Raw genomic sequence first — 72,089 nt, 5'->3', positions numbered from 1 at the left:
AATCACAATCCACAATCTGAATTGCAATCTCTCTTTTCAATGTGGCATACACCTAAGCGAATATTTGGACTCAAACTCAGCAAGACCTAAGTAACATCCATCCCTCCATTATCCAACCCACTATATCCTAACTACAGGGTCATGGGGATCTGCTGGAGCCAATCCCAGCCAACACAGGGCACAAGGCAGGAAACGAACCCTGGGCAGGGCGCCAGCCCACCGCAGGACCTAAGTAACACTTTATTTTAAATATCAAACAAAGTTGAACTTAATTGTTCTCTCATTCGCTAGCTAAGCGGAGTTAAGGCACAAGAATGTCTATGCATGTCTATGAATAATGTTGCATCCATGCCACAATGTTTTCCGAAATGTACTATACAGGTCATAAAATGAATAATTCCAAATATCATATATACCTATGTCTCTTTTTTTTGACATCATAGGCCATAAGCTGCATACTAATTCAGCATGAGCAGGAACACTCAATAAAACTGAATAAAAAAAAAATCAAGTGACGGTGAGATACAAATAAGGCAGATTCGCCAGCGTTTGTGTGTCAGCTTTTATCCCTCCAGATCAGAGAATGTCCAGTTCCATTGCCTAAAAAAAACACCACTCACGTCTACAGTTATTTCCAGTTTCAAATAAAAACTAACAGCATCAGATCCCTAGGGCAGTAGTATGTACAGTATCGTGATTGTGACTGAGAGAATAAAAGTGAAAAAAAAAAATGCCAACTTTTACAAGTCCTATAAATGTACACCATCTGTTACAGACCCAAACCAAATGTGTGTGTGTACTGTATAATGTTAACAACAAGAGCAGCTCACTGCTGAAAACGGCAAATATATAAGGCTGTCGGGATCAAACCGGCGACTCTTGATTATAAGTCAGCAAATCTTACCGCGACGCCATGAAAGCTACTGTATCATCCTTGAACCTTTTGTGAAAGTGTTTATTTGATCTTTGGACTTCAAGCTTCACACATTATATAGTTTATGCCAACATTTTGTCATTCACTACTAAAATATTAAAAATGTTTCTGTTTTAACGATGTGTTTACACAGATTATTGTAGAAATGGAACACACATGACAATCTATTATTTCCAATCTAAAACTCCAGCACTTCACTCCCAGATAATCAATCAAGGCATGAGCGGGGAGAACTTTGCGCACGTTCTGCGGTGGTCAGGAGATGGGATACCAGACTTGCTTGCTGCTTGTCTTTATCGGCACATTTACAGGACAAAAGACGCTGAGGGAGAGGTGCGAACGGATTTAAGGTGGGCTGGATCTACGAGTTTTTTCGTAGGCTCTGGTAATTCTAGTGCTAGACACCCGGTGACGTCACTTCCACCCTGAAAGTGCTGGTGTAGACCTGTGGTGACATATGGTGCTGTGGCTCTGCCAGTCGAAACATCTCAGAAAATTGGAGGCTTCACAGCACTACAATAAGAGAGAGAGAGAAAGAGGTTGGCAGCTTGAGCTTATTACAGTGCTATGTCGCCACATCCACTACATGGCACCAAACCACCCAGATTGAGATCGGAGTGCAGCGAGTGGCATCTCAGCACCACACTGAACAGGGTGAGGGTTTTTTTTACAGTGTTTAGAGTGCCAACTTCCGAGTTTTCCCTGCAAGTTGGAGGACCTGCTTGCAGATTAATGTCAGAGCCATGACGGAGCAATTAAAGGTTAAAGACCTTGCTCAGGGGCTAAACGGAGTGGAGTCAATTTTGGCATTTATTGGGATTCAAACTGGCAACCTTCCAATTGCTGGCACAGATCACTAGCCTCAGAGCCACCACTCCACCCCACTGCTAGAAGGAACAAAGGAAAACACAGCATTAACTTAAGATGCCACAACAGTTATGCTTTGCATTCTTTTTAGGTACTGTGACGTGTGAGTCCCTGTCTTGCACCCTAATACACGAGGCTGAGTCTCAGTACTTTAGCAAAACCAGCTTTATTCAGCTTGAAACAGGAACAGCACGGTTATTTTCTATAGCAGGATCTACTACTCTGCTATACACAGACACAGCAATCAGGCAGGGTCGGAGCCAGGTTATTAGCCAAGTTATACTGTTCCATAAATTTATAATGTTCCTTGCATCACCCTTCAATGGCAGGCGCTTATAGCTCAACTATGATTGGCTCAGATTTGCTTTCACGGCGAGCTGCTACAGCACTGGGAGCCTGTGGTTGGGGCAACGGATAGGATCATCCACAAATGCGTCAATTGCGCTTCGGGACGCTCTTCGAAATGCCGGTCCATTTTGTTCCCAAAAGAGTTTAGAAACCATGACCATGACATATTGCACAGGGTGTGATGAGGATAAACAGGATTAGAAATGAGGACATTAGAGGGTCAGCTCAGGTTGAATGGTTGGGAGACAAAGTCAGAGAGGCAAGATTGTGTTGGTTTGGACATGTGAGGAGGAGAGATGAGGGGTATAATGAGAGAAGGACACTGAGGATAGTGCTGCTAGGGAAGAGGAGAAGATGAAGGCCTAAGAGAAGGTTTATGGATGTGGTGAGAGGGGACATGCAGGTGATGGGTGTGACAGAAAAAGATGACGAGGACAGGAAGATATGGAAGAAGATGATCCGATGTGGCATCCCCTATTGGGAGCAGCTGAAAGAAGAAGAAGAAGAAGAAGAGAGTACAACAACATATAAAGCCCAAGAAACCCAGTGAGATTGCTCCTTTCTGGCTGTCTGCATGAAAACAACTCGACCCCCACATAGACCAGTTTTGCTTAGATTCTTCAGAGGTTCTTGTCCAGGCACTTCAATTTTCGTTGAGATATCTCGAACAGATTGCACTGTTCACCGTTCTACATTTTCAAAAACTTGTCATTTAAAAGCACTGGCCAATTTGCGAGCTTGTCTTATCATAAAACGGAGAAGCACTCTGGGCGATTTCAGCTGCGAATCTGCTTACTGTATCGATTTTACCTTGACAGTATGGGTCTTGTTCAGAAAGCGGAAGCCATCTTTTTCATGTTGTTTGTTTTAGACTGGCCTACCCCTACTACAAACCCTAAACTTAAGGTTCGTGGGGTTAAGGCTAGGTACACCAGGGTCACTAATCTTAAAAATTTAGAGTAGGTGCCTAATCTTAAAATAGTGTAAGGGTGCCAAATTTTAAAAACAAGTGGCGTCCGCTTTCTAAACAAGAGCCGACAGTACTTAAACCAACCTGTGCATTTTGCTGGTTTTCACCTCCCATGGCTGCTTGAAGTTAATGAAACACAAGTGGACTTCGCGCGCGGGAAGGAAGCACCTGTGGCGGGCCGGTTGGGCGCGCGCGGGACGCTGGCTGATCTCACGTGGCTCCACAGCGAGCGGACGAGAACACGTGCACCATCGCCTCAGTCCTCCCGAAGCGTTAACGCGTGACAGGTAAGTTAAAAGATCTTCCTAAAAGTATAAAATGCAATAAACAAACAAATAAAAATATCTATCTATCTGTTTATGAATGAATAAAGGAAGCCGTTATGCACAGAATAAATAAACATTTAGTCGGTATAAACTACACTAATCTGCGGAAGCCAAGAGAGGACGTGCAATAGGCCTATTGTTATTTTTTAATTGTTTCCTCTCCTTGTCATAACGGACTCATTTTATCGAGCTCTCGATAAAACAAAAGATTTTGTTTTCTAGAAATTTCTGAAATAATTTCATGTTTAGCTTATTGAATCCACGACCTGTTTGAAATGACAGAAGAGCAGAACTATATTGATCACGTTACATTTTTGTCCAATCAAAGGCTGACGCAGGCTGAAATATGTTTTTGCCTTAGTTTAGAAAATAATAACGTTAGTGTCCGTCATTTAAGAAGACGGTTAGCAAGGCTTCAGCTGTATTGGCGTCGCAATCTATGCGAGCCTGATGCCAGGAGCCATGGTTTCGTTTTCTCGAGATCGCGATAAAATTATTCCGTTATCTCAGGAAAACAGATTTTCGTTTTCTCAACATCTCGATAAAATTAGTCAGTTATGTCTAAAAAAATAACGATATTGCACGTCCTCCCTCGGCTTCTGTACTAAACCGACCTCACAACTCCGTTATCTGCAGAGTATGATGATTTAGCTATGTCACTGACAACATGGGTGACGTGACGGGACGTGACTGGGATAGTCCCGCTTCACGCCATGCATCCCGATAAATAACTAAGAAATATCAAAACGTCTCCGTTTTAACAGGCTGACCATCTAATGACGTTTTTTTAGTGCCGCAAATGTCGTCGCAAAACATTTATAACCGCGCGGCGCACGAAACTCCAAGGAGGAAACCGGCTTGATTAGGATCTTGTGTTAAATGTGAACAGCATGGCGTGGACAATCAAGGAGCGCACAAACAACAGGCGAAATGCTGCCGTTTAGTTGTTTCCACCATAGACATACAGTATATAGGTAGACGCCGCATTCACTGTGTTGCCCAGTCGACACGATACGTCAGCGTGTCCGCCATATTGCGAGTGGCAAAAGTGCCATTTAAACTAACACAGGTAGACGTGGAAACCGGGTTTTCTGATGAAAAAACAATAACGTTTTAAACAGTATCGTTTACATACAACAGATTTTGGAGAATTGTTTAAATGTAATAATTTATATCCATTCATACACTAACAAATAATAATTAAATAATTCCTCCCATATCAGTAACATTTCTAGGACTGTCTTCATCCATCTCTGAAACATTTCTAGACTTCGTCCTGTTCTTACGCAAGCAGTAGTGAAGTACTGATTAATGCCAGAGTCATCTCACGTATAGATTACTGTAATGCTATTCTATCTGGCATCCCACAAAAACGTATCCATTGCTTACGACTTCTTCAAAATTCTGCTGCCAGGACGATAACCTGCTGTTCTAAATCCACTGAACACATCACACCTATTCTGTCTCAACTTCACTGGCTCCCTGTTAACTACAGAATACAATACTAAATACCGCTCTGAACATTTAAACCTCTCCACAACCTCACTGATCTCCTCCAGACTGACACTCCTCTCGCTCACTCAGATCCTCATCTGCAGCTCGACTTTCTGTACCGCACGTCAGACTCAGTGCTATAGGAGCTCGAACGTCTCTCATTGTGCACCTCAACTCGGGAACTCTCTTCCCTCTCATATACGTCAGCGCGATTCAATAACAGATTTTAAAACTGCCCTCAAAACTTATCTTTTCAAACTGACATACCAATTGTGAATTTTGCACTGTTACTGCCAGTTATCAATGTTTGTTTGCTAATTATTGCTTTTTGATTTATCATTCTCTTGTTTTAATTTTATTAATGTTGTTTAATTTTATTGTAAGGTGACCTTAAGTGCTAAGATTATAAAACAGGATTTTCTAATGGCCAAATATAACTTAGACAATTGTTCAGCCTTACCTATGAAATGTAATCCCCTGGGATCTGGTTTGGAGCGTACAGCGGTTTGTCCAATCCCAAGCAGCGCATTATTCATTACTTCACTCCACAGCAGTGCCACTCGCAATATGGCGGCAACATTGATGTACGATGCTGCTAGTCATGCGGTGTCTAGTAATTCTATGTCTGTGGTTTCCACTTCAAGAACTGTGTGCAGTAGGATGTGTTCACTTGTGAAAGTGTTGTTTTTTGATGATGATTGTGATGAAACAAATACGGCTTTATGTATGGGAACACATGCTGCACACATGTCTAAATTTGGGACTTTCAAAATCAGATCACCCTATAATTTAGTGTCATAGTGCCACATTCTCCTGGTATTCATAATAGTGCCAGTGGCTGTAGTAAAGCTTGCATTTCACTTCTGTTATTCCTTCATATCTGTCAGAACTGAATAGCTTTGCAAGTACCATTTCTGGAAAATTACAATGGCCAGACATGTTTAAGCAAAGAGGAAATTATTATTTTTTTTAATTTAGTTTATGTTAGTTGGCTCTTGCAAACTGCCACTGTGTGTGAATTTGGTGTGTGTGTGATAGAGTGGTCCCTGTGATGGACTAGAGTTTGCCCTGCTTTCAGTCTTTTGCCCAGTCCTGGTGAGATAGCTTTTGCCCCCTCCCCCCTGTGAAATGAACTGAGAAGGTTCTAGAACCCACTTACTGAACTCAGTCCATTGAGGGCTACAGTGCCAGCTCTGCTTTCAATTGCCCCTAAATTTCACCCCAATGCAAACATTTCCTAACTTGTTGGTTTGCACTCAGCTTGCCCAGTGGTCTGAAAAATAAACCCACAACAAGAAGCCCTTACACTGTAAAAAATGATGTGTTAAAAGTACTTAAAAAAATAAGGCAACAAATTACATGCAATATTTTTGAGTAGATTTAATAAACTGCACTATTGAGTAAACTTAATTTATTTTATTTACTCAAATTTACCTAAAATAAATGAGTTTGATTAAATATAAGAAGTGGCAAAATGGTTTTATTTTACTCCGATTTTCATTTGAATTACTCAAAAAAAAAAAAAGAGTAATAATGCAGTGCTGGACAGTAATGACTGTATAACAAATAAATGCTAAAATTCTATATATCTTTATTTATTTGAACATACACAGATAGTCACAACAATGGAGTTATATTTTCAAAGGAAAATTAAATCAAATGTCTGAGGATACTTTTTACTGAATTACTGACATTGAAATGTCAATACAAATGTTGTTTTTTTTTTAAACTTACACAAAAAGTATATCTCAATCAAATAATGTACCAGGAATGAGAGGTAAACGGTAAGGAAACGTAGAGAGTGAAAGAGTGAAATCCTGAGACAGATGACTCTCTTCAAACACTTCCTGCATTTACTCCAACGTATCCGGTTGGAAAAGTCTATTTGGGGGTTCTGGAGAGGAGGGTCCGTCAGATAGTCGAACCTCGGACTCAGGAGGAACAGTGTGGCTTTCGTCCTGGTCGCGGTACAGTGGACCAGCTCTACACCCTTAGCAGAATCTTGGAGGGTGCATGGGAGTTTGCCCAACCAATCTATATGTGGTTTGTGGACTTGGAAAAGGCATTCGACTGTGTCCCTCGGGGAATCCTGTGGGGGGTGATCCAGGAGTATGGAGTACCGGACCCCCTGATAAGGGCTGTTTGGTCCCTGTACAACCGGTGTCAGAGCTTGGCCCGCATTGCCGGCAGTAAGTCGAGCCCGTTTCCAGTGAGAGTTGGACTCCGCCAGGGCTGCCCTTTGTCACCGATTCTGTTCAGAACTTTTATGGACAGAATTTCTAGGCGCAGCCAGGGTGTTGAAGGGGTCCGGTTTGGTGGACTCAGGATTGGGTCACTGCTTTTTGCAGATGATGTCGTCCTGTTTGCTTCATCAGGCTGTGATCTTCAGCTCTCTCTGGATCGGTTCACTGCTGAGTGTGAAGCGGCTGGGATGAGAATCAGCACCTCTAAATCCGAGAGCATGGTCCTCAGCCGGAAAAGGGTGTTGTGTCCTTTCAGGGTTGGGGGAGAGATCCTGCCCCAAGTGGAGGAGTTCAAGTACCTTGGGGTCTTGTTCACGAGTGAGGGAAGAATGGAGCGTGAGATCGACAGGCGGATCGGTGCGGCACCCGCAGTGATGCGGGCTCTGCATTGGTCTGTCTTGGTGAAAAAGGAGCTGAGCCGTAAGGCAAAGCTCTCAATTTACCAGTCGATCTACGTTCCTACCCTCACCTATGGTCTTGAGCTATGGGTAGTGACCGAAAGAACGAGATCGCAAATATAAGCGGCTGAAATGAGTTTCCTCCGCAGGGTGTCTGGGCTTTCCCTTAAATATAGGGTGAGAAGCTCAGTCATCTGGGAGAAGCTCAGAGTAGAGCCGCCATTGAGAGGAGTCAGATGAGGTGGCTCGGGCATCTGATCAGGATGCCTCCTGGACGCCTCCATGGTGAGGTGTTCCGGGCATGTCCAACCGGGAGAAGGCCCCGGGGAAGACCCAGGACACGCTGGAGGGACTATGTCTCCCGGCTGGCCTGGGAACGCCTTGGGATTCTCCCGGAAGAGCTGGAAGAAATGGCCGGGGAGAGGGAAGTCTGGGCATCTCTGCTTAAGCTGCTGCCCCCGCGACCCAACCCCGGATAACCGGAAGAGGATGGATGGATATCCGGTTAAATGAATGGCCGCCTTTTCCACTACTTTTCAGTATGCGATAGCGAAAATCCTGAAATAAAATAGGACATAGGAAATCACAACAGTTTTTTTTGCATCGCTGAATAAATCACAGTGTTAAAAATTAACCAAAAATATATTACCTGTGCAGAACACTAATTAAATAAGAGGTCAAATAAATACCTTGATGGTTAGGCAAACGTCTTTTTATGTTGTTTACAGGTCATAGTTTAGGACAAACGCCATATCATTCTCAAACTCATCTCAAAGTGTCATTTTCTTCTTCTGTGTAAAATAAAAGTTTTAAATGATAAAAAAAATCTGAACATACGTGATTATCCAAGAAATGTGCCTGCTTTTTAAAGCAAACCAACAAGGGAGGTTGTTAAAAAGACGCTACCCTGCTCGCCATGTTTCCCACATGAAGGGAAAGGTTTCGTGAAAACAACAACTTCTTACGTCTGTAATTAAATGAAATACTAGTTATTCATTACAGAATTAATATGCTTTATCCTTACACATTTGTAGTAAAATAGCTCTTATTGACACTGGGAAAAAGATCTCTCAATTAATATATCAGAAAAGGAGTGGAAAGCAGCAATGCAGAGAATTCACTCGAGCTCCATATGCGCAAAGCGTACAATTATACAACTTATAATTATATATCGAGCACATCTGTCTCGACTAAAACTCTCCAAAATGTTTCCAGGGCATGATCCAACCTGCGAACGCTGCAATCAAGCCCCAGCCTCACTGGGTCACATGTTCTGGGCCTGCACCAAATTAACATTATTCTGGACCTAAATTTTTAATTACCTCTCAGACATCCTTGGACTCACAATCCCTCCTAACTCATTAACAGCTGTGTTTGGTGTTCTTCCAGAGGGGCTTAAAGTGGAGAAAGACAAACAAATTGTGATTGCATTCACTACACTGTTGGCACGCAGACTTATTCTGATAAACTGGAAGAACCCAAACTCTCCTCTTTTAAGTCAGTGGGAAACCGATGTGTTATATTATTTAAAATTGGAAAAAATCAAATACTCAGTTAGAGGATCCGTACAGACGTTTTTCAAAACATGGCAGGATCTAATCAGTAATATTTTAAAATAAGTTCATGAAGCACAGAGAATTTATTAATTTAGGTATGTTTACGAGCTTTAAATTTTACGCTGTTTGGCTTGCTCTCTCTCTCAGGGGTGGGGATCGATCTGTTCTTAACTCAATTTTTGTTTTTATAAAAACTTGATTGCTTTGTATGGATTGCAATAAAATTAATAAAAAAAAAAAAGCTCTTATTATGGATAAACATTACAGATGAATGAATGCATTGTTGTAAAGATTAAGGAATCGATATGAGAGGAAGTGCAGCGTCATTACATTTCGATTTGAGAGGAAGTGCCGTGTCATTAAATTTAACTTAACTTAAATGTGTTCAATTCACAGTATAGTTTTTTTACTTAGAATAAGTTATAAAAAATGTTAAGTAAAATAATAAGTTAACATTATTCTTAATTTTTTTATTGAATTATAATTAAATAATCAATAAAAAGTGTAAAATCCATTTTTATTAATTAAAGTAATGATTATTTTGCGTATAGTTAGCTAGTTTTTGTTATTTTTCACACATGCAAGATTTATTTTTTACAGTGTAGTTTTCCCTCCCCGAAAATGGCATCACTAGCTTGAACACTTGTAATTGTGCTTTTACAGTAAAAATCACACTGAAACCTATAAAACATCGACCCCACATACACTGAAAAAAGTATAACATTGATGTTGTTCATTCAACGTAAATTTTCTCTTTTCAAGCAACTTAAGATTAGTCATTTAGTGTTGCAGCTTGAAATATTTGGTTTCAGATCTCAATCAAAGTAAAAAAAAATTGGACCAACGTAAGTTATGGTGGAGGGAATAAACGTAAAAATCCTATTTCAGTTAATCTAATATATTAGGTTGTTCGTGTGCTGTGTTTGAGGGGCCGTTTGTATATTCTTCCAGTCGAACTTTCCAGCATGATGGCTTTCCAACTGCCAAAAAAGAAGAATAACTTAAAAAATAGATTTACTTCAGTATAAAACAAGTGAATTGCACCCAATCACTCTAAATGATTTGCCTCAACTTAAAAAATTGTGGGATCAATAAGCTAAAAAAATTATATTGGTTCAGATTGTAAATATTAAGTGTGAATCATTACCTTAATTATTTCAAGTTGCGTGGAGTTTGCATGTTCTCCCCGTGTCTGCGTGGGTTTCCTCCGGGCGCTCCGGTTTCCTCCCACTATCCAAAGACATGCAGGTTAGGTGGATTGGCGATTCTGAATTGGCCCTAGTGTGTGCTTGGTGTGTGGGTGTGTTTGTGTGTGTCCTGCGGTGGGTTGGCACCCACCCCAGGATTGGTTCCTGCCTTGTGCCCTGTGTTGGCTGGGATTGGCTCCAGCAGACCCCCGTGACCCTGTATTCGGATTCAGCGGGTTAGGAAATGGATGGATGGATGGATGGATGAATGGAGGTTATGCTTTTTTCAGTGTAGAAGGGGGGAGAAATGAGGATGATGAAGAGTATGGTAATTTGTGTGGGCTCAGAGAATTCTGATGTTTCTGTAATCAGAATGTTCCGTAACTGAAATAGCCGACAGGTATCAATGAGCTCATTAATATTCATGAGGGAGTTTTCCATGACTGTTGAATTTGGGATTAGATCAAATTCTGGGGTGTACTGAGAAGATATAGAAAGCGAGAGTGAAGGGTTGGGAGCACGCGTTGATACAGCGCATTGCTGCACCCACCATACAACAGACCATAGACAGGAATTCAGGGAAAAAAGAGTATATTTAATTATTAAAAGAATGTCATTGTTTATTAGAATGTACATGTTTAAGCTCAGGTAAAGTGAGCAGTGTGTGTATTATAAGAATTCTTGCTGTCTCCTGTGGCGCCAACATGTGCAGTAGTGAAACAGGACAAACATTAAAAATAAATAAAAAAAAAAAGTAATAATTTGTATTGAGAAGAGTTTATATTGATAGCTTTCATATCCGAGGGCCTCTTGATATACGATATTTTTGGTTTTGCTATCAGGGGTGAGAATGTAGCTGGGATCTCTTTGGCAAAAATGTAAAAAGTCAGCTAGGTATCTGTGGCCAAGCGGAAGGTAGGTATGCTTGAACGTCAAATGTTGCCACTGTATCTGATGGTGTTCAGCTCTGACGGGAGAGCATCCACCGCGTGGGCAGAAGAGCACGTAGCCGTGATATCTCTGCCAATGAGCAGCTACCCTCTAAAACACACGTAGTTCTGATGTCTCTTTCAAAAACATCAAATGTTACTCCTTCACAATCACTAGATGATAATGTCTGCTGAACAAACAGGTATGGCTAGCTCAGCGGAGGCAAGAGACGCTCCAACACGTGGCAAGAGGTAGAGCGACTCGAATGGAGGCTGGTGTGTGAGTGAGTGAGTGAGTGAGGAGGGCCCCGCTCGGCTCCCTACTCCTGACGTCCTGCCTCTCCCTCCCCTCGGCCCGCAGCCTCTTTCTCAGATTCATGGAAATAAATTGGCACCGCAAGCAAACTATGATACTTAGCGATGAGAGAAGTCGCAAAATCAACCGGAATGTTCAAGCAAATTCTAGAAAAAAAACAGATCTAAATCCATTAAGTAGTTCTCTCGTTCGCTTGCTAAGTGGATATAAGATACGTCACAAGGCAGCAACGTGAGTGAGGATAGTACTGCCCGGCTCCCCTCAGCCCGCAGCCTCTTTCTCAGATTCATGGAAATAAATTGGCACCGCAAGCAAACTATGATACTTAGCGATGAGAGAAGTCGCAAAATCAACTGGAATGTTCAAGCAAATTCTAGAAAAAAAACAGATCTAAATCCATTAGGTAGTTCTCTCGTGAAAGGTGGGCAGACAGACAGACAGACATTGGATTTTATGTATATAGAGATGTAAAATGGACACTTGGAACTTTAAGATGACCGTGTTTCAAAACTTCATTAACAATCATCCTGACTATGGAAACTTATCAGTCGTCCCAGGTTTTTGACTGATGTGACATTTTACATAAGACCTGCCAGCAATACACTGCAACTTCAAGAGGATTAAAAAAAAAATGCCTTAGTAGAAAGAGAGGAACAACAGCTGGAGAGAAGACAACTCGGTTAAGTTTGCTATCTACAGACCGTCCCTCCGCTCCCAAGCATCTCACCTGGCTGAAGAAAACAAAGACTGCAGCAACCAAAGCTACAGCCACCTGATATGAAGCTTGCTGTGTGACCCTGAGCTGAATCGTTCAGGTTGTGTGTTTTCATATCTGACATTTACAGCTGGTTTCACCTTCAAATAAACATAAGTAATGGTATGGAGTTTGGGTATTGATTTGGCGAAGCTGTCCTGTTGGTTACTGACATTTAGCAATGGCCGATGACTGTTAATAAAACAAATTGAGTTCTTTTAGGTTACGTTTTTTGTAGGGATAGCAATTAGCCTTTGGCTTCTGTCATTTTTTTTTTTTTTGAAGCCCTCTCAAAGTTCTGGTCAGCCGATTCTTTAATTGTACAGACTACCTGCTACGTAAAATGATGGACTACTGAAGGGGCATCTGCTCCGGATACCAAAGAGGTCTCTTACAGGTCAGCGGAGTCTTTAATAGTACAGACTAGCCGCTATTTAAAATGAGGAGCTACTGAAGGGGTGCGTGCTCCAGATATCAAAGGGGTCTCCCACAGGTCAGCAGAATCTTTAATAGTACATTATTAGGGGCTACTAAAGGGGCACGTGCTTTGGATACCGAGGGGGATTCTCACAGGTCAAAGTCTAATAATACCAACTACTCGCCATGGACAATGAGGGGCAATTCCCATCAGTCCCACCTAGGGCTCCAAATGGGCTTCAGCCAGCACTGCCTATGAAGGTATTGTTGCTTGCAGTGGCAGATTTAGATGCCATGAGCAGCCATCCAGTTGGCACGGGGTGCCCACACCAAACAGTTTGGAATGATAATTACAGCCTGAGCCAATCAATCCATTAGAGTTGTTTCATGAATGTTAAGGGGTGTGCGCTGCAGACTCCAAGTGGCATACATTCTGTAGAATCCTCATTATGTACACAGAAGGATGCCAGTTACTTAAGTGAATGGATGCACACATTGTGGACACTGAACTGGGTGGGCATCAATGTCTAATAATACTACCTGCTATGGACACCAAGGGACACCGATCCCATCTCTTACCAACCTAGGGCTCCAAATGGCCTTTGATAAGAACTGTTTGCTTGCTTTGTTTGAAAGCTGTAGTCAGAAACCTTGGCCATATTGCGATATGAGTGACGAGTGGCTGTCATGGGTTGTACATGAAAATAAGACAAACACTAATTAAGAGCTTAGCTCCCACACCCCAAATAATGCTGTTAGTACTACAAGAATATGCGCACCGGCCGGGACGCCTGGAGGGAGCATATCCAAAGAATTACCTCCTCCAGAGCACTAGGTGGCAGCACCCATGGGTTGCAGCTGTGTCTTGGACTCCCGTAGGGCTCCATGGGAGCTGGAGTGTGATACAGCCCTGTTGGTTTCCGTGGGTGCCACCAGGGGGTGTTGCAGCTGCTACTGAGCTCTTTGGCGCAGTTCTTCCACCACACCCGAAAGTGCTGCAGGAAAATGGGTCAACGAGCAAAGGAGCACTTCTGGGTGCCTGTAAAAGGAGCCAGCAGCCACTACTTGGGGAGCCAGAGTCGGGAGGAGATAGATGAAGGTTACCCGGAGGAGTAGAGGAAAGAGAAATTGAAAAGAAAGAAGATTTTTGTGTGAACTGTGCACCTTCCCTTGTTTCCCACAAGGGAAAAATAAAAAATAAAAAGCACGAGTGCTTGACTTGTGTCCTGCATCAGTCTGTCTCGGGTTTGGGTGGCAGGAGTGCCCTTTGTAGGCCACAGATGCTAGATGGAAAAGCGAGCAAGGGTCCCCCTTGGGTTTTTATGCTCTCATACTGTGCCAGGGGGGTTTAGGTCCCCACGAGTGTTTGCGCAGTCCATGCCGTTTCAGAACACAGAATTGAGTGGAAGGGAGAGCTGGACTTTCAAAGATCAGGGGGTAAAGCACCAGAAAAAAAGACGATGCCACATTTCCTGCAGTTCGCGACCCTTACAAAACTCCTATTTCAGGGTTGGTTATTTTATGTTATTTATTTTTTTGGTTTTGTCTTGTAGCTTTATTTAGGTAGATTTCCCTGTGTTTGAACACCTGCCTTTGCTTTTCAAAAATCTTTTGTTTGGTACAGGCAATTCTAAAGGTGACCCATGAGGAACTTTGTTACAAAATAGCGTGTATGTTTGCTCTCTGATAATCGGCTCTTTCCTCCTGATGTTCATCTAATCAGTTCCAGTTAAGGTAACAGGGTAGCCAGCAGTGAGCAAATAAAGCAGTGCAGCCGGCCAGCCCATGGGAGACTCCTGTTAAATTGGTTCAAGAAAACACGCAAGGGGACTCAGGGGTACGCGGCTGCAGCTGGATTAACACTACAAAGAATTCAATCCTCAGAAAGTTGCCATTCACCTCATCAAATATGGTACTCCACATTTGGGAATTTCTCTACTTTACTTTACCTATGTCTGCAACTCCCACATTTTTGCCCTAATTTGCTTTGTGTAATTTTTGAGATAATGTTTATTGTTATTTGAGTTCTTATCGGCGCTTATAATGACGTTTAATGCTTTTGGACAGGATCGACTGTTGTGTGTTTTCATGGGTACAACGATATTGTTATCAATGATGACAGCCATTCCCGGTCACATAAGGTTTTGGCGACCCAACAAGTCACGTCATCACGCTGCTGTTCTACAAGATGGCGGCATGCTGTAATTTGAGCCAGGGACTGCAGGGAGATTATCTGAGTCAGGAACTCCAAGTGCAAACTGAGAGGAAAAAATGAAGGCGAAGTCACAAAGCCTGAGCCTGATCTGATATCCTTTCCCGTGTTTTTTTTACTTGTGAATCCACAGTGCTCACCACCATCTTAAGTAGTCATATACTACCAGTCCAACGTATGGACATGTCTGTGATAGAAACTGTTACCTTTTTTTTTTTTAATCCGCTCACCATATAATTAAATGAAAAAAGGAGATGACAATGCATTTATATAGCGCTTTTGAAGACACTCAAACCACTTTATGTAAAGAAGGTGGAGCCGCTTCGACCGCCACTAATGTGAAGTGGTGCGACGGCAGCCATTTTGCGCTAGTACGCTCACCAGACATTATGTATTAGGTGCTCAAGTTTTGAGAGAGTATAGTTGGCCAGTGAGAAACAGGGGATGATTATTATTATTATGTGATATCATCTACTGTTAAATTCTGCTACGTACTTCTAAAATTTTTATCTGTATACTGTATTGAGGATTTGTTCTGTTCTGTGTATTGTATTGTATTGTATTGACCCCCTTCTTTTTGACACCCACTGCACGCCCAACCTACATGGAAAGGGGTCTCTCTTTGAACTGCCTTTCCCAAAGTTTCTTCCATTTTTTCCCTGTCTTCTTAGAGAGTCAATGCTGGGGGGGCTGTCAAGAGGCAAGGCCTGTTAAAGCCCATTGGGGCACTTCTTGTGCGATTTTGGGCTATACAGAAATAAACTGTATTGTATTGTACTAGGGGGACCGAATGACCAGGTGGTGGTGGTGGGCAATTTAGCCAGGATATAGGGAGACACCCTGCTCAGGGATATCCTGGGAACTTTTATGACCACAGAGACTCAGAACCTAATCCAAATGTCAATTTGTACAGCACAGTGTCCCTGTCACTGCATTGGTTGCAGTCACATGCACTGAGGTTCATGGCTGGTGAGGCACTGACTCCTTCAGAGTCAGATCTATACTAATAAAAGGCAAAGCCCTCACTGACTGACTGACTGACTGACTCACTGACTCACTCACTCACTCACTGACTCATCACTAATTCTCCAACTTCCCGTGTAGGTATTTGGCTGAAATTTGGCAGGCTCATTCCTTACAGCTTACTTACAAAAGTTGGGCAGGTTTCATTTTGAAATTCTACGCATAATGGTCATAACTGGAACCTATTTTTCTCCATATACTGTAATGGACTGCAGCTCGATGGCCGTGGGGGGCGGAGTTGCGTGTCGCATCATCACGCCTCCCACGTACTCACGTGAACTGACTGTGAATGCAGTACGTAGAAAACAAGGAAGAGCTCCAAAGAGCGCTGAAGAAAAAATGCATACAAGCTTATTCATAAGTGCGGCTACTGCGGAAACAAAGCACGGTGTAAACCGTAAGTTTAAATTAAGTTTATAGACAGGCTCCCGCTGCCGTTTGTCATGCCTTCGACAAATACTTTATTCGCGAGATACAATGAGATTTAATTTTTTAATGAGAAGAGTCTGTACAAGAGTGAGCTCGCGCAGCTTCTTCATATTACAACTGGAGTGCTGAACTGACAACGTGGTATACAAAGAAAACTATAACAATCGTAATAAACGAACAATAAAACAGCAGAGAACCCGTGGATTAAATAAAAAGGCAGCTTCCTTGGAGAAGCAAGGAAAAAGGATGGCTTTATATGTCGTTCGTTTATAAAGCAGCTGAGAAGCTGTGTAAAGGCTATTTCACAAAAAAACAGCTGAGCGCCTTATATGAGCAGGCAGTCAGCTAAAGAAGGGAATCAATAAATATCTATAATCATAATAAATGAACAAAAAAATAGCATTCAAGCCGCGGATTAAATAAAGGAAATGGGTACCTGAACAGTAAAGTAAGTCTCAAATAGCTACATAATAACTATAGCAATCGTAATAAACAAACAATAAAACAGTACAGAACCGCAAAGCAAGGAGAAACGACGGCATATATGGCATTCGTTTATAAAGCAGCGGAGAAGTTGTGTGAAGGCAGCTACACAAAAAAACAGCAGAGCGCCACACTCTGAATCTATTCCTGGCATCACCGTTATACCCTCTGATCTCCCATTTTAATTCAAATGCCTCCAATTTCCAGTAAGGCTCTGCTTCACGATGACAATTAAAAGGTCTCAGGGACCCTACAAAAGTTTGCCATTGATTTGATGCAACATTGCTTTCCTCCTGGACAAAACTATACGTTGCATTCTCAAAAGTAATCTCAGTGCACAGCTTGGTCATATTACAACCGGAGTGCTGAACTGTCAACGTGGTATACAAAGAGATCCTTAACAGATAGTTATTGGTATATTTTCCCTCAGTTTAAAAAGGTTTTCTTTTCTTCTTCATAAAAACTTAAAAGCAGTTCTTCATCACTACAAAGCGTGGGGATTTTGCTATATACAGTATATATATATGTATGTATGTATGTATGTATGTGTATATATATATGTGGATATGTGTATATATGTGTATATATATATGTAGATCTGTATATATATATATTGTGAACACGGCCCGGACACAGACAGGCGGACATGTTATTCTTCAACCACCACACGTTTATTTACACTATATACAATATAAATTATGGTCACACAGACCCAGTCACGTGCACAAACCCCAAACCAATCACTCAGTCCTGGCCACAATGCCTTGTCTTCGGGCCGCCTCCACAGCTCCTCTTGCCTCGTCCTCCTTCCACCCGACTCTAGCCTCGAATGAATGGAGGCGGCCCCTTTTATATGGTACCCGGATGAGCACCAGGTGTTCCCGGCATTCCTCCCTTGGCCACGCCCCAGCGTGGCGGAAGTGCCGGCTGTCCTCCCGGCTGCTCTCCGGGCGCCGTCATAAATCTCCCCCCCAGCACTTCCTGGTGTGGCGGAAGTGCTGGGTTAACAGGTCCCCAAGGCATTGGGGCACCTCCTGGCGGTGACCACAGGCCCCTACAGGGTAGGGCTTCCATGCCCTGTACCCGTGGCCCCCAAAGAAACCCGGAAGGCAACCCCCACGTGATCCAGGGTGGGTGCAGACCCACATCCGGTCCTTCCTGTTGTCCCGGCCGGGTCATGGCCCCTGGCATCCCTGACTATATATATATATATATATATGTGTGTGTGTGTGTGTATGTATGTGTATGTGTGTATATATATGTATATTTATCTGTATGTATGTATGTGTATATGTATATATGTATATATGTGTATATGTAGATATGTGTATATGTAGATATGTATACAGTATATATGTATATATGTATATGTGTTTATGTGTGTGTGTGTGTCTGTGTGTGTGTGTGTGTGTATATATATATATATATATATATATATATATGACAGCAACACTCATAACAGTCACAAAACAATTACTTTGACAATCATGTTACGTTATTTTTAAAATGTTTCCTTTTCTTTTTCATAACTTCTTTAACACACTACTTCTCCGCTGCGAAGCGCGGGTATTTTGCTAGTTTGCAAATATAGGAACCCACAAGAGTACCTTATTGACTATTCAATTGGCAGCCTGCACACACATTGACTACTGGTTATGTATCATACCTCATCAGCATTCTTTACACATTCACAGGTAAGGCGCATATTTGGCTAAGAACGAACGTTACGTTTATAGCGGCGAGAAACAGAGGGCGGAGAGAGCGCATTTGCTTCTCACCCTCCATGTGTTCTAAATTTGCCTTTGCAATTTCACAATTCATACTCATTCAATACAAATGAAAGTATAGAGTGGTGTACAAAAAAAAATGGATTTCAATTTTGACCTTAATTGAAATATTTAGTTGTTTTAAGAGGTTTTAATTTTGATGCTTTAATCAATTTTAATAGACTGATCAACAAAAGGATAACAAGAAAAATAAAAGAATATTTTTTTTAGGGTCCAAATTTAGTTTTTAAATATTGGATTGTTTTTTTCTTAGTCTGATCCCATTTTTTATAAAATTGACAAACCGTTTATGATCTTACCTTTATTTGTAAATGAAGTCCATGCGCCTGTCCTTCTCCACGAAAATCTCCGTCACTTTCTTGTAAAATTCCCTCCTTATTTTCCTTTAGTTTTAAAACTCTCTCAGCCTCAATGGAGATTATCGCCAAGAAGAACCGCAGCAACAAGCACCTGTTGGGCTCACGTGCGCCCCCTTCAGGGCGGCACAGTACTGTCTGCCTCACCTTGTGCCTTTTCACTGCGTTTTTATGTACAATCAACAAAAATAAATATGTCACACACATTCATTAATGATATTAGCCAGACTGTGGAAAGTCAGGGTGTATAATAAACGTGTTTGCAAACATTAGATTGGCGACGTACAGAAAAACAGCAAGAGGCATGCAACAACTGTGTGCATCAACCCCGTGTGTGAGGGAGAGCGCAGTCCGAGGTGAGGTGAGGCTCGTCGCAGCCGCTCCTCGCGTTTCTCTCCTGTATATTTGAACAGAAAATGTGTCAGTTCAGCGATTTTGACTATAAAAATGATCAAAACTATTGGAATCATACAGAAAACAAATTTATGGGACAGACCAGAGGACAAATTTATTTATGTTATCATTATTCGTTTTTTTTTTACTTTACGTGATGGCAGGTCTGCCTCACCTGACCACACTGATTGGTTGTATTGGAATCCACATGCAGACCACGGGGTAAGAGCCTCCATGTTGGCCTCTCCAAGACAAATCAGACTTTTTCCAAAATGGTTTCCCATCCAAGTCCTGGCTGAGCCTGAACATACTTCGCTTCAGGGGGGGGTGACCTGTTCAGAAATGCCTGTGGGAAAACTTTAAAAACAGAGCCAAGACATTCATAGTTTTTCTAATGGCCATTGGTGCCAGAAATGACTGATTTCTAATTTCTTTTTCACTTAATAATTTCAAAGCCCTGTTTTCAGCAGCTCTTCTTCCACCATCCTTCAAGTCCCTCGGCTTATCTTTATGTTATTGTCACACATGTGCATCTGGGGATAACCTCTCTGGCTCGGTCAAGATAAGAGATACCACCCCATGAACAGAAGGGCCACCGTCACTAACACCGTCCTCTTCATCACCCACAATTCTGAGAGGCGGCTCCAGGAAGACCCGTAGCACTCATTTTCAGACCTGAGGTGGCCCCACCCTGCCAGGCGGGACACAATCAAACTATAATGGCTCATTCTGGAACCACTGCTGATGCAATCCTTTCTCCTTTTGTGCTGTTATAGATGCCGGACCGGCTAAGATTTGTATTGTGAAATTTGGAGATTGAGCTTTTCTTCATTTCAGTGGTTAGACATAAGAACATAAGAAATTTGACAAACGCGAGGAGACCATTCAGTTCATCAAGCCCATTTGTTTTGCTAATAGCTACACTGGCTCAATATCTCGTCCAATTTCTTCATAAAGGTTGTCAAGGCGTCTGCTTTAATGCCATGTCTCGGTCGCTTGTTCCATATTCCCACAAGTCTGTGCATAAAGCTGTGCTTTTTGGCTTCAGTTCTCCTCTTAATTTCCACTGATGTCCTTGAGAAGATGCCTATAAATTAAACAGGGTAGCCTCTGGCTGGTGCACTAGCTGTTTTTCCTGGCTCATCCCCATCTGTCCAATGGTCACAATGTTTAAATACTAATTGGTCATTAGAGAAACCTTTGTAATTACATTAGTACCTGTTATTCTGTTCACTTGGCTTACAAGGCCCTGGCATTCCTAACGTTCAGTTCCAGGTTCAGAAATGGCCAAAATGAAGCAACATTCATTCAGAGAAGTAGGGTCTTGGTAAGAGAGGTGGCCAAGAATCTGATGGTCACTCATGGCTGAGCTCCAGAGAGCCCATGTAGAGGTGGGAGCAACTTCCAGAAGGATGACCATCACTGCAACAGAGTGGCCTCTCTTTAGTAAAAGATATATAAAAGCCCACTTGAACTTAGTAAAATAGCATCTAAAGGACTGTCGGTGTAAGAAACAAGATTCTCTGGTCTGATGAAACCAAGATTAGTGTCAGAAACCAGGCAGTGCTCATCACCTGTGCAATATGAATCTCATACCAAATGGCATATAACAGAGACATATGCATTGCATTTGCGTTTCAACAGATGGCACAGAATAAAGATTTGTAATGATGCATTTTATTACTACTGTAAGAACGTTTAATAAAGTTATGCCCTCGACTGGCAGTGGTTGCCTGTTCACAACAGACTTTTCTTTCCACCATATTGGTTTATCTACAGCATGTTTGTTTGTTTATTGTTTCAGTTTTTTTTTACGTTAAATAAATATAAAATACGGGAATTCAACAGTCTCATATCGCCAGTCATCTGACTGTGACTCCTGCACTCGGCTTTCTGTTAGCTGAACCCTGTGAAATAGCGCATTTCCAGAGGTCCCTGACACCCCTCTTTTACAACTACAAATGTTTGTAATGTGCCATCTGTTGGAATGACAAAAGCAATTCATTTTATTACTACATGCATTATAAAATGCGGTTATAACTTGGAATGTGTCCCAAAACCAGTTCCGAAATGCCTACTGGGGGAGATTTACTGTCAAACCCTGGCTAGTAATGAGGGCAAACACAGGATCTTAATAAAATAAAACTTTATTTTCACACAAAATGCTCTTGTCATATTATTAGGATCCAAAGAGCACAAAAGGCATAAAGGAGTTGCAAGCAAGGCAATCCAAGGCAAACAAAGTCCTAATACAATATCAATAAAAGAAATCAAGAAATAAATCACAGGTTCAGAAATCCAGTAAACACAAAACCATAAGCTTGGCAAAAACACAATAACTCACCAGCTCTCTAGCACAGGGGTCTCAAACTCCAGGCCTGGAGGGCCGCAGTGGCTGCAGGTTTTCATTCTAACCCTTTTTCTTAATTGGTGACCCATTTTTGCTGCTAATTAACTCCTTTTCCTTTCATTTTAATCGACTTGTTTTTTAATATTTATTCCCCTGAATTTCTTCATCGTTCCTCTGAGTTGCTTCATTTCTTTCCTTAAACAAAAATGAAATGTGCAGTGAGTGACTGAGCCAACTGAAGACCAACTAAGACACGGCCTGAAATTCCAACCATTTTCACCCCAACTAGTTGTTCAATTAGGAGCCGATTCTTGTCGTTAGTTAAACTCATTCTTTAATTCTTTGGCTTGTTGTGACTTTCATTGCGCAATAGCAGACATTTCTGAAATCGTTCATTAAAATGTGTTGTGGATCTGAGCAAATCAACATTCCTGGGACCTTCATCTTTCTTTATGTTCAGATATTGTATGGTAAACGCAGTTTTCTGGTCCTCTTTTGGCTCATTTTGAGTCAAAAGTCAGTTTAAATGAATTCAAAAGATAGATAGATGGATACTTTATTAATCCCAAGGGGAAATTCACATACTCCAGCAGCAGCATACTGATACATAACAATATTAAATTAAAGAGTGATAACAATACTGGTATAACAGACTATAAATTTGTATAATGTTAACGTTTACCCCCCCGGGTGGAATTGAAGAGTCACATAGTGTGGGGTCTCCTCAGTCTGTCAGTGGAGCAGGACGGTGATAGCAGTCTGTCACTGAAGCTGCTCCTCTGTCTGGAGATGATCCTGTTCAGTGGATGCAGTGGATTCTCCATGATTGACAGGAGTCTGCTCAGCGCCCGTCGCTCTGCCATAGATGTTAAACTGTCCAGCTCCGTGCCTACTATAGAGCCTGCCTTCCTCACCAGTCTGTCCAGACGTGAGGCGCCCTTCTTCTTTATGCTGCCTCCCCAGCACACCAGCGTGTAGAAGAGTGCACTCACCACAACCGTCTGAAAGAACATCTGCAGCATCTTATTTCAGATGTTGAAGGACGCCAGCCTTCTAAGGAAATATAGTCAGCTCTGTCCTTTCTTACACAGAGCATCAGTATTGGCAGTCCAGTCCAATTTATTATCCCGCTGCACTCCCAGGTATTTATAGGTCTGTACCCTCTGCACACAGTCACCTCTGATGATCACGGGGTCCATGAGGGGCCTGGGCCTCCTAAAATGCACCACCAGCTCCTTGGTTTTGCTGATGTTCAGGTGTAGGTGGTTTGAGTCACACCATTTAACAAAGTCTTTGATTAGCTTCCTATACTCCTCCTCCTGCCCACTCCTGATTCAGCCCACGATACCAGTGTCGTCAGTGAACTTTTGCACGTGGCAGAACTCTGAGTTGTATTAGAAGTCCAATGTATGTTGGATGAACAGGACTGGAAAAAGTACAGTCCCATTCGGCACTCCTGTGTTGCTGACCACAATGTCAGATCTGCAGTTCCCGAGACGCACATATTGAGGTCTGTCTGTAAGATAGTCCACAATCCATGCCACCAGGTGTGAATCTACTCCCATCTCTGTCAGCTTGTCTCTATGGAGCAGAGGTTGGATGGTGTTGAAGGCGCTAGAGAAGTCCAGAAACATAATTCTTACAGCACCACTACCTCTGTCCAAGTGGGAGAGGGATTAGCGTAGCATATAGATGATGGCATCCTCCACTCCCACCTTCTCCTGGTATGCAAACTGCAGAGGGTCAAGGGCGTGGCAGACCTGTGGCCTCTGGTGGTGAAGCAGCAGCCCCTCCGTGGTCTTCATCACATGTGATGTCAGAGCAACAGGCCTGAAGTCATTCAGCTCACCATGATGTGATACCTTTAGGACTGAAGTGATGCAAGATGTTTTCCAAAGTCTCGGGACTGTCCACTATTCCAGGTTCAGGTTGAAGATACGCTGTAGAGGACTCCCCAGCTCCAACTCACAGGCCTTCAACAGTTGTGGCGATACTCCATCTGGACCCACTGCTTTACTGGCACGAAGTCTCCTCAGCTCTCTGCTTACCTGAGCTGCTGTAATTGTGGGTGGGGATGTCTCTCCTGTGTTGGTATCAGCAGAAGGATTGGTGAAGGGTGCAGTACTCTGAGATGACAGTAGGTTAGGGTGGTCAAACCTGTTGAAGAAGTTGTTCATTTGGTTTGCTTTCTCCACATCTCTTTCAATGGTGGCAACCCACTTCGACCTGTAGCCAGTGATGATCTTCATCCCATCCCACACTTCCTTTATGCTCTTATTCTGCAACAACTGCTCCAGCTTTCTCCTGTACTGCTCCTTCGCTGCCCTGAGCTGGACTCTGAGTTCCTTCTGCACGCACTTGAGCTCATGCTGATCACCTCCTTTAAAAGCCCTTTTCTTCTGGTTCAAAAGGCCCTTGATGTCACTTGTAATCCATGGCTTGTTGTTAGCATAGCAGCGTACTGTTCTTACTGGAACTTCAATGTCCATACAGAAGATGATGTAGTCAGTAGTGCAGTCAACAACCTCCTCAATGTTCTCACTATGTGACCCCTGCAGGATATCCCAGTCGGTAGTTCCAGTCTCTCAGAGCCTGCTCTGCCTCAGGGGACCACTTCCTGAATGAGCGTGTGGTTGTAGGTAGCGCCCTCACTCTTGGAAGGTAGTGAGACTGAAGCAGAACCAGGCTATGATCTGCTTTCCCAAGCGCAGGCAGCGGGGTGGCGCTGTTTGCGTCTTTAACGTTTGCATACAGTAGGTCGATAGTCCTATTTCTCTGGGTGTTACAATCCACATACTGGGAGAAGGCAGGTAATGTTTTGTCCAGCGTCACATGGTTAAAAGTCTCCAGAGATTAGCACAAGCGCCTCGGGGTGCGATGTTTGTAGCTTAGCAACAGCGGAATGGATGACGTCACTCGCTATCTCGTCCGCCCGAGGAGGGATGTAAACAATAACAACAATGATGTGTCCAAAATCTCTGGGCAAGTAATAGGGACGCAGACTTACGCCCAACAGTTCGATGTCCCTGCAGAAAGTGGAGATTTTAATGTTTACATGTGCAAAAGATAAAAGAAGTTAATTAGCAGCAAAAAAACAGGACAGTAATTAAGACAAGGGTTAGAATGAAAACCTACAGCCACTGTGGCCCTCCAGGACTGGAGTTTGAGAACACTGGTCCAGAACAATTGAAATAAGCCACCAGGAACTGTGGGAGATTCTCTGGATTCTTGGAGTGGAGGGCTGTTCTTAGCGGTGACTGGCAGGTGGCCCCACCTCTTGAGGGACCACCCACCAAACACATGGAACTTAACAGAAGCTTAAAGAGAAATACATAAAACATTATACTGTAAATCATAAACAAAACGAACAGTAATACATACAAATATATCAAAAATGTGCAACGAATACACAAAGCAAGCATTTGAACCCCAGCCGGGAAAAGAACCCTTTCTGATATGTAACAAATACATTACAATAGTTGGTACAAATATTAATGTTGTGGTCCACCTTGATTACTTATGGCGCTTTTCCACTGCATAGTACGGCACAGCACGGTTCAGTACAGCTCACCTTGGTTCGGCTCAGTTCGGCTCGGTTTGCGTTTCGACTGCAGTTTAGAGTGGGCGGGATTATTCACGTGTTGTTATAGTTGCGCCGACCTCCTGAAAAACTTTTTCATTCCGCGTTGCCCCATCCACCTCTTGCTGGATCCGCTCCTCGGCTACCAACGAGAGTAACGTCTGCACTTCCTCAATAGACCACGAAACAGCCATTTTTGGTTAAAACAAAATGGTGCGTCCGATCCTTCGCTGGCTGTGCTAAAAATCTAGCGGGTCTGTTGTGTCTCGTGTCGCAAGTTCAGTGACGCAGTAATGACGATTTTCTCCGGCCAATCAGTGACCAGCAGAGTTTACACGTCATGTTTTGGTAACGGTTCGGCGCGCTTGGAACCTCGGCTGAGGTGGTACTAAAAAAAGGACCAGGTACTGTTCCCAGTGGAAAACCCCCCAAAAGTGAGCTGAACTGAACCGTGTCGTGCCGTACTATGCAGTGGAAAAGCGCCATTAGGCACAGCTAGTAAAAAGGATAAATGTCTGTGAATCTCTGGGTCCATCCAGTTGCTATTGTTTTGCCATTCCAACAGATGGTGCATTGCATTTGTCATCACAGTATATGGTGCATCACAAACATTAACAGACATAATGCATTGAGTTTGTCATTCCAACAAGTGGCACATCACAAACATTTACAGTAATGCATATTATTACTATAAATATTTGTGATGTGCTATCTTACTCACAGCACGGTATCTAGTAGAAGACCAGTTACTGCTCGTCATGTGCCTGATAACCACCCCAACGGTGAAGCATGGTGGTGGCAGCATCATGCTATGGGGGTATTTCTCAACAGCAGGGTCATGGAGAGTGGCTAAATCTGAGGGAAGGATAAATACAGGCAAATAAGGACAGATTTTTGAAGAACGCCTTCTGTGAAGTGCACACCATCTCAGACTGGGGTGACGGTTCACCTTTCAGCATGACAATGACTCGAAGCATGCAGCTAAGACAATGCTGAAGTGGCTTCAGGACAAGTGACTGAGTGTCTTTGAGTGGCCAAGCCAAAGCCCATAGGACACGTGTGGAGAGACCCAAAGATAGTTTACAGACGCTTCCCATCCAGTCTAATGGAATATGAGAGGATCTGCCAGGAAGAATGGGAGAAACTACCCAAATCCAGGCGTTCAAAGCTTGTAGAGTCTTACCCAAGAAGACTCCAAACTGGAATTGCTGCCCAAGGGGCTTCTACAGAGTACTAAATTAAGAGTCTGGATACTTTTATGAAGGAGTTATTTCAGTGTTTTGTTTTTTTAATAAATTTGCAAACCTTTTTTGAAAGCATGTTTTGACTTTATCATTATGGGTTATTGAGTGTAGATTGATGGGCAACAATGGCAAATGTATCCATCTAAAAATTAATCTACAACACACAGATAGTGATGGGGCCTGAGAACTTTCAGAATCTACTGTAAGATATCCAAGTGAAAGTTGATTTATATGTGAGAGGTGTAAGATGAATCAGGTAGGTCAGTCCACAAAGAGTTGAGGTGCCTGCTGGAAACGTTAATAAAATAATTAAAAAAAACAAGACACACAGGTGAAAAAAATACGGCAATTGAGTGTTGCTTGATGAGGATAAAAAATACATTTTAATGATTCGGCAAAAAGCTGTAACATAACAAAATGTATAAAAAGTGAAGGCGTTTGAATACTTTCTGAAGGCTCTGTGGAGCTTTGCAGTAAGGAGACTGTAGTAGATTGTGGGTTCACGTCCCGGTTTCTCCCTGTGTGGATAGCGCTTTGAGTACTGAGAAAAGCGCTATATAAATGTAATGAATTATTATTATTATTATTATAGAGAGTCAGACGTGATAAACTCCATATAGGCAGTGACTGGCTGGGATTTGAACCTGTGTGGCTGGAGCCGTGAGCCCTATAGTGCTAACCACTTTGCTGCCATGGTGTTCTCTCCTATGACACAATTTGTAAAATGCAAACACGCTCATTTTTGTGTGCTGCAGCCTAAGCTCCAGCTGTTTTCAGATTGTATTTTTCTGCTAACTCTCCTCCCACGCCGTGTAGGCCGCGGAGCGAGGCGGTCACCTGAGAACGCTCACTCCCAGTTTAATATTTAAACCTCCGCTTCTGCTTTCTGACGACTTTGAGAGAAGAGCTGACTCACTTGCAGGCACAGAGCAGGCCTTGTTCTTTGCTGACCCGCTTTTCACCGAATCACAGGAGACCCTCTCCATTTCCGTCCAAAGGAATGTACTGGACTGGCTGAGGAGCTCAGGATGTCTCCCGGGAGACGAGGTAAAGACCTTCTACCTATTGTCTAAAAGAACGTGGAAAAATCAATAAACAGCAAACAAAGTTTTTGGAAATTGTGCAGCTTACTAATAATTCTTTATTAGAAAAAGAGGAAAATTATGAAATTGTTTTTTACAAAAATAAACATGTGTTTCTTATTTGACTTGGGGAACTATATTTGAAAATATATAAGGAAAAGGTGGTCAGTCGTAGGGTGTGAACCAAGCTGAACTGGCGTTCGTCTCATACTGTGGGCTATGTAATAGGCAAGAGCTGATAGAAGGCAGACACGGCCATAGTGAGGATCATCGATTTACATTATATAGTGCCTTTCACATCTATCTATCTATCTATCTATCTATCTATCTATCTATCTATCTATCTATCTATCTATCTATCTATCTATCTATCTATCTATCTATCTATCTATCTATCTGTCCATCCATCCTATTGTGCTTGTTATTTTTTCTATAATATATGGGATAATCAATCTATAATGTAATGTGGGATACAGGTGACATGTCATAATGTACTAACCTGTCTGTCTGTGGAAAGGTTCAAGTACAGAGACCCTTCACACTTACAATCCCAATTAGTTATTTAAGCTGATGGACATCTCCTTTGGCTCGACTGAACCCTATGTGGGCTATGGAGCTAAGTTTGCATCCCTGGAGTCCAGAGAGGATGCTTCGTGTAAGGAGTGCAGCCCTAGGAAAAAGATACTGGTTATGTATCAATGTATTATATAGTGCCTTACATGTCTGTCTATCAGTCATATTGTTCCTTTCATGTCTGTGCCTTTTTATCAGTCATAGTCTGTCCTTTCACATCTGCCTATCTCTCTCTATCGCCTTTCATGACAGTTTATTTATCTATGAATATCTCCTTCCACATCTATCTATCATATAGTGCCTTTAACGTTAATTATAGGATGCCATTCATATGTCTGTATGACTGTCTATCAAATGTGTCTTTCACATTTTTATTTCCATTTGTCATATAGTGCCTTTCATGTCTATTTATCATTTAGTGTCTTATTATATATCTATTATTTACTGCCTTACACATGTATCTATATATCTATCTACCTTATATATAACTCTATTATATAGTACCTTTTATGCCTATCTATGTCGGTTATATAGTGCCTTTCACATCCAGACATCTATTATACAGTACCATTCATATCTGTCATATATTGTCTTTCATGTTTCTCTACTGATCTTATCATTTAATTCCTTTCATGCCTATCTCGGTTCAGCAAACCTGAAGTGGAGGATGCATTATGGATCTCCTTAATGCATCAGATGCACTGATCTGTTGTTCTCTGTGAATGTGGAGCGTGAGTCTTGGTCACTAGATGTTTCTAGATTCTTCTGTGATTTTGTCTGCAGGAGCTGAAGTCTTCATGCATTTTTTTATCTCTTGTTCTTTTAGTTGAGGGCAGGAGGATGGGGCTCCTTGTGTTGGTGCTTTGTTTCAAGTAAACAGACCATCCAAGACAGGGTGCTTTAACATCTGAATCCATCCATCTAGTATCCAACCCGTTATATCCTAACTACAGGATCACGGGGGTCTGCTGAAGCCAATCCCAGCCAACACAGGGCGCAAAGCAGGAACGTCTGAATCTGCATCTTCTTATCTCCAATACCCGTGAGCCTACATGAGGATGGTGAGGCTCAATACCAGGGCTGGAGATTTTGCCGGAACTTTCTAAAATCCCATCGGGCCGACTAAAATGTTTGCGGTTTTTAGTGTCTTTTATGGTGAAGTCACCATTTGGTTTCTGTGTATGGGTAGCCACCAAACTTTCTGATTAAAGTGTTCCTGTCGCTATAATAGATTTCGGTCCAGTTTTTTTTTTTTTTTTCAACAGCTGTGCTTTGTGGTGGTCCTCATTGTTTTGAACTTGTTTATGATGAGCATTTGTAAAAACACCTTCATCTATCAATTTTCCAAGCTTGCCTTTTCCATTATAGGGTTGTGGAGGGCAGGAACCTTTCATGAGAGCAATGGTCGAAGAGCAAGGATCATCTAATAATGAGTATTTTATTTACAGATCACCATTCCCATTCTCAAAGTGCTAACCAGGGTGTCGCTCAGTTGCATAATATACTCCCACAAGTCAAGTCAATTCAGGTAGGCAGCACAGAGTTCAGAGTCTGCACAGCCAAGAGGTAGAAGCTACTGTAGAACCTGACAGAATGGGTTTGGATGCTACAGCACTGTTAGTCAGAAGGAAATGGGACAAAGAGACCTGGAGAGGGTCTGAGGGTGGGTCCTCCACAATGCTGTAGGCATGATAAAGATGTCTTTAATGGAGGCTAGACAGGTTCTAGTGATCATTTCTGCTGTGTGCACCTTGTTGTAGGACTTGAACTGAAGGACTTTGGCAGAAACAGTGAAGTTTCCAAACCAGACAGTGATGCAGCTGGTCACAATGCTCTTGATGGTACGTCTGTAGAATGTGGTGAGAATGGTGGGAAGGTAAGCTTGTCTTTCTCAGCCTCTGAAGGAAGTGGAGATGTTGCTGCCCCTCCTTTGCCTATGGAGGTGGTGTTAATTGAGCCAGTAAGGAAGACCTACCTGTTCCACCACAGGGGTGTCGACAGCATGGGCTTTTCTGAAAGTCAACCATCATCTCTTTTGTCTTGTCTACATTAAGAGACAGATTGCTGCACTTGCACTAGCCTGCCAGTCGTCGTACTTCCATTCTGTAAACTGATTACTTCTTATTGGTGATAGGACCCTCCACCGTTGTGTCATCAGCAAACCTCATGGTGGAGTTAGAGCAGTACACAGCCATACAGTCACGAGTCGGCAAAATGAACAGAACAGGGCAGAATACAGAGATGGTATTTCCAATGAATGCTGTTTTGGGTGTCCCTCAAGTCAGGAAGTCCAGGATCAAGCTGGATTGGGACGTGTTGTCACCTAGCAGGCTTTGCTTTCCAATGAGCTGCTGCAATGAAGTTAATGAACAGCACCCTAGCATGAGTGTCTGTGTTGTCCAGATGGGATAGGGCCAGATGAAGAGCAGATGATATGGCATCCTCAGTGGACAGGCAAAGTAGAGAGGGTCATATTGATGAGGGAAGTCCAGCATTCAGCTGGCCCAAGAGTAGCCATTCAAAACACTCTGTGATGACCACTGTGAGTGCTATAGAGCAGGGGTGCCCACCTCCAGTCCTGGGGGGCTGCAGTGGCTGTAGGTTTTCATTCTAACCCTTTTCTTAATGAGTGATCTGTTTTTCCTGCTAATTCACTTCTTTTGAATTCATTTTAATTGACTTGCTCTTGAAGACTCAGACCCCTCAATTGTTTCTTTTTCCTTAATTAGCAGCCAAACAATAATGAGAAACAAAATGAGCCAAAACAGGACCAGCAAACTGTGACCATCACACAATATCTGAAAATAAAGAAGAAAGGTGAAGGTCTCAGGAATTCTGATCTGCTCTTAGATAAGAGAACATCCACAATATTGGAAATGTCTGCTATTGTACAATGAAAGCAGCAACAAGCCATGGAATTAAAGAAGGAGTTTAATTAACAAGACTCAGCACCTCATTAAGCAACTGGTTGGAGTGAAATTGGTTGGAGTTTGAGGCCCTGACTCAGTTGGACTTCTGTTGGCTCCCTCACTTCACATTTCACTTCTGTTTGGGTGCCAATTATGGAAAGAAATGAAGCAATTCAGAGGAACGATGAAGTCAATTAAAATGAAGTTAAATAGAAGTTAATTAGCAAAAACAGGTCACTAATTAAGAAAGGGTTAGAATGAAAACCTGCAGCTACTGCGGCCCTCCAGGACTGTAGTTGGGCACCCCTGCTATAGGGTAATGGTCATTAAGGCAAGAGATGGAGGAATTCCTAAGCTTGTTTTTTTGGGGGACTTGAGGGCAACCGTATGCCTCAGGGACATGTTGGAGGTGTCTGTAAGGATATCCATCAGCTGATGTGCACATTCCCTGAATACTTGACCAGGTATGTTGTCTGGTCCAGCAGCTTTTTACATTTAGTAAAGGTCTTTGTAAAGCAGCTGTGGACTGGTTCCTTCTGAGGAGGGATGTACTTCCTCACAGCTAAGTCATTCAGGACATAAAGAGACCGTATTTTGTTTAGGACTTGGAGTAAACCTCCAAGGGTATGGAGAGAAAACATGCTACATGGGCTACAAACCAGAGTCTCTGGATATGTAGGTTAGCTGAGCTCCCCCCATCAAATCATTATTAGCATTACATTTACATGTATTTGACTAGTAGACACTTTTGTCCAAAGTCACTTACAAAACAGGCTAATATATTTGGGTAAACATCAGTTGGTAGGACTGTTTGGGAAAAAGTGTTACAGGACAAGGGTGCAAAATGGATCATGAAGAACGCAGCACAAAATACAAACAAGTTACACTTCCATAATTACAAGGACCTATTAATTCCATCATCAAGACAGAAATTGGCTAAATAAGAGAGTCTTCAAATGCTTCTTAAACACATTGAGGGAGTCAGAATTTTCGAACAGAGGTGGGCAGGCCATTCCACCAGCCAGGAACTACACATAAAATAGTATGGGCTCAGACTTTTACTGCCATGCAGAGGTGTCATCACCAGACGCCATTTATTAGCAGACCTGAGTTGTTTAGAAGGAGCAGAGGACATCACAAGTGTCTCCGTATACATAGGTGCAGATCCATTGACTAGTCTGTCGTCAATCTATCAAAGAGTTGAAATTACAGTGTTTTGCTAGGGGGCGCCAGTGTAATGATCATTAGAGAAGACTGAAATGTGCCCGTCTCGGCTGGTTGAACACCAGACGTGCCACCGCATTTTGAATTATTTGCAGCAGCTTGGTGGCACATGCCAACGCTCCAGCCAGCAGAGAGTTGCAGTAATCCAGATGTGACAAGACCAATGCCAGGTCCAGGAGTTGTGCTACATAGTCTGTCAGATATGGTCTGATCTTGCAGATATTGTGTAGAGCAGGGGTGTCTAACTCTGGTCCTGGTGGGCCGCAGTGGCTGCAGGTCTTCATCCTAACCATCTTCCTAATTAGTGAGCCATTTTTGCTGCTGATTAACTTGTTTTGCCTTCATTTTAATTGATGTGACTCAGACCCCTTTAGTTGTCCACCACATGACCAACTAACATGAAAATAAAGAAAGGTGATGGTCTCTGTCATGTTGGTCTGCTCAGGTGATGGTGGTCTTAGAAAAAACAGAGAATCAACAGTCTGCTGTGGCAGAATGAGAGCAGCAACAAGTCCTGATATTCAATAACAGTTTTAATTAACAGCAAGAATTGGCTTCTCATGGAGTGAAATTCACTGGAATTTGACGTTCCAATTTAGCTGGTCATATGTTGGCTCTTTTAACATCTCATTTCTGTTTGGCTGCCATTTAATAAAGAAAGGAATCAATTCAGAGGACTGAATCCTTAAAAACAGGGCTATTAAAATGAAGGGAAAAGGAGTTAATGAGCTGTGAAAACTGGTCACTGATTAGGAAAAGGGTCATAATGAAAACCTGCAGCTGGACACCCCTGGTGTAGAGTGAATATGCAAGACCGAGAGGTAGTAGGACCAGTTGTCCTCTGGAACGAATGATGGATACAGATGTCTGTCATCAGCATGACACTGATAAGAAGAACTATGAGACAGGATGATAGGACCTAATGAGGAGGTGTATAGAAAGAAGAGGTTCAGAACCCAGCACTGATTCTTGGGGCAGCCATGATATCTCTCCATGCCAGTACACCAGGTAGGATCTGCTCAAGAGGTAGAACTCATATCACCTGAGGGTAGTCACAGTGATGCTCAGGTCAGAGAGAGTAGCGTGGAGGATCTGGTGGTTAGCTGCGATGAAGGTGGAGGAAGGGTCTAGGAAAAATTAAACAGATGATATGTATTGTAACAGAAGGTAGAGTCATCTCTGTGGAATAGCTGTTCTTGAAGCCTTCCTGATTAGGATGAAGCTGTCTGTTCTTAGCGTCGATAATAGCAAACCATTTAAAGTGATCTTCTCTCATTTAGGAATTCAAGAAGATGGATGAAGCCTGCATTATGGATGAAAATCAGCGGGCCTCTTGACTGTCTTGCTGTGGGACTTGTTCTAATTATTGGAACATCGAAGAATCTTGCAAGACAACTTAATTGAACCCATCAACTTGGTTAACATTTTTCAAAATTTGTAAAGTCATTTGATCTACAGAGTAGTGTACTAATTTTTTATCAAGTTTTTGGATTTTTTATTGGGATACATGTGCTGGAAAAGTTGGAATGATGGAGGTTTGACTGAATTTCTCTCAATCATAAAACAGTGTTCTTAAAGGGAAATTTTGCACAATGTTATTTTAGTGCACGCCCCGTTCTCAAGATGTCAGACCCAAAAGAACTTCATCATTTTAGTAGACTGAACGAGAGCCAACGCAAAAGGAGGCCGATGATCAGCCTTGGTGATGACTTGGATGACCTGCCGCCTCTACCGTTGAACATGCCAAATCAGCAATTTTCAGACGCGTCATCTGTTTGTCTACGCGAGTATAATGTCGACTCCTCTCACACTCCCTCCTGTGTTGATTTACCGCTCTCCAGCACTCCTCCAGAGGAGCAAAAGGCCAGTAGGAAGCGGCTGATGCCCAAAGTACTGGATGATATCTTCAAGAGATGGAAGAAGATGGGGGGTACCCATCCAGAGTCGCTAGAAGAGAACTGCCTGTGTGATGGAGGTGAGCGCACACCACCTCTCAGCCCACTGCTGGACAAGAAGAACCCAAGGAGAGTCAAGCCCAAAGTGAGCTCACAAGCTGAATCTTTAGGGTCAAGTCAATCCAAGGAGTGGCCACCGCCCTACACGGACGAGAGGCCGGACAATTCCAGCTCTCTTTTGACTACCAAAGAAACTTTGAAAGAAACAGAGCGGATGAGCTGGGATCCAGCCAATTATCAGGCCGAAATAGAAGCCATCTACCAGCTGAAGTACTCCTACTTGAAGTCCTGGCCCGGTCTTCTCCGTCTCTTGGCTGGGTTGCAGCTCCTTTTTGGGGCCATGGTGTTTGCTTGTGTTTGTGCTTACATTCAGAAAGACAGCCAGTGGTACAACCTTTTTGGTTACACCCCACCTAATTATGGGCTGTATGGCAATGGTGGGTACTATTCCTACTATCGTGGGCCGATGACCCCATTTGTGCTTGTGATCGTATGCCTCAGCTGGCTGGTGACGGTCATTTTACTGGTGCTTGGCCTGTCCATGTACTACAGGACAATTCTCTTAGATTCCCACTGGTGGCCCCTCACGGAGTTCATGATCAATCTGGTGATGTTCCTTTTGTACATGGCGGCTGGGATTGTCTACATGAACGATCTGAACCGTGGAGGGGCATGCTACTCCAGCGTGGGTATCAATCCCTTGTTATCCTCAGTCTGCCGGGTGGAGGGAGGCCAGATGGCTGCTGTGGCCTTTCTTTTCATCAACCTTTTGATGTACCTCCTCAGCTCTATTGTTTGTCTGAAAATGTGGCACCATGAGACATCCAGAAGACACGAGGATCTGCCAGACATTCAGGTGTGTCCCGGGGTAACTATGGGGTGTAGCTCGTCTCTGGAGGAGTTTGATAGTGGAGATCTACGGAGAGTTCCTTGGACTTCATGTCTTGGTTCTTCTCCCAACATGTAGTGTGAATTGTGGACTATATATACACAGGTACACATGTGCCTTTCTAAATGATGTTCAGTCAATTCAGTTGGTCACTGGTGGACTCCAGTGAGTTCTAGAAACATCTCAAGGAGAATTAATGCAAACGGGAGGCACCTGAGCATACTTTTACAAATGGGAGATTTCACTTTTTACTTTTTAATAAATTAGCAAACCTTTCTGAAAATATGTTTTCATTTTGTTTTCAGACCCGTATTAAGATCCCACAGGCCCCTGGGTGATTTAATTCCTTAATAGAGAGTTGATCATCCTGTTAGCATTGCTGCATAGGGACACTCGGTCATTTAATGTGGAATGGTATTTGTCACTCTTGACTTTGGTGTGTGGAGACTCAGTCGTCTCATCAAGCAGGGTGTGGTGAGCCTCGAGAATCAATCATTTCATCTAGCGCTGGTGGAGGGATGGGAATGGATGAAAAGGCCCATGGATGTGCACCCAGAATGCACTGATGGTAGATCCTCTCCATGTTTATCATTATAGGTTACTGAGTGTAGATTAATATCAAATATTTCCATTTCATACTAAATCTGCAAAAGGTGAAGGGGTCGGAATTCTTTCTGAATCCACTGTAACTTTAGTACAGGGCTGAGCAGCGTCAGTCCTGGGGGGCCGCAGTGGCTGCAGGTTTATGTTCCGGCCTAGTTGCTTAATTAGAAACCAATCCTTGCTAATATCAGATATTAATCTCATGGCTTGATAGATAGATAGATAAATAGATAGATAGATAGATAGATAGATAGATAGATAGATAGATAGATAGATAGATAGATAGATAGATAGATAGATAGATGCGAAAGGCACTACAGTATGTAATAGACAGAACTTTATTTGTTCCCCGGGGGAAATGTGAATTTTGCGTAAATACATTTTGCATAATTTTGCATAAATTTCTGCATAAATTTTGGTTTTTTCCGATCATGTGTGCATGGATCCAGTCCAGAAGCTTCAGTTTGTATTATCAACACTATCTCAGATTACTTCAAACTACTGTAGAATGTGGTACTAGACAAGGATGCCCCCTGTCACCACTGCTGTTTGCAATCGGTATTGAGCCATTGGCTGCTCACTTTTGAAATGCACCAGAGATAGAGAGGATTTTCAAAGAAGGACTTGAACAGAAAATATCACTGCATGCAGATGATATGGTACTGTATATAGCAGATCCACAAAATGATGTGCCTGGAGCCCTAACTGCACTAGAATAATTTCAAAAGATATCTGTACTCAAAATTAATTTGAACAAAAATGTGCCTTTTCATGCCTTATGGACACAGCAGTATTCCAGCAGTGACATTAAGTTTTTTGGATTAACAGAAAATATGCAATATGCATCATAAAAAAATTAGACAGGTGTGTACATTTGGGCACCCCAACAGAGATATGACATCAATACTTAGTTGAGCCTCCTTTTGCAAATATAATAGCCTCCAGATGCTGTCCTCCTATATATAGCCTTTAAAAAGTGTCTGGATTCTGGATGGAGGTATTTTTGACCATTCCTCTGTACAAAATTCCTCCAGTTCAGTTCAATTTGATGCTGCCAAGCATGGACAGCCTGCTTCAAATCATCCCATAGATTTTCGATGATATTCAAGTCATGGGACTGTGACGGCCATTCCAGAACATTGTACTTCTCCTCTGCATTTCGAACTGTGTTTTTGGGTCATTGTCTTGTTGGAATATCCAACCCCTGCGTACCTTCAACTTTGTGACTGATGCTTGAACATTATCCTCAAGAATTTGTTGATACTGAGTTGAATTCATCCGAACCATCAACTTTAACACTAGCCCCACTCTCTGAACTAGCCACACAGCCCCACAGCCTGATGGAACCTCCACCAAATTTGACAGTAAGTAGTAGGTGTTTTTCTTGGAATGCAGTGTTGTTCTTCCGCCATGAAAAGCGCTTTTTATTTTGACCAAATAACTCAATTTTTGTCTCATCAGTCCAAAGCACTTTGTTGCAAAATGAATCTGGCTTGTCTAAATGAGCATTTGCATACAACAAGCGACTCTGTTTGTGGCGTGAGTGCAGAAAGGGCTTCTTTCTCATCACCCTGCCATACAGATGTTCTTTGTGCAAATTGTGCTGAATTGTAGAACGATGTACAGAAACACCATCTGCAGCGAGATGTTCTTGCAGGTCTTTGGAGGTGATCTGTGGGTTGTCTGTAACCATTCTCACAATCCTGCTCATATGCTGCTCCTGTATTTTTCTTAGCCTGCCAGACCTGCTGGGTTTAACAGCAACTGTGCCTGTGGCCTTCCATTTCCTGATTCCAGTCCTTAAAGTTGAAACTGGCAGTTTAAACCTCTGAGATGGCTTTTTGTAGCCTTCCCTTAAACCATGATACTGAACAATCTTTGTTTTCAGATCTTTGGAGAGTTGCTTTGAGGATCCCATGCTGTCTGTCACTCTTCAGAGGAGAGTCAAAGGGAAGGAGGCACAACTTGCAATTGACCACCTTAAATACCTTTTACCACTCATGATTGGACACACCTGTCTATGAAGTTCAAGGCTTAACCAGCTCATCCAACCAATTTGGTGTTACAAGTAATCAGCATTGAGCAGTGACAGGCATTCAAATCAGCACAATTATAAGGGGAACCACATTTGATTTAATTTCATACAACTAAATACTGCTTCACTAAAAATCTTTGTTCGGAAAACACCCCAGTACTCAGATGTTCCTAGGAAAGAAAGATATACCACCGTTATGTTTTTTGTTGAAAGTAGAGGAAATTATTATGCAGGCTGAGAGGGTTCCCAAAATTTTTCATATGACTGTACATTAACAAATCATTTTTTAAGAAATTAGATTCAATCATAATTTCATTTATTTGTAATTCAAAATATCCACGCCTCCAAAGGGCAACCCTACAATGACCTAAACCAGAAGGTGGCATGGCTCTGCCTAATTTTCAGTTTTATTACCGGGCAGCAAATATACAAGCAATAAAAACCTGGACATTGACACAAATAGACAAACACACACTAGCCTGGTCCACAATAGAAATTAAATCCTGCAGCACTTCTTGTTGCTTGTCTGGTGCCCTAGTAAATACAAGGTATCGTCAATATACTAACAATCCAATTGTCCTTCATTCACTCAGAATATGAAACCAATGTAGGAAGCACTTCAAGTTAGAGAAGCTTTTATCTGTAGCACCTCTACATGGTAGCCACCTTTTTCCACCCTCTCAAACTTATAGTTTTTAATATTTGAAAAAGTATGGGATTAAATCATTGAGTGATTTGTATATCCAGTGGCTTGCAAAAGTATTCGGCCCCCTTGAACTTTTCCACATTTTGTCATATTACAGCCACAAACATGAATCAATTTTATTGGAATTCCACGTGAAAGACCAATACAAAGTGGTGTACACGTGAGAAGTGGAACGAAAATCATACATGATTCCAAACAATTTTAACTAATAAATAACTGAAAAGTGGGGTGTGTGTAATTATTCAGCCCCCTGAGTCAATACTTTGTAGAACCACCTTTTGCTGCAATTACAGCTGCCAGTCTTTTAGGGTATGTCTCTACCAGCTTTGCACATCTAGAGATTGAAATCCTTGCCCGTTCTTCTTTGCTAAACAGCTCCAGCTCAGTCAGATTAGATGGACAGCGTTTGTGAACAGCAGTTTTCGATTTCGATTGGATTTAGATCTGGACTTTGACTGTGCCATTCTAACACACAGATATGTTTTGTTTTAAACCATTTCATTGTTGCCCTTGCTTTATATTTAGGGTCGTTGTCCTGCTGGAAGGTGAACCTCCGCCCCAGTCTCAAGTCTTTTGCAGACTCCAAGAGGTTTTCTTCAAGATTGCCCTGTATTTGGCTCCATCCATCTTCCCATCAACTCTGACCAGCTTCCCTGTCCCTGCTGAAGTGAAGCACACCCAGAGCATGATGCTGCCACCACCATGTTTGACAGTGGGGATGGTGTGTTCAGAGTGATGTGCAGTGTTAGTTTTCCGCCACACATAGCGTTTTGCATTTTGGCCAAAAAGTTCCATTTTGGTCTCATCTGACCAGAGCACGTTCTTCCACATGTTTGCTGTGTCCCCCACATGGCTTGTGGCAAACTATGGTTTTCTGTTAACAATGGCTTTCTTCTTGCCACTCTTCCATGAAGGCCAACTTTGTGCAGTGCACGACTAATAGTTGTCCTATGGACAGATTCCCCCACCTGAGCTGTAGATCTCTGCAGCTCGTCCAGAGTCACCATGGGCCTCTTGGCTGCATTTCTGATCAGCGCTCTCCTTGTTCGGCCTGTGAGTTTAGGTGGACGGCCTTGTCTTGGTAGGTTTACAGTTGTGCCATACTCCTTCCATTTCTGAATGATCGCTTGAACAGTGCTCCGTGGGATGTTCAAGGCTTTGGAAATCTTTTTGTAGCCTAAGCCTGCTTTAAATTTCTCAATAACTTTATCCCTGACCTGTCTGGTGTGTTCTTTGGACTTCATGGTGTTGTTGCTCCCAATATTCTCTTAGACAACCTCTGAAGCCATCACAGAACAGCTGTATTTGTACTGACATTAGATGACACACAGGTGCACTGTATTTAGTCATTAGCACTCATCAGGCAATGTCTGCACTCAGACCAAAGGGGGCTGAATAATTACGCACATCCCACTTTGCAGTTATTTATTTGTAAAAAATGTTTGGAATCATGTATGATTTTCGTTCCACTTCTCAAGTGTACATCACTTTGTATTGGTCTTTCACGTGGAATTCCAATGAAATTATTTGTTTGTGGCTGTAATGGGACAAAATGTGGAAAAGTTCAAGGGGGCCGAATACTTTTGCAAGCCACTGTAAATAATGTCTTTGCATCCTACGCACATTATACTCCACATTTAACTTTCCATCAACATAATTTTTCCACTACCTCCAAATTATAAACTTTGCTAAACGTAATCTGCCCAGTTTCCCTCACCTCCCACCTATCTCTATTCCGGAAGAAACATTAATCAGTGTAAGACTCAGACAGCATTTCCATAATATATAAAAACATTTTAAAGTCCCTCCCTTTTAAAGATCTCAGAGTACAGTGGGAAAAAAGGATCTCTTACTCAACATTTGAGAACTGGAGTGGAAGTCAGCCACACACAGAATTCACTCAAGCTCCATATGCGCAAAGCATACAATTATTCAACTTAAAATATTTTCTCAAGCACATATATCTCATTTAAAATTCTCCAAAATGTTTCCAGGTCAAGATCCAACCTGCAAATGTTGCAATCAAACTCAAGCCTCACTTAGGCCACATGTTTTGGGTGTGTCATCATTCTGAACAAACATTTTTAAATGCCTATCAGAGAGCCTTGGTGTCACAATCTCCTAATCCATTAATAGTTGGGTTTGGTGGACTCCCAGCTGGGCCTAAAGTGGAGAAGGACAAACAAACTGTGATTGCCTTTACTTCACTATTAGCACGTAGACTTACCTTGCTCAACTAGAAGAATACCACCCCACCTCTTTTAAGTCAGTGGGTAACTGATGTTACATACTATTTGAAATTGGAAAAAAAAGTTGAATTCTCACTTAGAGGATCTGTACAAAACTTTTTCAAAACCTGGCAGGATCTAATCAATAACATTTTAGAATATGCATTTAAATTGGGTAGAAGGACTCCTTTCCCTCGTTACTACTCTCAAAGGTTTACTCTGGCTTTTGGCTTTCCTCAGTTTCCCTTGGGTGGGGGTTGAATTGAACTTAGTTTTGTTAAGTTTGACTTGTTTATATGGTGTTAAAAGGCGCTATATGGGCGCCACCCAACACAGACTGACACCGTGAGGCACACGTAAAATAAACAAACTTTTTATTTTCTTCACCTGTGGGGCACGTCTTTCCCGTGTCCCACAGGCACAACACAGTCCCAAAAGACAGACCAAACAATACACCACCACAAAACACTCTTCCTTTCCTCCACTGCTCTCGGCAGCTTTGTCTCCCTCCTCCCGACTCTGGCTCCTTGAGTGGTGGCTGCAGGCTCCTCTTATATCTCACCCGGAAGTGCTTCAGGTGGTAATTAGCCTAATTAGGCTGCACTTTCGGGTGTGGCTGCATCACAACCCAGATGGGCTTGTTAAGTCGTTCAGCTCCCCCTGGCGGTGGCCACGGAGCCCAAAAGGCATGAGCTGCGGTATTCCATTATTGTGACCCCGATACCGCCCAGGGGGGCTGCAATTAAGTGTTCCAGGAAACATAATGAGCCTCCCATGGCAGCTTCCCTGGTTTCAGTGCCAAAGGGGTGTCCCAGCCGGGCATGAGCCCTGGCCATCTGTCACAATGGAATGTTGCATGCTTTTAAAAAAATTCAGCAAAAGATTAAAAAAAAAACACAGTGCCATCCCTTGGAATGCTGGGTAGTTACAATCACCAGAGCCTTTAAGCTGTCCCCTATGCGCACACATATGACACCTCCTTGGTGTTAACCCCGAGTGTGACTTGCGCTCGAAATTCTGTGCAATTACAGTTAATTATGAGTCAGACTCGGAGTGACATGCAGTGATCTACTTTATATTTTAAGCCATTGTAACCCTCGGGAGGGGATTCTGGTGCCAGCTAGTGCACTCTTAAAAACATTCTGTAATGGCACTTTACTGGGTTGTGTGGTTCCTCGTTGAATGATTGCTTGACAGAGAACCTTTTCATTCTGGGAAGGGTTCTTTATTGGTGAAATTGGTGCTTTTGACTTTACAAAGTCAATATGCAGACAAACAGAAATCGTTAAGGTCTTGTAGGCGACCTAGCAGGAAACTAAGACATCAGGAAAACCTGAACCGAACTTGAATTTCTGTATGCAGCAATCATGAAAGCATTGGTGTTTTACAAATCCGCTATCATCTGTTTATGGTTAGTTATGGAACCTTTTAAGAATTTAAATAAAGAATCATTCTGGAACTTTCCCGCAGATGGGTCTTTTGGGACCCAAGCCACTCTGCCACCTTTATTTGCAAGGGTGTGGATGAAAAAACATCATGCCTGCATAAAAGCATGAATATTTCTACACATTTTGCACTCTAAGGTAACTCATCAATATTTGTGAGTGGGGCAGAACCTCCAATGAAAAACGCAATGGGAAAGAAAAAGCCGTACAGTCAGAATGAACTGAAATGGAACCACTGCTCAAATTGAGTGATAAGACAGCGATGTGCATTCGTCATCAGACATGACTGAACCGCCATGATATGCCTGAATTCTGTCGCATGAAACTTCAGTGTTGTGTGATGGTAGCTGTATGACAAAAAGATAAAATGATAGTGATCAAGTTCAAGGCCAAGAAACACATTAGTCCCCTAAACACTGTTCACAGTGTAGCAAATGTCAAGTGTTCGTGTCAGGAGTAATATGGAAGTCAGTAAGGCTTCCTCTGTGGTAGCCTATGATGACACAAAGGGTACATTGATAGCTCGGATCAGACACTGACATTCCACCATCTCGGTTGCAAATAACAGAAACAAAAATTATCGGAAATGTACACATTTACAACATAGATTTATGCGTTGGTGACAGTTAAAAAGATGTCACACAAAGGGTGTGTACTAAATGACATCTGTACAGCAGTGGACACTCGACAGACCTACTGCATTGATGTTGACGTTTTGGTATTTACATATTTCTGTTACATGTACTAAGATTTTTTTCTTACAACGTTAATGGTTCGTTTTTCCGGTGTACCGCAGGGACTGCATGATGAGTCCAAACAAAGCTGAACTTGCCCACCTTTATCTAAAGAACATCAAAATGACTTTGAAATCTTTGATCATTTCTTAGCTTCCTCCTTCTCCAGCCAAGACCAAATCTAAGAGGATTGTGTTTGAGGATGAAGTGAACCACGTGGGGACGATAACCAAGCAGATTAGTTTCTCAGAGGGCAGAGAAGATCCCGGAACTCTGAACCAGTCGATCCCTGCCGGATACGTGCCTAAGCCACACATTGTGCCTGACTATGTTGTGTAAGTTGAGAAATCTTGTATCTACTCGGTTGCTTAACTAAGTTATCTGTGAGAGAGTAATGTGTTCCTTCCTTCTCTGTTTGTACTGTGCACCTTTACAGATGTCCGTCAGTCCAAGCATCTCTCCATTTTCTAACCAGTGCATACAGTTCAGGGTCGTGCTGGGGTGCGACTTACACACATCCACTGTTATGCTTATAGGAATGTGGGATGTGGGGGGACTGCCGGCACAAACAACAGTTGTAACAAGTAAACATCGATGCAAGATTCAAACAAAGTGCCTATTTGGATCGTCAGCACTAGCGATGGCTCCATTTGTTAATACCAGAATAAAATTAATTTTGTGTTTCAATGCTTCGGAGGAGAAGGCACATCTCCCTATTAATACAATGTGTGACGTGTTAACAGAGACGCATAATCGACCAAGACACGCAGTTAGAAAGACAATCAAAACAGCATACATGTTTACCAAACACAAATCAGCAAACACTACATTTGTGTCATTCGTTTGGCTCCTGAACTACCGTCGTATCCGATACACAGCTGAATGAACAATTTCCTAATGCTTTGGAAGCGTCACTAAAACCTAAAAAAGCCTTTGCTAAGGTCTTGTTACATAAATGAGTGTTGTGATGTGAAATTTTGCATACAAGTTGATAAATATTTTGTATGTCTTTATTTGTAACTTAGACAAAGCCAATGTAATATTAGTGTTACATTATAGATAATAACAGCAATGGTTTGATGGTTTAAGAACCCCTTCCCCCCTTTAGGACTGAGTCTCTTTGTAATTTTACGGCAGGGTCAGTACCTCAAACAAGTCTGACCAATATTTCTCTGCTAACGTCTCGCAGTCAACCCCCGCAGGAAAGTCAGGCTGCCTAACTGCCAAGCTTTAGCTTAACATATGGTGTGGAGGGCAGGTGTGAAGGTATTCTGCCCCCAATTGGTCTGAAGTATTGGCTTGTATCAGAAACCTTTTAAGTACCACGATGCCCTATTGGCTGTAGGGGTTGAACAGAAAACCTATACATTTGCTTGCTTTAACTCTCTCTCTCTCTTACCAAACTGATGAAAGACCATCTCACACACCATGAACTGAAAAGGACAACACAATGAAGAGCACAGCTCGGCAGCCAAATTGAGACAGGCATGCAGCCTATTCTGAAAAAAGCTGATCAAAAATGGGAACCTGACTGGAGGCATTTTTAAGTAACTAACAAGTCTTGAGTGTCGCCTGAAACTACACAGCAGTATTTATCAGGTTGTATGGTTGCCAATATTCAAATGTACGTTGCATATTTGTATTATTTATGAATATTATCAATAATATAGTGCGGCACGGTGGCGCTGCTGTCTCACAGTAAGCAAACCTGGGTTCGCTTCCCAGGTCCTCCCTGCATGGAGTTTGCATGTTCTCCCCGTGTCTGTGCGGGTTTCCTCCCACAGTCCAAAGACATGCAGGTTTGGTGCATTGGCGATTTTAAATTATCCTTAGTGTGTGCTTGGGGTGTGTATGTGCCCTGCTCAGGATTTGTTCCTCCCTTGTGCTGGGATTGGCTCCAGCAGACCCCCGTGAACCTGTGTTAGGATATAGCGGGTTGGATAATGGATGGATGGATGGATGGATCAATAATACATTGTTTAGATTGTAACTTAACTCCCGCTTGTCTTTTACTACACCTAATTGCCTAAGGTTATAAATGTGGAAGAAAAGGTGGGGAGAAGTTATAGAGTGCAAAATCTGATAAACGTAAGTCTGTGAGATTTGAGGTATTCAAACAAAGGCCACACATTAATAATAAAAAAGGGGAAAGTCAAGTAAAATAGCACTCTACCAAGACACAACAATGAGTAACAGGAGCATTTTCGCAGTACCTTTAACCTAAGGGCAGAGTGGTGGCACTGAGGCAGGGATATGCACTGGTAATCAGAAGGTTGCCGGTTCAAATTCCATAAACGGCAGAAGCGACTCTGCTTTATTGGGCCCTTGAGCAAAGCCCATAACCTGCAATTGTTACGTCCTGGGTATGACGTTTATCTGCATCCAGCCCTATCTGTAGACCCTCCAACCTGCAGGGTAAAACCTGGGGGTTGGTGGCAGAATTGGCACTCCAGCCACCATAAAAATCCTCACACTGGATTCATTCCACCTGAACTAGTGTGGTGCTGAGGTGTCACCCGTTTCATGGCTACACTCGGGTCCAATCTGGGATCTTGAGTTGATTTGTCAGGTGGTGGGTGCGGCAATGGGCTGCATCAGCGCCTGCTCCTAACCTTTAACCTAAACTAACCTGAAAAGGCTATGATTGCTGGTTTCAGAACATCCGTCTGTGTCTCTGTGCGTGTGTGTGTGTGTGTGTGTGTAAACATAACTTGAGTACGCTTTCAGTTTGGTCAACCAAGTTTTGCATACGTGAATTTGGTACAAAACACAGATTTCTGTCAACTTTTGAGCTGTTTCCGCTAACCGGAAGTGGTACTTTACCTGAAATGTTTCCCCAAAAACATTACAAATTTGATCATTTCACATCATATTATGGTAAAGCACCACATTCTAAGCATTTTTTGTCCCTTTGCATTTTTTCAAAAAAACGACCGGCTTTCAGGATAATCAAAATTTTACGTCTGACGTTCAAATGGTAATACGTACATATCTGAGAACATTTTTGCTTTATGTAAATGAAATTTTATGTACAAGTATTAACATTAAACTCAATAGTAAGTCTTTGCAACTTTTGACTCACTTCCCCTTACTGAAAGTGGTAATTTACCTGAATTGTTTGCCAAATTCTCATGGCAATTTTTTTATTCATGCAGCTGCAGAGTCCAATTTATTCAACTTTACTTTTAAAATAATTGTTCAATATATTATTAATTTGATTAGATTTGACTTGTTATTGATGGTTCTTTAATGCACGTAATATAAAAATATAATCATTGCCTGGCAGTTTACTCCTCAAACATCCATCCCCTTATCTGAGTATATGAGAAAGTCGTGGGGAGACCACTCCCAATTTTTTAATTTGCTGTTGACTGTTTCTGTTACTGTTTAAAGTAGAATCGCTTCTTCATTCTGTTAGAGAAGATCATGTTGCCCATCCCCATCCAGAGCTGAAATGAGGTCATGGAAGTACAGCAGAATGCCACTTGACATCCCCTGTGTGGCCTGCCACATCTCAAAATGAACTGGGACTGAAGCTGCTGATTGACGTGTTGGTGAGGCCAGCAGGGGGCGCTTTTGTCTTTTTCTGGTGTTCTGTGGTGGTGATCTGCGCCCCCACCACCTGATCAGAGCATCATGCAGTCCCTACATTGATGGATTGAAGGCCAGAGCTCCACAAGACCTTCATCATCATCATCATCTACTGTAATTCTTCCATGTGAAGCCTGAAAGGCCGTGAGGACTGATTCAGATCATTGATGTTAGGTAGAATGCCTAGAGGGGGCTGGGTGGTCTTGTGGCCTCGGAACACCTGTAGATTTTCCATCCATCCATTATCCAACCCGCTATATCCTAACACAGGGTCACGGGGGTCTGCTGGACCCAATCCCAGCCAATACAGGGTGCAAGGCAGGAACAAATCCCAGGCAGGGAGCCAGCCCACCACAGGGCACTCCCAAACACCAAGCACACACTAGGGACAATTTAGCACCTAACCTGCATGTCTTTGGACTGTGGGAGGAAACCGGCGCACCCAGAGGAAACCCACACAGACACGGGGAGAACATGCAAACTCCACGCAGGGAGGACCTGGGAAGCTAACCCAGGTCTCCTTACTGCGAGGCGGCAGCGCTACCCACCCATTTAGTTTTTTTTTTCTCCAGCAGGTTCAAGTTTTTTTTTTTGTTTTGTTTTTTCTGTCCTCTTGGTCATCGGTCCTTACTTAATTCTTTGTTACTTAGAATTGCTTACTCTTATTTTTAGATTTTTCTTTTTTTATCTTGTAAAGCACTTTGAGGTCCATCATTTGTATGAAAACTCTAGAAATAAATGGTGGTGTTGTTGTTGTACCCTGTGGTCTCTGTGTGTATCCCACAGGGGACGCTGTGCTGTAAAAATGGCACCATCCTACAGATGAAACCTAAAACCGAGGTCCTGACTCTCTGAGATCATTAAAGATCCCTGGGCATTCCTGACAAAGAGCAGGGTGTATACTGATGTCCAGGCCAAATTGCCCTCCATGGCCTGGTCAGTCTTGCCTCCTAATCTCACCCCTTCACCACCTAACAGCTAATTTGTGTTGAGCGTTCTGGAGCAGAAATGGCTGCTGTCACATCATCCAGGTGGGTGCTGCACATTAGTGGTGGTTGAAGTGGCTCCTCAGTCACTGAAGCACTTTGAGTAGTAAGAAAAAATGTGCTATATAAATATAAAGAATTATTATTATGCCCTGAGGTGGGCTGGCACCGTGCCCAAGGATTTGTTCCTGCCTTGCACCCTGTGCCGTCTGGGATTGGCTCCAGCAGGACCCTGTGTTAGGATATAGCAGGTTGGGTAATGACTGACTGACTGAATTATTATTATTATTATTATTATTATTATTATTACTGAGCTGGAGTGTTTACTGGCCTTTTTCCAGGTCATGTCCTTAGGGGTCTTAAATGTTACAATCTCATTTTGCTTACATGGTAATGTCACGGGATGTCACAGTACTGTGTCAGCAGGTATTTTTAGTGATAGGACCAGACAAAAGAGACATAAAACAAAGCTGTGCTAAAGTTCATTAATTGGGAATCAAAACGTATCTTTCAACAAGCTTAAGTACAAGTTAAAAAAAGCAATCAAAGTAAAACAGAACAGTAGCCCCCAGCAGCACCCTCTAGCAGTACCAAAAGACCCAGACAAGGCTGCGTTTCCAAATTTCCATGCCACCCTGTGGATATCCTAAGTGGGTTCAGCCCTGAGGAATACTGCCACCTACTGTGTGGGGGAGTGATCAACTCCCAGCATGCATGTTCACCCAGCCTATCCATTACGGCCTCCTGGCCAGACAAGAATTCATCCTCCATCCCACCCAGGGTGCCTGTCCTTCCTCCATGGCATCTACACTGTTTTATTGTTGTTTTTAAATTATTATTTTTACAGTTTTATGTAATGTCTCTGATAGACTGTCTCTTTACATTTTTTTAAATGTTCGTTGTATTCCATGGGTGGAGCCTAAGGAGGCGGGCCTCCCTGATCTCACCACAGCTGGGCCCGCCCTCTGGCTTTATAAGTCACTCAGAAAGAGAAGACCCTGCAGTGGTGCACTGAGTTTGTAGTCCTTCGCAAGTGGGGCTTTGGTTCTGATTTTTCTGGGTTTGTGGATTTGAACACAACATTAACAAATATAAAAACATATTTAAATAGCCAAAAAAAATTAAAAAAGGGAAAAACTTATGTTGTATTGTAACAGGAGCAAAGCAACACTGAAGAGAAGAAAAATACTGAAGGAGACTGTTTTAGATTAAAGAAACTATCTTGTTAATGAAGCCTGGCAACAGGGTGGCATCGAAATGATCAAAATTATTTTAGAAGAATGTTTAGTTACCTTTATTTATTTTTATTTTTTCAAACTGATGTTCACTTACTTAGTCCATGTGTATACAGTGAGTTGAAACAGACAGGCTGCTGTAAGGTATCCCGTCTCTAATTTGTTTCTAATACTACAAATCAAACGGTCGTGTCTTCACAGGAAGTATCCAGAAATCCGTTCTTTGTCGGACCGTGAGCAGTACAAGGCGGTCTTCAATGACCTCTATCCCGAATACAAGGCGCTACACGCAGAGGTGCAAGCAACTCTAAAGAAATTCACTGAACTCGACGCCATGCTTGTGAAACTGCCACAAAAATCCAGGAATTCGCAGGTAAGCAACGAGATGTCCCCATGTGGCAGGCTCTTCTGGCATTTCAAATGTGTTATTTAATTACAGTTACTAAACAATGTGTTTGCTTCAGTCTCAACCTTTTGGACTATATTTTAAATGTGTAATTAAAAGAATTGCAATTTACATGTATAATTATAAATGCTAAGCCCAGAATTTTTGAAGATCATTGTTAAGTTGGAAAAATCCTTTAATTTATTGTTATACGTGATAAACACTTTGATAGCAATATAACCATTATTAGAGATGTTTAATTTGTAAAGACTGTGTAGAGAGCCTAATTGAATAGTTAGATATAACAAAAGAGCAAAGGTGGAAAAAAACAGACCACCATTACAGGACACTGCCTTCCTGTTTATCTTTTAAATGGCATTGGAGTCGTATAACTCAGAAAAAGAGAAAAGATCACAATGACCATTATTATTAGTAGTAGTAGTATTAGTATTAGTTCTGCTGTCATTTCTGATGTAAGTTTACACATTGCACAGATGATTAGTAGCTTTTACTAACTCTATTTATTTAATCTTACAAATGTATTTCTTTATTTTGTTGGCTAACCTTTTACACACCTTGCAGGAATATCAGAGAGTTCAAAAAGTGGTGAAGAAGTTTAAAATAAAAAAGAATGTAAGTCAACATGATCGTTACTTATTTTGTCTCTTCTTTATGTGGAAAATGCTGCAGAAATGCTTTGTTGTGAAATTTAATCTTGTATGGATTAAATGATGTGTGTTTTTATGTAAAAAATAAAATGCATAAACACAAATTGGAAATCACAGAAAGGTGTCATGTCCATATATGTTATCTGTGTCCTATATAGTGCTCAAAAGATCTGTGGCACCACTTTTCATATACATCTCTCTATCCATTCTGTAGTGTCCTTCATATCTGTCTTTCTTTATGTGGCAGCATTCATAATTAGCTCTATTCATATACAGTAGTACTGTTCATATCTCTCTATTAATTATATAGTGCCTTTCATATCTATCTATCTATCTATCTATCTATCTATCTATCTATCTATCTATCTATCTATCTATCTATCTATCTATCTATCTATCTATCTATCTATCTGTTAATTATATAGTGCCCTTCACATCTATCTATCTATCTATCTATCATATAGTGCTTTTCATATCTATCTATCTATCTATCTATCTATCTATCTTATCTATCTATCTATCTATCTGTTAATTATATAGTGCCCTTCACATCTATCTATCTATCTATTATATAGTGCCCTTCACATCTATCTATCTATCATATAGTGCTTTTCATATCTATCTATCTATCTAAGCCCACTTCATCCTGATCAGGGTCATGGAGAGGCAGGAGCCCAAGTGCCTTTCCCAGTATACCTCTCTTTTCAATGGTGCCTTTCATTATCTACCTAATGTCTAATGTTATGTAGTCTCATTCATATATTTGTCTGTCTTTTTTATGGCACCTTTCATAGCAATCTCAACAAGTATTTGTCAACTAGTATTTATCTATTTATTATGTAGGGCCCTTCATATCTGTCTCATATAAATCTGTATATCCATGTTATATAATGTCTTTCCTATCTCTCTACCCTTATGTGGCACCTTTTATAACCATCGGTATTCATATAACACCTTTCCTATATCTTTCTTTAAAGTAGCATTGTATCTGTTATATAGTGCCTTTCAAATCTACCAATAGATAAGACAGATATGTAGATAGACAGACAGAACTTTATTTGTCTCCAGTTATATCTCCATAATGTTATAAAGTGTCTTGAAGTGTCACTTTTCATAAAAATGTATATTTATTTATATAGCACCTTTCATATTTATCTGTTATATAGGGCTTTTCTTATCTACATTTCTCTCTACCCGTGTCTTTCCTGTCTTTATATCCTTTAACAGCACCTCTAATAACCATCCATATTTACACAACACTCTTTAATATTTCTTTGTATGAACTTGTGCCATTCATATCTTGATTATATATGAATTATATTGATTATACATATGATTACAGTTTGTATTTCTTAATAAGCACCTTTCACATTTGTATATCTATTAGTTACATAGTGACTTTTATATCATGTTACTTTCGTGTCTACGTATCTGTTACATTTAATTCTCCAAAGCTTTACTTATTTGTATTTTCCAGTCACTTGAATATATTGTGTCTTTCCAATTGTTGTTTTTTTGTAAATTAAAGCTTGTATTTCACACATCTGATAAAAGAACAGTAATCCTCATTATTGTCTGCTTGTCTGTCTCCGTCTTTACTCTTCCCGTTTGCAGGATCCCACCTTTCTAGAGAAGAAAGAGCGCTGTGACTATCTGAAGGACAAGCTCGCTCATATTAAGGCGAAAATCCAGCAGTTCGATAAGAAAATGGCTAATGACGTGGACTAATGAGCAGCCAAAGAGCTCCTCACCAGCTCACCGCAATGTCCAGATGTCAAGTCGCCTGACAGTGAAGGATGCTGAGAGGGGTTTTTGTTTGGGTTTTTTTTTTTTTTTTACACAAGATACCCTTTGAAAATTTGTATAAATGTAAAGATTTTCAAAACAGCATGTGAGGTATGTTTCTCTTTATCTGCTATATAATAAAACACTACAGTCCATGTGTCAAGTCCCTCAGAGCAATCTGATTGGTCAGTTTGACTTTGAAACAGGAAGTGCGAGTGGGAGCCACACGTGGAGAGATAAAGGCATATGAGGCGTACTGAGAGACTCCCCTTCAAAGACGGCAAGTATAAAACCGGCCAAGAGATGAGAGACCTGCATCGAAAATAATGAGAGAGTGTAAGATGCCGGCTTGGTCGGGAACGCAATCGAGAGAGAGAGAGAGCACCAGTGAAGAGACGTGCGCAGGCGCAAATATGGAGGAAAGGCACTGAAAGTGAAGGCACACATAGGACCCGAGATAGCAAAATATTTTTAAATGACTCTCTGACCTGCCTTTGACAAGTGCCGTGGCTGGTTTATTAATAAGAGGAAATGCCCCGAGCTAGATCTATCACCCGTTTTTCAGTCCTGACTCTTTGCAGTTGATGCATGTCCAGCAGATCGCACACTGCAACTAATCTCGTTTCAGGAACAGGACAGGCAGGATGTGTCATTGACAGACGGAAAAGCTCAAAATCTACAAATGCAGCCTAAAACGTCAGAGTAAAGTACAGGCCGAAACTCAGAAGAGCTTTACAAAGAAAAACAAACTTAACAATATGGAACAATATAGAAACACGGAGATGTTTGGCAAAATTTAGTATTTTTAAATTTGAGTTTTCTTTTGGCCAATTATTAATAACATTACGGTAGTGACAAGGACTCTGTCCTTTAATGTAACATGTTCACAGCTGCATAGATTTAAATGGGGGAATACTGCAGACGAAATGAAATAAATAAAGACACAAATCAGTAAGTGCATTGTGAAATGTCACAAAACAAAAGTAGTGTAACCTGCCCTCGCTCGGGGTCTTCATAGGAGATGGAACGTCTACTTCCTGAGGTAGAAGCACATCAACAACTTGAATAGTCGCATCAGATATTTTATTTAACGTATATACTTACGGATAGGTTCTCCCGCAGATATGTGGCGGCTTGATTTTAACGTATAATTTCTGGTATTTTATAATGTTGATAGCATAAGTCGAATGCGGAAAACTCACGCTGTTGGTACAAGAGATTATGATATGCCAACACCCATCTGAGAGAGTCAGCCTTTTTTTTATGTGGGTGCTCCTAACCCCTCTCTCTATCTCTCTACGTGACCACACAGTAATACCCAAACTATGCCAAAGCGACGTTTGCACTGTTTTGTGTCTTTTGTATCTCACACCCTCACACACATTTATCGTAAGAGCATCCCTTATCTACGATGAAGCGTTCAACCAGGAAGCTGGTTTTAAATTAAACATCGTTGAAGTAGCAAAATAAATTGGTAACCGCACTGCTACAACAAAAATCAATGTGTCTGAGAAACTGATGAGAGATTGGAGGAGGAAAGAAGATGTAAAAAAAAAAAAAGTGTATTTTTGATCGATTTTTTTGGGTTTCAAGACCCGACTTATATGCTAGTATATCCAGTATTAGACCGATGTTTTTATCCAACATGTGAGACACCATTGGTTACGTTTTGTTTTTTATTCTTCATTTGGCACACAGGCTCAGGGTCACACAGTGCCAGTAGGGAGATTAAATCCGCGACCTTGGGTTCTGAATTTCAAAGCCATAAAGGCTACACCACACTGCCGTTTAATAATTGAAATACTAAAATGTATGCTTCAGTTTCAGTGTTTAAAGTTGAAATATTATTGATTGTAATAGACAATAAGTCAAACATAACTTCACATTTGTAATAACTGACCTTTAAATAACAATACTACACTTGCTTATGTTTGCAATTTGTTATTTTTCACTTTCTGGGGGTGTCTCATAGAGGGCTAGGACCACCAGTATAGACTCATATTCGTGATTGGTAACCTCAAAATATAAAACGACACTCCACATGGTGATTTTACTGGTCCCCATTTTTTCAAAGTCTTATGTAAAGCAGTGCTTCCCAAACTTGATCCTGGGGACCCCCTGTGGCTGCAGGTTTTTGGTCCAACCAGCTTGTGTTTTTAATTGGACTCCTGGGCTAACTAAGTGAACTGTTATTTCCCAGATTCTGTGTTTTGGGAACAATATAAAAATTAGAAAACTAAGTTTGGTAGATTGATTTTATTAAAACTAGGGGGCTTTACCCTGTGCTCACTTCACTCACCAACCCACGGCTGGCCTATTTGCGGTTCTGCCTCTCACGTATGGAGACACAGTTGTACAATTTAAACAGATTGTTATTTTCATGGGAATTGTTACATATGCATATTAGAACTAACTATTTTACATTACAGTAAGTAATTATCCATGGCCGTTTTCTTCTTCTTTTAGCTGCTACCGTTAGGGGTTGCCACAGTGGATCATCATCTTCCATATCTTCCTGTCCTCGTCATCTTGTTCTGTTACACCCATCACCTGCATGTCATCTCTCACCACATCCATAAACCTCCTCTTAGGTCTTACTCTTTTCCTCTTGCCTGGCAGCTTTATCTTTAACATCCTACTCCCAATATACTCAGCATCTCTCCTCTGCACATGTCCAAACCAACGCAATCTCGCCTCTCTGACTTTTTCTCCCAACCGTCCAACCTTCCCTTTCACTCTTGCTGATATCCGTCTGTCACAAATCACTCCTGACACTCTTCTCCACCCATTGCACCCTGCCTGCACTCTTTTTCACGTCTCTTCCACAATCCCCATTACTCTGTACTGTTGATCCCAAGTATTTAAACTTATCCACCTTCACCAACTCTACTCCTTGCATCCTCACCACTCCACTGACCTCTTTCTCATTCACACACATGTATTCTGTCTTGGTTGTCCTACTGACCTTCATTCCTCTCCTCTCTAGAGCATATCTCCACCTCTCCAGGGTCTCCTCAACCTGCTCCCTACTATCGCTACAGATCACAATGTCATCAGCAAACATCACAGTCCACTAATCTTATCTTTCAACCTTTCCATCACCACTGCAAATAAGAAAGGGCTCAGAGCTGATCCCTGATGTAATCCCACCTCCGTCACTCCTACCGCAGACCTCACCACGGTCACACTACCCTTTTACATATCCTGTACCACTCTTACGCACTTCTCTGCCACTCCCGACTTCCTCACACAATACCACAGCTCCTTTCAGTCACCCTGTCATTTGCTTTCTCCAGGTCCACAAAGACGCAATGTAACTCCTTCTGGCCTTCTCTGTACTTCTCCATTAACATCCTCAGAGCAAACATCACATCTGTGGTGCTCTTTTTTGGCATGAAACTATCCTGCTGCTCACTAATCATCACCTCACTTCTTAACCGAGCTTCCACTACTCTTTCACATAACTTCATGCTGTGGCTCATCAATTGTATCTCCCTGTAGTTACTGCAGTCCTGCACATCCCACTTATTCTTAAATATCGGCACCAGTACACTTCTTCTCCACTCCTCAGGCATCCTCTCACTTTCCAAGATTCCATTAAACAGTCTGGTTAAAAACTCCACTGCCATCTCTCCTAAAGAACTCCATGCGTCCACAGTATGTCTTCTGGACCAAAGGCCTTTCCATTCTTCATCTTCTTCATAGCTGTCCTTACTTCCTCCTTGCTATTCCATTGCAGTTCCTGATTCACTATCTCCACAATATCCAACCTCTTCTCTCTCTCGTTCCCTTCATTCATAAGCCTCTCTAAGTACTCAGCTCAACACACTCTCCTTGCTTGTGAGTAAGTTCCCATCTTTATCCTTTATCACCCTAACCTGCTGCACATCTTTCCCAGCTCAGTCCCTCTGTCTAGCCCACTGGTCCTTTTCTCCCTCCTTAGTGCCCAACCTCTCATACAATTTATCATACGTCTTTTCTTTAGCCTTCACCACCTCTCTCTTCACCTTGCGCTTTATCTCTTTGTACTCTTGTTTACTTTCTGCATCTCTCTGACTATCCCACTTCTTTGCCATCCTCTTCCTCTGTATACTCTCTAACCCTAACCCTAATCCTAACCGGAACCCTAATTTTCAAACACTACGCAAAAGAGGTTATACACATCGATTTCTTTGGAAGGTCTGTGCTGAGGTGAAAACAACTGTCTCCAGGTACCTGACAACAGCGGGGGCATTGCTGAATGCTAAAACAGGGGTTCCACAGCTTCCTCCATTGAATGACTGGAATATCTCGAGGCTGGCAGATGCCCTTTCAGTTTATTCCGATTCTTCCTCACAGATCTCAGCTTATTTTTCTTTGGATTCTTTCTCTTCCAATTCCATTCCTGTATACGACCTTTTCAATTCTTCATTCATTTCTTTGGATAATCCTTTGAATTCTTCAGCAGGTTGTTATTGGCATCTTCTTCCAGACCTGACTTTACATCTTCTTTCTTATCAGAATAGGTCTGAAATACTTGCAACAGACCCTCTGGAGAACAAAATAATAGACTATTTTCACCAACTTCAACAACTAAAAACCATACTTACCAGTTCTTACTTACCTACTTTTCTTTTAAATTCTTCAGACTCCTCTTTCACGATTCCTCCTTTCTGTTCTTCATCTTGGTCCTCCATTCCGGTCCGGGTTTGGAATCTGCAATGGGCCTCCTGCATGGGACACAAAATCAGATATGATCGACTGAACCCACCCGACCCTGATCTTAAAAATCTTAGGGGTGGGAGGCCCTGAGGTTAACAACCCCTTTCAGATAGGAGGTTGTCTAACCCTCCCAAACCCTGAACCAAAAAATTCAAAGGTGGATAACCCTGATGTTAAGACCCCCACCCCTGTGGGATTGGGGGATCGGCTAACCCTCCCCAACTCTAACCCAAAAAACTTGGGAGCAGGCAACCCTATGGGTGAGACCCTCACCCCTAGGGGATTTGAAGATCAACTAACCCTCTCCAATCCTGAACCTAAAAACTTAGGAGGGGGCAGCCCTAATGTTAAGACCCTAACCCTGGGCAGAGGACTTGACCAACTGGCCTCATCCAGCCCTAAAAGCTTGGGGATGGGGGGCCCTGAGGTTAAGGAAAGGACCTTGGGGTTATTTAAATATCAACTGCCCCCTCCCAATCCTAACCTTAACCACCCAGGAATTGGGGGCCCTGAGGTTAAGACTTTGACCCTGGAGCCCTTCAAGGATCGGCTGCCCCCTCCCAACCCTGATCTTAACTACCTAGGAGTGGGGAGCCCTGAGGTTAAGGATCTGACCCTGGAGCCAGGAAACCATCAGCTACCCCTTCCTAACCCTAATGAAAGGCTGGATGTAACCCTAGGAAAAATGGGGGACTACCCAACCCTAGGGAGTAATAACCCTAATGAGGGGAGAGAACGGCTTGAGGAGGTGGGGAGGGTCGGAACTCTGGATCGGCGGCAGAGGCGGGAGGGGCTTGGTCTCCTGCATGATGAAGAGCCACGGGGGAATTTATTAACAAATACTCACCACAAACACAAAATTCCAGTTATTTTGACATATTCCTATCATTCTAGATCAGTCATGGGTGTCCTGCGGTCCCATTTTAGGGGGGCACAGGGCACCCATTCTCCACTCAAAAAATATCAACTCATAGCAGCATATAGGAGAAATAAGAATTTAAAAGATTTACTGGTTCATTCTAAATGCCCTTCAAAGAAAAAAACAAACAAAACAGCTTGGAAATCCCCTTTGCCAGGAAAAAGAATATTCATAATAAACTGGCAAAGGTGGATAAACCCATTTTTCAAAAATTTCAGGTTAATTCTAAAAACTGCATTTACGGTATACAGTGTTCCACCTGTGGCTTGATTTATGTAGGGGAGACCAAGAATGCGTTGAGGGATCGTTTTGTGCAGCATATTAGGTTCATCCTCAACCAAAGAAAACAAACGGCATTGTATCGTCACTTTGCATTGGAGGGACATAAACCTATTATGTTTGGTCTGGAGCAGCAGGCAAACTGGAATACGACCAGGAGATTGAAGGAAGAGAGAAGATGGATAATAGCTTTAAATACCTTGGTCCCAATGGAATTAAATGAAAAAGAAAATTAAGGGTTTTAGGAAGGGGAGTATTAATATTTTTATTACTTTTATCTATTTAATCAGATTTATTTTAAGGGAGGTACTTCTTGATTTATTTACTTATTTATTGATTTATGTATGTATTTATTTATATATTTATTTAGGTATTGGGGGAGTTATAAATTATAAGATTTTAGCAGGGACTGATTACTCTTTAAGAAATAAATGGATGGATTATTCATTTTATCAATATTTTTATGAATGTTGATTTTATTAATATTTCAAATAAAGATTTTATTAAATTCTAAAGTATCTATTTATTTATTTAAGACCTTAAAAGGATTTTTATTCTAGATTTTAAAATCTTTTACAAATTTTAGGGGGGATGGAGAAAGAAACAGAAATATAATTAAAATTTTAAAATGGGTATAAAGTGTACCAGTGCGTGCCAATAATGGCCATATCCCCTACCTAAATCCTAATCCTAACCCTAACCCTAATTCCATTTAGTCTCTTGCACGCACAATATTATCAGCCTTCCTTCTCTCCATCATATCTGCTAACTCTATCCCCTTACCAGTCATACTGCCAACATTCAAAGTTCCTACCCTCAGTTCCACTCTCTTTACTTTTCTCCTCTCCTCCTGCCTCCTGACACGTCTCCCCCCTCTTCTTATTCGTCCAACAGTAGCCCAATTTCGGCCAGCACCCTGTTGGCCAACAGTACTGGTGGCGGTCGTTGTTAACCCAGGGCTCAACTGATCCGGTGTGGAAATTTGTATTGTTGTCCGTATTTTGATTTGGCAAAATTTTACACTGGATGCCCTTCCTGACGTAACCCTCCCCATTTATTCAGGTTTGGGACTGGCACGAAGACTTCATCGTTCTTTGGTGCTAGGATTGCCTGTGTACTCATTTTTATGTTGATAACCCATCAGGAGGAAATTTTTCAATAAGATTTGGACATAAGTCTTCTTTAATTGGCAACTTAAAGTGAGGAAAATGTAAAAATTTATAAGAGCTTTAGAGAGCAGGCACTGTGTCTGACAAAAACATTCACACGAATGAGATGTGAGAGGACCGTGTGTGTGATTGAATATGGTTGAGAGGAGGGCGAGAGTTATATGGGAATAACGCATTTTTTTCTTATTAATATTTTTATCTTGATTTTCATTCTACTTTTCTAGGTGTTCTAATTGTTTAACTTATGCATTATTTACTAATTAGTGGGTCTGACACTAAAGTAGTTGCTGTCTTTGATTATTCAGTGTTGTTTGCTTGCGTGTCTGTTCTGCTCATTTTTAATTGTCATTAATAAGATGCAACAAAGGGGAAAAACTGCACAGAGAAAGGGCAAAATAGAATGAAATCCACAAAAGAGAGTTAAGCATTTAAATATATAACAAAAATAGAAATATTTCTAAATCTATATATACTATATATGTGTGTGTATATTATATATATAATTTTCAAATTTAGAGTGTCTCCCCACTCCTGATGTCACTGAAGTGACTCCCTCGCGGTCACGCAGTGTCTGGACTTGAACTCTCAATCTCAGGGTTTGAAGTCCAAAGCCTTAATCACTCTGCCACACTGCCTGCTAATAACATTAGCCCTGGTTACAGAAAAACACGCCATAACTCTGACACACCCAATTACCCGATGGCATAATAACCGATGCCCGTTGTCTCACAGATGATCTCGGCCAACGCCACGTCACACACCTCATTCTTATATAATTCTACAGTGTAGGTGTAGGTATAGATGGACTCTTCATCTTGTGGCTACAAGGGCACAAATTGCTTGTCCACTTGGTGCCAGGTATATGTTGGCATACAGCCCACGTTTTGATAAAGCAATAAGTGATATAAAGTTTAATTATTAATGTTTTGCACTGATTAGTCGTACAAACATAAAACTTTATTTTGTGTGATAAGAAACTGGCAGCTTAACCTTTTCAAACCCATTTAATCCACTTCACAGTGTTACGGCAGACCTGTGGCCATTTCAGCAGCAGTGGGTTGGTGGGAGTAATCAGACGTGGACGGGATATCAGTCCTGCGCCGTCACTTGTCCACACACCCATACTTAATGTAGTCTTTGTGAAGGTGGCACCCATCATCTGCATGTCCTCTCTCACCACATCCATAAACCTTTGCTTAGTCCTTCCTCTTTCCCTTGCCTGGTAGCTCTATCCTTAGCACCCTTCTCTCAATATAACCCAGCATCTCTCCTCTGCACATGTCCAAATCAACACAATCTCACCTCTCTGACTTTGTCTCCCAACCTGAGCTGACACTCTAATGCCCTCATTTTCCATCCTGTCCAAACTCGTCACACCCAATGCCAATCTTACCATCTTTAACTCTGCCAACTCCAGCTCGGTCTCTTGCATTCTGGTCAGTACCACCGTCTCCAGCCCATATAATATAGCTGGTCTCACTACCTTCCCTTTCACTCTTGCTAATACCCATCTGTCACAAATCAGTGTCATCCTGACACTCTTCTCCACCCACTCCACCCTGCCTGCACTTCTCTTCCACAGTCCCCGTCACTCAGTACTGTTGATCCCAAGTATTTAAACTCATCCACCTTCGCCAGATCTACTCCCCTCATCCTCACCATTCCACTGACCTCCCTCTCATTCACACACATGTATCCTACTGACCTTCTTTCTTCTCCACCACTGCAGGGTCTTCTCTACCTGCTCCCTACTCTCACACATCAAGAGTACTCAAGGAAAAGGACATAGAGGTCCAGAGAGGACCTGCTCCCAACCTCACTCTCTCTTAATATCTGCAGTAGTTGGGCAAATGAACCGCACAAGTAACAGAAATGGTCTGCGTGATGAGCACAATTTCTAGGCATGATAACAACTGAAGTCAATCGCAGTGAATGCCATCTGTAACATAAAAATACAAACAGCTGTCGTTAAATCTTGCAATATGCTTAGGCTAATTACCGTATTTATGTGTGTACCACACACACATTTTTTCCCGAAAATTAGCACTAGAAAATCAGGTGCGCGTCATACACAAGGAAATGTAATTCTGTAATGTTTATTTCTTTTGCTTGGGCTCGTTCGCTCACTCTCTGTCTCGCTCGCACACTCACGCACTCTCTCACGCTCGCTTGCGCTGACCTCTATAAACACTTCCTATACAATCACAAAGCACGTTGTACACGGGGCAAAACGATTTTTGCGATTTTCTTTGTAAAAATTAGGGTGCACGTCTTACACGAGGGCGCGTAGTACACGAGTAAATACGATATAATAAAATTTCATCACAGAAACTAGACATGCTTGATCAGGGATCTCCAACACGTTGCTCACCAGCTACTGGTAGCTCACAACCCCTTTCCAAGCAGCTCGCCAAGGGGATAATGAATCTATACTAATAAAAGGCAAAGCCCTCACTCACGCACGCATCACTAATTCTCCAACTTCCTGTGTAGGTAGAAGGCTGAAATTTGGCAGGCTCATTCCTTACAGCTTACTTACAAAAGTTAAGCAGGTTTCATTTCGAAATTCTACGCGTAATGGTCATAATGGTCGACAACGTCTGCCATTTTGAACTTTCTTATTTATGGCCCCATCTTCACGAAATTTGGTAGGTGGCCTCCCTGCGCTAACCAAAACCAATGTATGTACTTATTTCAGTAGTAAGATGCCACTGTTGGCCGCCATATTGAACTTTTCAACAGTCTGTTACTTATGGGCCCATCTTCACAAAATTTGGTACGCGGGTTCCCAACGCTAACTGAATCCTACTTACGTACATATATATACGTCCATAGCCTGCAGCTTGGTCACCATGTGAGGCGGTGTTGGGTCCCCCATCTCAACGCCTCCCACGTTGTTGGCTGCCTGCCTATATTAGGCCGTCCGTCGCTCCAGTCTCTACATTCCCTTCCATGCTTCACCATGGGATTCACGTCTCCCTGCTGTTAACTACTGCCTTTTTATTTAATCCACGGCTTCTCTGCTGTTTTATTGTTCATTTATTATGATTATTGTTATTGTGTAGGTATTTTAGACTTACTTTACATTGTTCAGGTACCCATTTCCTTTATCATTCCAACCGTACCCTCATTAATATGTCTATCGAGGTGATCACCATCGATCAAAGAACTGTCACTGACCGAGTGGTTTCCATGCCCGGAGATGGCACCTACCTTTTCCATTCTCTGTGTTACATATTGCACGGCCATATCAGGCTCACTCTTGATATCCGGAGGAACATTGTGTCTTATGTATTTAATGACTGGGACAGGTTCAAGGTGTGGACTGATGACGGTACAGGAGATAATTAGACTACACAGGAGCACTAGAAGAGTGAAATGCTTAAGCCCTTCACCTATGGATCTGCATGTGAGTTGATGGCTGCCGCTGAATTGTTCAGTTGTCGCTTTCAAGTGTACCGAAATGGCCAAATATTTTACACCTTTCAACAACCGCCAATGCCTCTTAAACATCTTAGACTCACAGGTGACGATTTCAGTAGTGGACACTTTGATGTTTATGAATGTTTAAACTCTCAAAATCTGGATGTGAAGTTATCGATGAAACCGGTTGTATATTTACAACGCTTGACAGATGCCGAATGTCACTTCAACACAAGTCCTGCAAATACTGTCGTAATTGAAACAAACCATGAAACTCAAACCGATTACGACAGCAGCAATCCAAGCTGTGAGATTTGAATCAAGATTTCTGTTCAGATGGCCAACTGTACGTTACATGCTCAAGAGTAAACTCAGCGCACAGCTTGGTCATATTACAACCGGAGGGCCGAACTCAAAATGTGGTATACAAAGAGATCCTTAACAAATAATTATTGGTATATTTTCCCTCAGTTTAAAAAGGTTTCATTTTCTTCTTAATAAAAATTTTAAGGCAGTACTTCGCTGCTGCGAAGCGCGGGTATTTTGCTAGTCCTACATAAATTTGAAAACTTGATTAGTCAAATTAGAGGAGGGCAATCTTTCCAAAAAATCATATCACGATTCTTTTAACTCAAAATCACGATCTACAATCTGAATTGCAATCTCTCTTTTCAATGTGACATACACTTAAGAGAATATCCGGACTCAAACTCATCAAGACCTAAGTAACACTTTGTTTTAAACTAGCTAAAATACCCAGCGTTGCCCGGGAGGAAAATAAAGTGGTTTCTTTTTTTAATTGTTTGAGAAAAATTGAGAAATGACTAAATTAACAAACAATGAAGACTCACTAATGTGCTTGTCATGTGGTCTTGTATGTATGTTATCATCCAATTGACACTCCGAACCAGCCAACTCCATTTAATTTGAAAAGCAACAGGGGCGGACGGTGGAGCTCAGACATAAAGGATGCTGGCAGTCACCTCCAGTGCGCCCTCTGGTGGTCGTTCCGAGCGTCAACTGGATGATAAAATGCATACAAGACCGCAAGATCAAGAGAAAGGGGGGGTGGGTTAGGGTTGATTTCACCCTACAGTATTTTTAGCTGACCAATGAGAAACATGTGTGCCAAGTTTCTGGAGCTTAGTAGAGCCAGATAACTAGAAGAATCTGAAAATGTCTGCTTTGTTTGGGTCTCCATACCTCTGTGATTTATGAAATTAAAGATCAGAACAAGACTGACAGATGAACATTTAAATGACTCCATAAGAGTGAACCTCAGTGGCTCCACTCCACCATACACCTCAGTGCCAGTCACCTGACTAACTAAACAACACACCACACATGTGACTGGACCTGTGAATAAAGTGACACAGTGACATGTGACAAAATGACAAATGAAGAAGTCAGATCTGTGGATTTGGAATTGCATTGTTTTGTTTTGACAGCCTTCACGTTTTAATTCAATAGTGTGAGTGAGATACACTAGAAAATGCACACAGACATACAAAACGCAGGTGAACTCAATATTTTTTGTGATGTTTTAATGCCAAATGTGAGTTGTGGAAACCAACATTTTGTAAATGTTCAGGCAAAACAAGCTTACTCAGTTTGTTAGGGTTGAAATAAGCGATGAGATTAAACGTTAGACAACAGGAGTAGCTCTCGGCCATTTTCATTTTGTAAAAGTAGCTCTCAGGGGAACAAAAGGCTGCAGACCCCAATGTAGAGGAAAACTAAATACAGACTTAAAATCGTCATTAAGCCCACCTACAATGATCCCCGATGACAATGACAGGATGACCTGTGGAATATGAGATACTGGATTTCTGATTTCCAAGCGCTAACTGATTGATTTTGGATTTAGTAAACTTACATTGCTGGAGATTTTGGGTTCGCTTCCTGGGTCCTCCCTGCATGGAGAGCTCTTTGAGAAGAGAGAAAAGTGCGATATAAATGTAAAGAATTATTCTTAGTATTAATGAATGATAATAATCCAAGTAAATGTGGTATTTCTTTGTTTTTTATTGATTACTCTATGGAAGGCATCTTGAGTTACATGTAAAAGGATGATAACGTGCTACAGTGGGTATAGAAAAGAATCCCCCCTTCGAAATATTCCCATTTTTTTTACTTTACGGCCTTAAATGAAAACACACAAACTAATATTTCTTCCCAGCTTTACTTACTCAATGCAACCTCTAACATCCAAGTGAAAGATATCACAGCTACAGTTCAGAAAAATTAAAAAAATTAAATACAAGAAATCCTGAGATTACTAAAGGATCTGCCCCCCTCCCAACTCAATCAGATGTCAGTGCCCACCATTCCCATTGTGGTTACTGGCTTCGTCCCACCTATGATCAGTTGTAATGAGTGTGATTAGTGAAGCTGTTCCTGGTCCATTCATTCCCTTCCTTGGTAGTGAAGCTGACAGCAAACAACCGACTGTGGGTGGCAGGTCACTTTTAAAAGATCTCAGGGACAGAGTTGTGGACAGACTCATTAATGGTGTGCAGGTGACAACAATTTCACAAGCGCTCCACAATGGTGGCTTGTTCGGGAGGGTCGCATTTCTCAAGAAAAGGCCACATTAAGGCTCGTTTAAGCTTTGCCACAATGCACCTTGAAGATTCTGATGCCAAGTGGAATCAAGTCTTATGGTCAGATGAGACCAAAATCAAACTAATTGGCCTCAATACCAAATGGTACACCAGTGCAGCTCACCATCCACAACACACCATACCTACAGTAAAGCACGGAGGGGGCAGCATCCTGTTGTGGTGGGCCTGGGGCTCTCGTTATGGTAGAAGGAAAAATAAAATCAAATTCTTGAGGAAATCCTGCTACCCTCTGCCAGAAAGTTGAAGATGGGCAGAATGTATACAGCCTACAGCCTCCAGTTAATCCAAAATGCGGCTGCAAGAATTATTACAAGAACAAGAAAATATGAACACATAACTCCAGTCCTGAAATACTTACACTGGCTCCCAGTTAAGTTTAGGGCAGATTTCAAAATCCTCCTTTTAACATATAAAGCATTAAATGGCCGAGGTCTGGCTTACTTGTCTGAACTTATCATGACTTACAAACCTGAGCGCACATTAGGATCTCGAGATGCCGGTCTGCTTATGATTCCAAGGATTAATAAAATAACAGCAGGAGGTCGAGCTTTTAGTTACAGGACCCCTAAACTGTGGACTGGTCTGCCTGCTACTATAAGAGATGCCCCTTCAGTCTCAGCCTTTAAATCTCGGCTGAAGACTCACTACTTCAGTTTAGCACACCCTGACTAGAGCTGCTGATTAACTGTACAGACTGTGTCTCTGTTGTTAGTCATTAGCACTAAAACAGAAGTAACATGATAATTATAATTGAATACTAACCCTCACCTATTCTGTTTCTTTTCTCGGTACCCAAATGTGGCAATTGGTGCCACGGCCCACCTGCCAAGTTGTTTGCCTGCCTATGGTAAAGTCATCCCTGATGGAGGATCACAGGAATCATGGGAAAGAGGGGTCCTTTCATTGGAGCAACGTTTCAGCCGTGGCATGGCCAAATGGGGAGGCAGCTAGATGGATGAGGTCTCCAGGACTCTAAAAATATCCAAACCTAATTATGTCATATCATCTACTGTTAAACCGTACTTCTAAAATTTTTATTATTATGCTGTCTTAAGGAATTGTTCTGTTCTGTGTATTGTGTTGTATTGACCCCCTACTTTTGACACCCACTGCACGCCCAACCTACCTGGAAAGGGGTCTCTCTTTGAACTGCCTTTCCCGAGGTTTCTTCCATTTTCCCTACAAGGTTTTTATTGGGAGTTTTTCCTTGTCTTCCTAGAGAGTCAAGGCTGGGGGGCTGTCAAGAGGCAGGGTCTGTTAAAGCCCATTGCGGCACTTCCTGTGTGATTTTGGGCTATACAAAAATAAATTGTATTGTATTGTAATGTTCACCTTTCAACACGACAACGACCCGAAGTACACAGCAAAACTGACCACACAGTGGCTGAAGGAGAAAAAAGTGAATGTCCTGGTGTGGCCAGTCAGACCCCCGACCTAAATCACAGTAAAAATCTGTGGAAAGATCTGAAGATAGCAGACCACCAACGCTCACCATCCAATGTGACCGAACTTGAACAGTTAAACTGTAAAGAAGAGTGGGGGGCAAATATTGAGTGGGCTCAATCTAGATGTGCAAAGCTGATAGAGAAGAATCAACAGATTTAAGGCTGTAATTAAGCAAAAGGGGGAGGCAACAAAATGACATGGGGGGGGTGATCCTTTATTAATCTCACTAGGTCTTGTTTTTGAGATTTTATAATTCTTCTTAACTGTAGCTGTGATATCTTTCATAAGATGGCCTGCCATCGACAGTCAGTTGTTCTGCCAAGCAAGGGAATGAATGGACCAGGAACAGCTTCACTAATCACACTCATTACAACTGATCACAGGTGGGAGGAAGCCAGTAACCTCAATGGGAATGGTGGGCACTGACACCTGTTTGAGTTTGGGGGGGCCTTTATTAATTTGAGGATTTCTTGTATTTAATTTTTTTTTAAATTTTCTGAACTGTAGCTGTGATATCTTTCACTTGGATGTTAGAGGCTGCATTGAGTAAGTAAAGCTGGGCAGAAATATTGGTTTGTGTGTTTTCATTTAAGGCTGTAAAGCAAAAAAATTGGAATATTTGGAAGGGGGGATTCTTTTCAATACGCACTGTATATAAATAAAGTTATTACTATTATTGTCTGTCATAGTCATCAACATTAAAACAAAAAAAGGCTCCAAATAGTTGACTTTATGCAGGAACGGACTGGGTCTCAAAACCATCTTTCAGTGAGTGAGGTGACGAGGTCGACCCCCTCGGCCCCCTTATTCGTTATAATTGAGTACGCGGCTCCTGACTTGCTATGAGCCTATGATGTGAACTCTCTCTAAACTGTTGCCAAATTTAATCTGTACAATGTTGTTTAGACACAACTTAAAATTTGACGACATGCTTAGAAATAAAATTTAATGAAAAATAAAAATGTAGTAACAGGGCTTACACGTTATTAGAGTCCGTGTCAAATGTCAATGCCATGTCCAAGTGCCAGTACCCTAGTAGGCCAGTAGCTTACGCAGTTTGCAGCTTTTAGCAGCCACATCATCAACAATACTGTTACTGTCAAGTTTGGCTCAGATATTTTTCTCCACCGACATCAACATGAACGCCTCAAACAAAGTGAGTGATTACAGATATGAAACAATTATTTTCAACTCGATAATCAAACTACTCATTTACAAAGAAATAAATGATAACCGAGGTTATAATGAAAACCTCACATGATTGAAATGCTCCATTAACGTAACGATAAACTATAAATGTTCCGTTCTAATATGAAAAATTCCTGTCCTGTGCTTTATAACTTTATTTCATCATACTAATAATCGCAGCTGAAAACTACTAAGTATCGCTCACGCCGACAACCAGAGAACAATAAAATGCATAATACAATACAATACAGTTTATTTTTGTATAGCCCAAAATCACACAGGAAGTGCCGCAATGGGCTTTAACAGACCCTGCCTTTTGACAGCCCCCCAGCCTTGACTCTCTGAGAAGACAAGGAAAAACTCCCAATAAAAACCTTGTAGGGAAAAATAGAAGAAACCTCGGGAAAGGCAGTTCAAAGAGAGAGACCTTTCCAGGTAGGTTGGGCGTGCAGTGGGTGTCAAAAGTAGGGGGTCAATACAATACAATATACAGAGCAGAACAATTCCTTAAGACAGCATAATAATAAAAATTTTAGAAGTACGGTTTAACAGTAGATGATATGACATAATTAGGTTTGGATATTTTTAGAGTCCTGGAGACCTCATCCATCGAGCTGCCTCCCCATTTGGCTATTCCACGGCTGAAACGTTGCTCCGATGAAAGGACCCCTCTTTCCCATGATTCCGGTGATCCTCCATCAGGGATGACTTTACCATAGGCAGGCAAACAACTTGGCAGGTGGGCCGTGGCACCAATTGCCACATTTGGGTACCGAGAAAAGAAACAGAATAGGTGAGGGTTAGTATTCAATTATAATTATCATGTTACTTATGTTATAGTGCTAATGACTAACAGCAGAGATGCAGTATGTACAGTTAATCAGCAGCTCTAGTCAGGGTGTGCTAAACTGAAGTAGTGAGTCTTCAGTCGGGATTTAAAGGCTGAGACTGAAGGGGCATCTCTTATAGTAGCAGACAGACCAGTCCACAGATTAGGGGCCCTGTAACTAAAAGCTCGACCTCCTACTGTTATTTTATTAATCCTTGGAATCCTAAGCAGACCGGCATCTTGAGATCTTAATGTGCGCTCAGGTTTGTAAGTCATGATAAGTTCAGACAAGTAAGCCGGACCTTGGCCATTTAATGCTTTATATGTTAAAAGGAGGATTTTGAAATCTGCCCTAAACTTAACTGGGAGCCAGTGTAAAGATTTAAGAACTGGGGTTATGTGTTCATATTTTCTTGTTCTTGTAATAATTCTTGCAGCAGCATTTTGGATTAACTGGAGGCTGAATAAAGAACAGTTTGAACAGCCAGTGAACACCGCATTGCAGTAGTCAATCCTACTAGAGATTGTGCATAAATTAATTTCTCAGAATCCTGTTTATTTAGAAAGCGCCTTAATTTCCTAACATTTTTAAGATGGAAAAAACATGTTTTGGACGACTTTGTAATATGTGCTTTAAATGACATGCTAGAGTCAAAGATAACTCCTAGATTGCGGGCTGATTCAGTAAAATTAATTGGGATTCCAACTGAGTTAAATGACGACAAAATATTGCTGTGATCAGCGTCATTCCCTCCAACAATTAACATCTCTGTTTTATCTGTATTTAAACAGATAATCTAAACTAATTATTAGTACCGAAGAATTTAAATACTAGATATGAGATCAAATAAATTGCAATAATGTATATGCTAACGGAAATGTAGCGGTATCCAAACTGAAATCGGCAAAAGGCAGTTTTAACCAAATTTTTCACTGCAACGTTGTGTACTGACAACTAAAAGAACTTGATGACGTAATACAGTATAATATATAGGACTATAGAAATCGCTGTACTGGACAGATAATGTTTAATAGTTTAGAAAATTAAACGTAATACGGGATATTATAGATAGATAGATAGATAGATAGATAGATAGATAGATAGATAGATAGATAGATAGATAGATACTTTATTAATCCCAAGGGGAAATTCACATAATCCAGCAGCAGTATACTGATACAAAGAAACAATATTAAATTAAATAGTAATTAAAAATGAAAAGAATTAAAATAAAATTAATGTTAGCATTTACTCCCCCGGGTGGAATTGAAGAGTCGCATAGTGTGAGGGAGGAACGATCTCCTCAGTCTGTCAGTGGAGCAGGACGGTGACAAAAGTCTGTCACTGAAGCTACTCCTCTGTAAGGAGATGACACTGTTCGGTGGATGCAGTGGATTCTTCATGATTGACAGGAGTTTGCTTAGTGCCCGTCGCTCTGCCACAGATGTTAAACTGTCCAACTTTAATCCTACAATAGAGCCTGCCTTCTTAATAGGTTTGTCCAGGCGTGAGGCGTCTTTCTTCTTTATGCTGCCACCCCAGCACACCACCGTGTAGAAGAGGGCACTCGCCACAACCGACTGGTAGAACATCTGCAGCATCTTACTGCAGATGTTGAAGGATGCCAACCTTCTCAGAAAGTATAGTCTGCTCTGACCTTTCTTACATAGAGCATCAGTATTGGCAGTCCAGTCCAATTTGTCATCCAGCTGCACTCCCAGATATTTAAAGGTCTGCACCCTCTGCACACAGTCACCTCTGTTGATCACAGGGTCCATGAGGGGCCTAGGCCTCCTAAAATCCACCACCAGCTCCTTGGTCTTGCTGGTGTTAAGGTGTAAGTGGTTTGAGTCGCACCATTTAATATATATATATATATATATAGGACTACAGAAATCGCTGTACTGGACAGATAATGTTTAGTAGTTTAGAAAATGAAACGTAATACGGTATATTATATAGGACTACAGAAATGGCTGTACTGGACAGATAATGTTTAGTAATTTAGAAAATTTATTTTAATGTCAAACAGTAACCAGTACATAAAATTGATTTCATGAAACGTCCAGCCCATGACCAGACCAGGGTCCACGACCCACCGGGCATTACCCAAATGCCCTGTCCACCCCTCACTTTATGTGTAATGAAAATAAAAAAATACTGTATGAAGCTTTAACATTTTGAAATAAGTTTGAAAACAAATGACCTTTTTCACCATCCATCCATCCATTATCCAACTCACCATATCCTAACTACAGGGTCACGGTGGTCTGCTGGAGCCAATTCCAGCCAACACAGGGCGCAAGGCAGGAAACAAACCCCGGGCAGGATGCCAGCCCACCGCAGGGCACACTCACACACACACACCAAACACACACTAGGGACAATTTAGGATCGCCAGTACACCTAACCGGCATGTCTTTGGACTGTGGGAGCAAACCGGAGTACCCAGTTTATTTTTTTTTTTTGAGATACACCTGTAAACAGGTAGGCGCCGAGTGGAGGCTCTGAGGCTAAGGATCTGCGCTGGTGCCCAGAAGGTTGAATGCCTGTTACTGCCACTTTGCTGCAGACTACCGACTAAGTCCCATAACGGGCACTGCACAATAACTGAACCTGCGCTCAGACCCCACAGGGGCACACGAAAACTAACACATTGTATAAGGTGAAACAAAGAATTGAAAACTGTATATACAACCCTGCAGTAAGCTCTTCGACAATATTTCATTTCATGCCGTCTGCCGATTTCGTCTCCATAAAATGCATAAAAACTTGATAATCTCTACTACCGATCGCTCTTTTTTCCCGTCTCTCTCTCCATATTTTGGATAGAGCTGAGGTTAAAGGCAAATCTCGCTAACTCCACAGGAGCCCCCCTCTCCACCCCACCCCGTCCACAGCTTAGCCTCCATCTGTTCCGGTCCGCCGACCTGAAAGGCGCCTGCAAGATTGACTTTACTGGCCGATGATGACTTTTGTCGCTCCAATGCAAAGGAAAGATCGAGGCGACAATCCGTGACGGCCTGAAAGAAAGAAAGAAAGAAAGAAAAAGTCACTCCGATGAACTTCGGTCGTCGCTGCAGGTTTGAAAAGGAGCCTCGGTGAGTCATTAACCTCGGGGAGGGAGAGTTACGTCGTTTCCCGTTATCGCGCTTTGTCCTATCAGAGAGTGGAAAAGAGCAACAGGTAGAAGGGAGAGGGAGTAGGAAATCGGGTTACGAGTCACGAGAAGGGAGAAAAGGGAAAGAAGGACACAAAATACAGAAATCCACAGTTCAGACACGTGGCTGTACCTTTGATTTCGGTGGGGGTAAGCATCGGAGACTTTTTTTGGAGGGATCTGACCGATTACATGACTTGAGCCAGTCCGCCGACGCTCGTTCTTCTTCAGTGCGCAGGTAAGCCCCGCGATCACTCGCTTGTTATTCAGTTTTGTCCCTGCGGGCTTTTAAATATCAGGCAGACAAGGGGACTCGAAAGAAAGCTGGCCCCTTCTGCATTCTGGGGGCGGAGGGCGTCGAAGCGATTGCGAGATGGGCGCAATTTGACAGAAGTTTTGCGTTTTATGTTTTATTAGTAAATGGACTCATTTAGAAGCAGTTATAATGAGGACCCCACACGTCATGGATATTTGAGAGCTTTCTGTGTTAACCTGATAAGAATAGAGGGGGAAAAAAATCCAACAAGTCCTTTCACCCGCATTGTCATAAAATGTCCTTGAAGCTTTTCTTTACTGTCACTCCTGTTTAGGTTACCGACCCCTCGCCGCTTGTTCTGCGCTACCCGGGAGTTTCGGTAACGGTTATTAAATTTAATGACACAGCAAAAAAAAAAAGAACATAACACAGTGGTGGTTAAGACATTCTCAGGTGATAAGAAGC

The 72,089-nt window shown here is 41.9% G+C and overlaps 1 protein-coding gene across 1 annotated transcript; it reads left to right on the top strand.

The window, feature by feature from the left end:
- Nucleotides 1-27,425: 27,425 nt before the first annotated feature.
- Nucleotides 27,426-51,675, top strand: ocel1 (occludin/ELL domain containing 1). The gene is made up of 6 exons (XM_039767076.1): nt 27,426-27,643; nt 33,665-35,195; nt 43,133-43,314; nt 48,993-49,164; nt 49,759-49,809; nt 51,459-51,675. Exons 2-6 carry the CDS (start codon nt 34,008-34,010, stop codon nt 51,570-51,572), a joined length of 1,707 nt encoding a protein of 568 aa, XP_039623010.1. The 5' UTR covers nt 27,426-27,643; nt 33,665-34,007; the 3' UTR covers nt 51,573-51,675.
- The last annotated feature ends 20,414 nt before the right edge of the window (nt 51,676-72,089 follow it).

This window comes from Polypterus senegalus, chromosome 10 (genome assembly GCF_016835505.1).
Source record: "Polypterus senegalus isolate Bchr_013 chromosome 10, ASM1683550v1, whole genome shotgun sequence".
Classification (NCBI taxonomy): domain Eukaryota; kingdom Metazoa; phylum Chordata; class Cladistia; order Polypteriformes; family Polypteridae; genus Polypterus; species Polypterus senegalus.
The sequence above is the reverse complement of the archived record's forward strand: the minus strand, read 5'-3'. Positions and strand labels throughout refer to the sequence as shown.

What these genes read in the sequence shown, in the direction of transcription:
- ocel1 (XM_039767076.1), top strand. Translation starts at nt 34,008, where the DNA reads ATGTCAGACCCAAAAGAACTTCATCATTTTAGTAGACTGAACGAGAGC. An exon ending in AGGATCTGCCAGACATTCAG is followed by an intron (nt 35,196 to 43,132) that starts GTGTGTCCCGGG and finishes ATCATTTCTTAG; the next exon opens with CTTCCTCCTTCTCCAGCCAA. An exon ending in AGTTTAAAATAAAAAAGAAT is followed by an intron (nt 49,810 to 51,458) that starts GTAAGTCAACAT and finishes TCCCGTTTGCAG; the next exon opens with GATCCCACCTTTCTAGAGAA.